The sequence below is a fragment of the Sus scrofa genome, chromosome 14 (genome assembly GCF_054392235.1).
Source record: "Sus scrofa isolate SSC_HxYL_T2T_F1_AM1 chromosome 14, Sscrofa_HxYL_maternal_Yorkshire_Landrace_v2.0, whole genome shotgun sequence".
NCBI classification, from domain to species: domain Eukaryota; kingdom Metazoa; phylum Chordata; class Mammalia; order Artiodactyla; family Suidae; genus Sus; species Sus scrofa.
Genome location: NC_139396.1, coordinates 26,846,292 through 26,907,239, shown reverse-complemented (window position 1 = coordinate 26,907,239; position 60,948 = coordinate 26,846,292). Strand labels below are relative to the sequence as shown.

Genomic DNA, 60,948 nt, shown 5'->3' with positions numbered 1-60,948 from the left:
GAAGGAGGAAGGCCCGTTGGGGGGACCCCAGGAAGTGACCTCACTTCCCTGGCGACAGAGGCCAACGGAACTTGGAAGCTGGGGAGCTGGGCACCTACTGGTCCAGTCCAGGAGAGGACGGAGGAGGGATGGACTGGCTCTGCTGCATCCCGCTCTCCCGAGGCGGAGGCCGAGGCCGAGGCCGCAGGCGTCGTCACGGCAGAGATGGCCTCTGCCAAGCCTGCAGAACCTGGATGAGAACGCGAGGCGGACGCCTATGGGCCGTTGCCCGCAGGGACCCAGAGGTACCACCAGGAGAGGGAGCTCCAGCCAAGGGCAGGGACCTCTCGGAGCCCACACGGGAGCCCCAAGCCCCCTCCCTGGATGACTTTGTGCAGAGGCGGGTGGTGAGGGGTGGGCCCACCTCAAGCAAGAGCCGGCTGACGCGGGCTTGGAGGCCTGCTGGGCAGGGCCTGTCCACACCCCGGGACCCAGCTGGCTGGGGAGAAGCAGGGGGCTGAGGGGGGTAGGTGTGGAGTCAGGGCCGAGCCCTGCGTGCAAGCGGTACCCCCAGCCCTCCAGGGGGCTCTCGTTCCTCCCGGGTCAGGGGGGAGCCACTGGTGTGTGGCAGGGGTGTGGTGTTTGAGCAGGCAAGGCCTCCCCTGATCTGGGAGCAGAAGGTCAAGGGGGCAGAAGAAGCAGCGAGAAGCTCACAGCCCCACAGGGCTCTGACGCCTCGGGGCCGGGCCCTCTGACGCTCACTGTCATTGCAGAGTCCCCCACCTGAGACCCGCCAGGAACAGGGTGAGGAAGGCAGAAGGCCACCCGAGGAACCTCCACACAGACTGCTCCCCGGGGTCCTCTGCCGGGCTGGTGGGGAGCACAGGAGCACCAGCTGTGGCCATGAAGACACCGTCCACATGAGCCTGACAACCCTGGAAGGCCTGGCACCCCCTGAGGCCCAGCCTGAAGGTGAGAAGAGGGGGCCGGGGCTCTGGGCGCAGTGGGGGGAGCTGAGGTGTGGGCCGCACAGCGGGGAGTCCCCAGAGGATGGTGTTGGGCCAGGAGCCAAGACAAAGGCACACGCCCCGCCTGCAGGAGAGCAGAGCCAGCAGGTGCTGGCCGGGACTTGTCGGGAAGGCTCTGGGAAGACTGCTCTCCTTGGAAGAGCACATGGCAAGGCGGGCAGGCACCAAAGCTCTTCCTCTCTCACACCTCCAGCAGGAGACCTGGAATCCGAGGCCAAGACGCCAGCCGAGCCGAAAGACCCTGGAGCAGCCCCCAGAGGAGGTCCAGAACCACAGGAGGACTCAGCACCCGGGCAGGGAGGACCTCTGGCTCTTTCAGAGGGACACTCACGTCCTCATGGGGACTCACCCCCCGGGGAGGATGAACCCTCTGCTCCTCTCCCAAGAGGCCCAGCTCCTCTTGAGGAGTCAACACCCGGGCAGGGTGGAACCAAGGCGCCGCCTGCAGGAGGACCAGGCCCCCATGAAGACTCAGCTCATGGGCAGGATCAACCTGCTGCTCCTCCTGAAGGAAGACCAGAGCCTCATGAGGTCTCACCTCCCAGGCAGGATGAAAATCCTGCTCTTCCTACAGGAGGACGAGGCTCTCAGGAAGACTCAGCAGCCGGGCAGGATGAAAATCCTGCTCCTCCTCCTGGAGGACGAGGATCTCAGGAGGACTCACGAGCCGGGCAGGATGAAAATCCTGCTCCTCCTCCTGGAGGACGAGTCTCTCAGGAGGACTCACGAGCCGGGCGGGATGAAAATGCTTCTCCTCCTCCTGGAGGACAAGGCTCTCAGGTGGACTCACCAGCCAGGCAGAATGAAAATCCTGCTCCTCCTCCTGGAGGACGAGGCTCTCAGGAGGACTCATCAGCCAGGAAGGATGAAAATCTGGCTAATCCTCCTGGAGGACGAGGCCCTCAGGATGTCTCACCAGCCGGTCAGGATGAACATTCTGCTCCTCCTACAGGAGGACAAGGCTCTCATGAGGACTCAAGAGCCGGACCCGATGAAAATCCTGCTCCTCCTGCTGGACTACGAGACTCTCATGAGGACTCACTAGCTAGGCGGGATGAAAATCCTGTTCCTCCTCCTGAAGGACGAGGCTCTCATGATGTCTCACCAGCCGGGCAGGTGGAACATCCTGCTCCTACTACAGGAGAACGAGGCTCTCATGAGGACTCACCAGCTGGGCAGGATGAATACCCGGCTCCTCCTACAGGAGGACGAGGCTCTCATGCAGATGCACTGGCCCTGCCGGATGAATATCCTTCTCCTCCTCCTGGAGGACGAAGCTCTCATGAGGACTCATCAGCCGGGCCCAATGAAAATCCTGCTCTTCCTCCTGGATTACGAGGCTCTCATGACGACTCAGCAGCCGTGCAGGATGTAAATCCTGCTCCTCCTCCTGGAGGACGAGGCTCTCATGAGGACTCAGAAGCCAGGCAGGATGAACATCCTGCTCCTCCTCCTGGAAGACGAGGCTCTCAGGAGGACTCACGAGCTGGGAAGGATGAAAATCTTGTTCCTCCTCCTGGAGGACGAGGCTCTCATGATGTCTTACCAGCCGGGCAGGTTGAACCTCCTTCTCCTCCTCCAGGAGGACGAGGCTCTCATGATGTCTCACCAGCCGGGCAGGTTGAACCTCCTTCTCCTCCTCCAGGAGGACGAGGCTCTCATGATGTCTCACCAGCCGGGCAAAATGAACATCCTGCTCCTCCTACAGGACGATGCTCTCATGCAGACACACCAGCCCAGCAGGATCAAGATCCTGCTCCTCCTCCTGGAGGACGAGGCTCTCAGGAGGACCCCCCAACCGGGCAGGATGAAAGTGCTGCTCCTCCTCCAGTTGGACGAGGCTCTCAGGAGGACTCACCAGCCGGACAGGATGAAAAACCTGCTCCTCCTCCTCGAGGACGAGGCTCTCAGAAGGACTCATCAGCCGGGAAGGATGAAAATCTGGATAATCCTCCTGGAGGACAAGGCTCTCTGGAGGACTCAGCAGCCGTGCAGGATGAACATTCTGCTCCTCCTACAGGAGGACAAGGCTCTCCTGAGGACTCAGCAGCCGTGCAGGATGAACATCCTGCTTCTCCTCCCGGAGGACGAGGCTCTCAGGAGGACTCAGCAGCCGGGCAGGATAAACATCCTGCTCCTCCTCCTAGAGGACCAGGCTCTCCTGAGGACTCACGTGGCGGGCAGGTTGAAATTCCTGCTCCTCCTCCAGGAGGACGAGGCTCTCAGGAGGACTCACTTGCTGGGCAGGATGAAAATCCGGCTAATCCTCCTGGAGGACGAGGCTCTCACGAGGACTCACTAGCTGGGCAGGATGAGAATCCTGCTAGTCCTCCAGAAGTCTCCCGTCCACTCGAACCCTCACCAGCCCTGCAGGGGGCACTTGGCGCTGCTCTGGCCAAATTCCCGGACACTGATGTGCCTTTCCCTGTGCTAGATGGCAACGTTGTCCCGGCCTCTGCTGGGGACAAAGGGCCCGAGGAGCATTCAGCAGCCCTTTGGGGAGTGCCTGCCCTGACTGCTCCCGCACCCCCTGTACCAGGTCCTGGCCTGGCTCTTTCAAGAACCCTCGGCCCAGTTCCAAAACCACCTTCCCCAAGGTCCCCTCCGCCCCTGCCAGTGCCCTCCCCATCAGCTTCCCCCAAACCCCATCCCCTTGCTCCCCCTCCTGACATGGACGCTCCTTCCCCTCTCCTGATTTCTCTTTGGAGATGTGTCCAATTTCTCTTTCTGACTCATGTCATTTATGCTATAGTTCACTTTGTGTTTTGAGCCTAGAGTTGTTAGAACCTTGAAACAAAATAACAATAAAAAAAGGAAGTAGTTATTGATAGGGAAGTAATAAAAAGCACAAATTATTAAATAAAGCTAATTATTCTCAATCAATCATTGAGAAGCGAGAAGTGATTTGTGTGTGTGTGTCTTTTGGCCTTTGTCTTCTGTCTTTTGAGGGCTTCCCCCATGGCCTATGGAGGTTCCCAGGCTAGGGGGTGGATCGGGGCCAGAGCTGCCGGCCTCCAGCACAGCCAGAGCAACAGGGGATCCAAGCCGCGTCTGGGACCCACACCACAGCTCACGGCCACGCCGGATCCTTTCCCCTTGGAATGAGGCCAGGGATGGAACCCGCTGCCTCAGGGATACACGTCGGGGGCGAGACCTGCTGAGCCACGACGGGAACTCCGAGAGCCAGGAAACCATTGGAGGACCGTCCAATGTCAGCTGAATTGACGGCAGGGGCGGGGGTTGTGCACTTGTGCACAGCAGCTGCCCTTTCACCAAGCGCAGGGTCGCATTCATTCTTGGATGTGGTTGCACAGTATCCAGATCATGCTGATTCCCAGAGCTGAGGAATGACAAGGTTGCCATGGTTTAAACATGCCCACCAAAGCAAACGGGCTCATTCCTCGGGTTGAGGGGCCCCATCCAGGTCCCATCTCGTTGCGTTGGGGCGGAGGGACTTGCTCTCTCAACCTGTTTCTTCTGCAGCCGTCTTGTACCTGCCCTCATGTGGACAGGAGGAGAGGTTGCTTCAACCACCTCCCCAGGGAGCCAAACCGGCAGCAGGAGTTCAAGCCATCCGTGCACTCGAACACACATACAAGTGTGGGCACGGATCTGCTTAGAGCGTTTCACATCAAACTTGAAAGGTGAGAAAAGGACGTCCCATCCTGGCACAGCAGAAAAAAATCCCACTAGGACGCATGAGTTTGCATGCTTGATCCCTGGCCTCCCTCAGTGGGTTAAGGATCTGGCATTGCCATGAGCTGTGGTGGAGCTTGAAGAGGAGGCTTGGATCCAGCGTGGCTGGGACTGGGGCATGGGCTGTGGCAGGCAGCTGCAGCTCCAACTGGACCCCTTCCCTGGGAACCACCATATGCCCCGGGTGAGGCCCTCCAAAGCAAAACAGAAAAAGGAAGAATGAAAGAGTGTAAGATAAGAAACAAAACAGTGAGAGAAATAGAAAAAACATAAGGAGAGACTGTTGGGGCTTGGCAGAAATCAACCCACCCGGTATCCATGAGGATGCAAGTTCCATCCCCGCCCTCGCTCACTGGGTAAATAATCCAGGGCTGATCTGTCTCCTAGCCTGGGAACTTGTATGTGCCTTGCCCTGTGGCCCTAAAGAGACAGACAGCAAGACAGAAAGTAACACCAGACGAAAAAGCAAGGAAGCAAGCAAGCAAGACAGCCAATACCAAATGGGATGAGAGAGAGAGATGGCCCAGATCTCTGCCTCCCCAAACCCTGGGCCCGAAAAGCGGGGCCACTCTAGTAGGTCCTGGGTGTCTCCTCCCCTGCGGGGGCTGTGGGATGGTGGCATGGCTGAGGGACAGCGAGGCTTTCCGGACCCTGATACAGGCTCTGTCCTCCAGCCAGGACCCAGGGATTCCCCTTGGCAGTCCAGCTCATCCACGGCTGACAGAACGGACCCTTCCGGGCCTGTGACCCTCACGGCTCCGGGAGGAGGCCAAACAGCCAGGCAAGGCCCCCAGCGGACGAGCGGGTGCTGAGCCGAGTGTGGAGGGTCAGGCAGGGGCAACGAAGGCATGGAGAAGGGCTCGACGAGATCCCGCAGGAGCCAGGGTCCCATGGAGGCCAAGGGGGCAGGGGCAACGTGGCAGGGCCGCCCGGGGGAGCAGCCCTGGAAGAGGCCTGCTGAGGCGGGTGGCGAGGTGGCCGGCAGGGCTGGAAGCGCAGAAGGAGACCTTTGGGGGCATGTGCTGCCGGGGGTGTGCCAGGCTCCTCTGGCCAGCCCCACATCTGGCTTTGGGCCCCTGAAGAGGGATGCCATCATCCCAAGGACCCGGTGAGCTGGAACCCAAGCCTGGACCTGGCTTCTGTCCCCAGAGTGGCTCGCGCCTTGTGTTGAAACAAAAGCAAGGAGGGTCAGAGTCACTCCGAAGGAGAGCATGATGTGGATGGGATTTGATTGGATGCTTGTGTATTGAGGGCTGCAACCTTGGCACAGGGAGGGTTCCAGGCAAGGGGTGGAATCGGGGCTACAGCTGCTGGGCTGGGCCACAGCTACAGCCACAGCCATGCAGGATTTGAGCCACATCTGAGATACATACCACAGCTCACGGCAATGTTTATTACACATTGAATGTACATATGTATATAAAATTTTTTTTGGTTCTTACCTGTACCTGTTGAATATGGAAATTCACAGCCAGGAGGGATGGAATCTGATCTGAACCTATGACCTACACCACCATTGCTGAAATGCCAGATCCTGTCCCCACTGCACAGGGCTGGAGATCCTACGGGTGCCTCCACAGACACGACTGGATCATAACCCCACTGAGCCCCAGGGGGAACTCCAGCCAATCTTTTGGAAAATAGATCTTCCTATTAGGAAAGAGAATATGTGTATACGTCCAGATGGAACGTCCATCCTTATGAGGAGTTCCCGTTGGGGCTCAGTGGGAAGGAAACAGCCCAGGATCCATGAGGACACAGGTTTGATGGCTGGTCTCGCTCCATGGCTGAAGGAACCGGCATGGCCGTGAGCTGTGGTGTAGGTCGCAGACGAGGCTCCAATCCTGGATTGCTATAGCTGTGGTGGTGGCCGGTAGCTGCAGCTGCAATGCCACGCCAACCTGGGAACTTCCATATGCCACAGGTGAGGCCCGAAAACACAAATACAAATGAAGAACGCGAATTCTTAAGAAATCCATTTTGGAGAAAAATGAAACTTTGTGTTTGTGTGTGTGTGTGTCTCTTTTTTCTTTTGTCTGTTCAGGGCCGCACCCTCGGCATGTGCACCCTCCTTTGCTAGAGGTCCTATGGCTAGTGGACATCGTTTTGGAAATCCTAGCTAGTCAGGGCCCTCCGAGTAGAAAAAGACAGAGAAGGAAGCCACACTGGAAAGGAAGAAGACAAGCCATCCCTATTTTGAGATGAGAGGATCCTATACCTAGAGCATCCTCAGGACACTCCCAGGAAACTGGTAGAGCTCATCAGTGAATTTGGTAAGGCCACAGGATACACCCGTACTACCGAGAAATAGACTGCATTTCTATATACCAACAACGAATGACCGGAGAGAGAAATTACGGGAGAATCCTGTTTACTGTTGCATCCCAAAGAGTAAAATACTGAGGAATACACCTACTAGAGAGACAAGAGACCCATGCTCTGAAAACTCAAAGATGCTGATGCAAGCAATCAAGGATGACACATATCGATGGAGAGACTCGCCATGCTCTTGGATTGGAAGATTCCACATGATCATAATTGCTATCCTACCCAAGCGCATCCGCAGACTCAATGCAATCCCTATCCACGGACCAAGGACATTTTTCACAGAACTTGAACAAAATATTGTAAAGTTGGTTCGGTAGCACAAAAGCCCCAGAAGAGCCAAAGACATCCTGCAAAAGAGAAATGGAGCTGCAACAGTCAGGCTCCCTGAACTCAGACTCTACCATAAAGCAGCAATCCTCAAAACCGCACGCTGCTTCCACAGAGAAAGACATGTACATCAGTGGAACAGGATGGAAATCCCAGAAGGAAACCCCCCTCGCACCTACAGCCAACTCATCTGTGTGACAAAGGAGGCCAGACTATGCAGTGGACAAAAGACCGCCTGTTCAAGAAGGGGTGCCGGGAAGACGGGACAGCCCCATGGAAAAGAATGAAATGAGAACACTCCCTAACACCAGACACAAAAACAAGCTCCAAATGCATCAAAGACCTAGAGACACGACCAGACACTATAAAACGCTTAGAGGAAAACATAGGCCAAACACTCCCCAACATAAACGACAGCAACCTCTTCTCAGACCCACCTCTTAGAGCACTGACAGTAAAAACAACAATACACCAATGGGACTCAAGGAGCCTCAAGAGTTTCTGCACAGCCACGGAAACCCCAAACCAAACAAAAAGACTTCCCCCGGAACGGGAGAAAATCTTTGCAAATGAATCGACCCACAAGGGATTCATCTCCAAAATTTATAAACACCGCCCACCACTCCATACCAGAGCAACACAGCAACCCCTTCAAAAAATGGAAAGAAGATCTCAACAGCCAATTTTCCAAAGCAGACTTATGGGGGCAAAAACAAAACAAACAAACAAACAAAACACCTGAAAAGATGTTCAACATCACTCACTGCTAGAGAAACGTGAATCACAACCACCGTGAGGTACCACCTTACACCAGCCAGAATGGCCATCCTCAAAAGGTCTACAAACAATGAGTGTTGGAGAGGGTGTGGAGGAAAAGGAACCCTAGGACACTGTTGGGGGGAATGTCAATGGGTGCAACCGCTGTGGGAAACAGGATGCTGATGCCTCAGAAAGCGAAACATAGAACCACCACCCTTGGATCCAGCAATCCCACTCCTGGGCCTCTATCCAGAGAAAACCATGCCTTGCAAAGACACAGGTACGCCAGTGTTCATCGCAGCACTCTTTGCAGTAGCCAAGACATGGAAACCACCCAAGTGTCCATCGACAGAGGAGTGGATCAAGAAGCTGTGCTACATACACACCATGGAACATTCCTCAGCCATTAAAAGGAAAGAAAGAAGGGCATTGGTAGCAACCTGGATGGACCTGGAAACCATCGTGTTACGTGAAGTCATCAGACAATGAGACCCCAACATCCAAAGCTTTCCGTGACATGTGGACTCTAAAACAGGGCAGAAGGAACTTCTTTGCAGAACAGATCCTGACTCACAGACTTTGTAGAACTTACAGTTTCCAAATGAGAGAGTTTGGGTGGTGCGGGGATGCACTGAGGGTTTGGGATGGATGAGCTCCACAATTTGGTTTGATGATTGTTGGACACCTAGAAATGTAATAAAATTCATTAAGTTTTTGTTTACCAAAAGGAAGAAGCAGCCCCTTTCAACCCCTCAGAACCGAGGCCCTGCCATAGGGGACCCTTGAAGACGATCAGGATTTGGGAGCTGACCAGAGGCACACAATTCCCACTTGTTGCCTGGTGATCTTATTTTTTCAGCCACCCAACACCCCAGTCCATGAAGGTGATGGCTGTTGTTAAGCCTATCTTTTTTCGGTTTCTTCTTAGGGCTGCATCTGTGACATATGGAAGTTCCCAGGCCAGGGGTCCAATCGGAGCTACAGCAGCTGGCCTACACTTCAGCAGCAGAATCACCAGATTCATGGCAGCTCTGTGACCTACACCACAGCTCACAGCAATGGCAGATCCTTAACCCACTGAGCGAGGCCAATGCTCAATCCCCGACTCACACTGATACGAGGCCAGGGCTCATCGTGCATCCTCACACATCCTAGTCCCATTTGATTCTGCCCCACCCAGAGGGGAATGACACCAGTCCATATTTAGAGTATCATACATGAACATACATACATACAAATATATATATATATATATATGTATATATATATGTACACACACACACACACACACACACACACAAACACATGGATATAATTATGTGTGTGTGTGTGTGTCTGTGTGTGTCTGTGTGTATTGTGTTCTCAGCTGCATCTGGGTCATAGGGAAGTTCCCGGCCAGGGATGGAATCTGAGCTGAACCTGTGACCTACACCATCATTGCTGAAATGCCAGATCCTGTCCCAACTGCACAGGGATGGAGATCCAATGGGTGCCTCCACAGACACGACTGGATCATGAACCCACTGAGCCCCAGTGGGAATTCCAGCCAATGTTTTTGGAAAGAAGCTCTTCCTATTAGGAAGGAGAATATGTGTATAAGTCGAGGTGGAAAGTTCATTGCTATGAGGGGTTCCCGTTGGGGCTCAGTGGTAAGGACACTGCCTAGTAGCCATGAGGACACAGGTGTGATGGCTGGCCTCACTCCGTGGGTGAAGGATCCGGCATTGCCGTGAGCTGTGGTGTAGGTCGCAGAGGAGGCTCGGATCCTGCATTGCTATGGCGGGGGGGGGGGGGGGGAGGCCAGCAGCTGTAACTGCGATGCCATCCAGGGGTGGCCTTCAAATGCAAACAGAATTAAAGAGAGCTAATGCTTAGGAAATCCGTCATGGAGAACAATGCAACTGTGGGTGTGTGCGTGTGTCTTGTGTTGTTTGTCTTTTCAGGGCTTCCCCCCTCGGCATGTGCAGAGTCCTGGGCTAGAGTCGCAGGAGGCACCATGAAGGCACAGAAATCAACTGCCTTTCTATACCCTGGGAACGAGAGCTCCCAGAGAGACATCGGGAAAACGATCCCATTTGCCGTCACCTCCCAAAGAATAGACGACTGAGGAAGAGACTTCCCTAGAGAGACGCAAGACCTGTCCTGGGAACCCCCCAAGAGGCTGATGTAAGCAATCCAAGAGGACACAAACTGATGGCAAGACACACCTTGCTCTTGGATTGCAAGAGCCTATAGTATCCCAAGGACCATGCTCCCCAAGGCAGTCCGCAGAGTCACCGCCATCCCTGTCAAATGCCCAAGACCGCTGTTCACAGCACGAGACCATGGGGTTGGTGGGGGAGGGGAGCTGGAGCAGCCCAGAGGGACCCTGGGGGAGACATGGGGAAGGAGGAAGGCCCGTTGGGGGGACCCCAGGAAGTGACCTCACTTCCCTGGCGACAGAGGCCAACGGAACTTGGAAGCTGGGGAGCCGGGCACCTACTGGTCCAGTCCAGGAGAGGACGGAGGAGGGATGGACTGGCTCTGCTGCATCCCGCTCCCCCGAGGCCGAGGCCGAGGCCGAGGCCGCAGGCGTCGTCACGGCAGAGATGGCCTCTGCCAAGCCTGCAGAACCTGGATGAGAACACGAGGCGGACGCCTATGGGCCGTTGCCCGCAGGGACCCAGAGGTACCACCGGGAGAGGGAGCTCCAGCCAAGGGCAGGGACCTCTCAGAGCCCACACGGGAGCCCCAAGCCCCCTCCCTGGATGACTTTGTGCAGAGGCGGGTGGTGAGGGGTGGGCCCACCTCAAGCAAGAGCCGGCTGACGCGGGCTTGGAGGCCTGCTGGGCAGGGCCTGTCCACACCCCGGGACCCAGCTGGCTGGGGAGAAGCAGGGGGCTGAGGGGGGTAGGTGTGGAGTCAGGGCCGAGCCCTGCGTGCAAGCGGTACCCCCAGCCCTCCAGGGGGCTCTCGTTCCTCCCGGGTCAGGGGGGAGCCACTGGTGTGTGGCAGGGGTGTGGTGTTTGAGCAGGCAAGGCCTCCCCTGATCTGGGAGCAGAAGGTCAAGGGGGCAGAAGAAGCAGCGAGAAGCTCACAGCCCCACAGGGCTCTGACGCCTCGGGGCCGGGCCCTCTGACGCTCACTGTCATTGCAGAGTCCCCCACCTGAGACCTGCCAGGAACAGGGTGAGGAAGGCAGAAGGCCACCCGAGGAACCTCCACACAGACTGCTCCCCGGGGTCCTCTGCCGGGCTGGTGGGGAGCACAGGAGCACCAGCTGTGGCCATGAAGACACCGTCCACATGAGCCTGACAACCCTGGAAGGCCTGGCACCCCCTGAGGCCCAGCCTGAAGGTGAGAAGATGGGGCCGGGGCTCTGGGCGCAGTGGGGGGAGCTGAGGTGTGGGCCGCACAGCGGGGAGTCCCCAGAGGATGGTGTTGGGCCAGGAGCCAAGACAAAGGCACACGCCCCGCCTGCAGGAGAGCAGAGCCAGCAGGTGCTGGCCGGGACTTGTCGGGAAGGCTCTGGGAAGACTGCTCTCCTTGGAAGAGCACATGGCAAGGCGGGCAGGCACCAAAGCTCTTCCTCTCTCACACCTCCAGCAGGAGACCTGGAATCCGAGGCCAAGACGCCAGCCGAGCCGAAAGACCCTGGAGCAGCCCCCAGAGGAGGTCCAGAACCACAGGAGGACTCAGCACCCGGGCAGGGAGGACCTCTGGCTCTTTCAGAGGGACGCCCACGTCCTCATGGGGACTCACCTCCCGGGGAGGATGAACCCTCTGCTCCTCTCCCAAGAGGCCCAGCTCCTCTTGAGGAGTCAACACCCGGGCAGGGTGGAACCAAGGCGCCGCCTGCAGGAGGACCAGGCCCCCATGAAGACTCAGCTCATGGGCAGGATCAACCTGCTGCTCCTCCTGAAGGAAGACCAGAGCCTCATGAGGTCTCACCTCCCAGGCAGGATGAAAATCCTGCTCTTCCTACAGGAGGACGAGGCTCTCAGGAAGACTCAGCAGCCGGGCAGGATGAAAATCCTGCTCCTCCTCCTGGAGGACGAGGCTCTCAGGAGGACTCACGAGCCGGGCAGGATGAAAATCCTGCTCCTCCTCCTGGAGGACGAGTCTCTCAGGAGGACTCACGAGCCGGGCGGGATGAAAATGCTTCTCCTCCTCCTGGAGGACAAGGCTCTCAGGTGGACTCACCAGCCAGGCAGATTGAAAATCCTGCTCCTCCTCCTGGAGGACGAGGCTCTCAGAAGGACTCATCAGCCAGGAAGGATGAAAATCTGGCTAATCCTCCTGGAGGGCGAGGCCCTCAGGATGTCTCACCAGCCGGTCAGGATGAACATTCTGCTCCTCCTACAGGAGGACAAGGCTCTCATGAGGACTCAGTAGCCGGGCAGGATGAAAATCCAGCTCCTCCTACAGGAGGACCAGGCTCTCATGAGGACTCAAGAGCCGGACCCGATGAAAATCCTGCTCCTCCTGCTGGACTACGAGACTCTCATGAGGACTCACTAGCTAGGCGGGATGAAAATCCTGTTCCTCCTCCTGAAGGACGAGGCTCTCATGATGTCTCACCAGCCGGGCAGGTGGAACATCCTGCTCCTACTACAGGAGAACGAGGCTCTCATGAGGACTCACCAGCTGGGCAGGATGAATACCCGGCTCCTCCTACAGGAGGACGAGGCTCTCATGCAGATGCACTGGCCCTGCCGGATGAATATCCTTCTCCTCCTCCTGGAGGACGAAGCTCTCATGAGGACTCATCAGCCGGGCCCAATGAAAATCCTGCTCTTCCTCCTGGATTACGAGGCTCTCATGACGACTCAGCAGCCGTGCAGGATGTAAATCCTGTTCCTCCTCCTGGAGGACGAGGCTCTCATGAGGACTCAGAAGCCAGGCAGGATGAACATCCTGCTCCTCCTCCTGGAAGACGAGGCTCTCAGGAGGACTCACGAGCTGGGAAGGATGAAAATCTTGTTCCTCCTCCTGGAGGACGAGGCTCTCATGATGTCTCACCAGCCGGGCAAAATGAACATCCTGCTCCTCCTACAGGACGATGCTCTCATGCAGACACACCAGCCCAGCAGGATCAAGATCCTGCTCCTCCTCCTGGAGGACGAGGCTCTCAGGAGGACCCCCCAACCGGGCAGGATGAAAGTGCTGCTCCTCCTCCAGTTGGACGAGGCTCTCAGGAGGACTCACCAGCCGGACAGGATGAAAAACCTGCTCCTCCTCCTCGAGGACGAGGCTCTCAGGAGGACTCACGAGCTGGGTGGGATGAAAATGCTTCTCCTCCTCCTGGAGGACAAGGCTCTCAGGTGGACTCACCAGCCAGGCAGAATGAAAATCCTGCTCCTCCTCCTGGAGGACGAGGCTCTCAGAAGGACTCATCAGCCGGGAAGGATGAAAATCTGGATAATCCTCCTGGAGGACAAGGCTCTCTGGAGGACTCAGCAGCCGTGCAGGATGAACATTCTGCTCCTCCTACAGGAGGACAAGGCTCTCCTGAGGACTCAGCAGCCGTGCAGGATGAACATCCTGCTCCTCCTCCCGGAGGACGAGGCTCTCAGGAGGACTCAGCAGCCGTGCAGGATAAACATCCTGCTCCTCCTCCTAGAGGACCAGGCTCTCCTGAGGACTCACGTGGCGGGCAGGTTGAAATTCCTGCTCCTCCTCCAGGAGGACGAGGCTCTCAGGAGGACTCACTTGCTGGGCAGGATGAAAATCCGGCTAATCCTCCTGGAGGACGAGGCTCTCACGAGGACTCACTAGCTGGGCAGGATGAGAATCCTGCTAGTCCTCCAGAAGTCTCCCGTCCACTCGAACCCTCACCAGCCCTGCAGGGGGCACTTGGCGCTGCTCTGGCCAAATTCCCGGACACTGATGTGCCTTTCCCTGTGCTAGATGGCAACGTTGTCCCGGCCTCTGCTGGGGACAAAGGGCCCGAGGAGCATTCAGCAGCCCTTTGGGGAGTGCCTGCCCTGACTGCTCCCGCACCCCCTGTACCAGGTCCTGGCCTGGCTCTTTCAAGAACCCTCGGCCCAGTTCCAAAACCACCTTCCCCAAGGTCCCCTCCGCCCCTGCCAGTGCCCTCCCCATCAGCTTCCCCCAAACCCCATCCCCTTGCTCCCCCTCCTGACATGGACGCTCCTTCCCCTCTCCTGATTTCTCTTTGGAGATGTGTCCAATTTCTCTTTCTGACTCATGTCATTTATGCTATAGTTCACTTTGTGTTTTGAGCCTAGAGTTGTTAGAACCTTGAAACAAAATAACAATAAAAAAAGGAAGTAGTTATTGATAGGGAAGTAATAAAAAGCACAAATTATTAAATAAAGCTAATTATTCTCAATCAATCATTGAGAAGCGAGAAGTGATTTGTGTGTGTGTGTCTTTTGGCCTTTGTCTTCTGTCTTTTGAGGGCTTCCCCCATGGCCTATGGAGGTTCCCAGGCTAGGGGGTGGATCGGGGCCAGAGCTGCCGGCCTCCAGCACAGCCAGAGCAACAGGGGATCCAAGCCGCGTCTGGGACCCACACCACAGCTCACGGCCACGCCGGATCCTTTCCCCTTGGAATGAGGCCAGGGATGGAACCCGCTGCCTCAGGGATACACGTCGGGGGCGAGACCTGCTGAGCCACGACGGGAACTCCGAGAGCCAGGAAACCATTGGAGGACCGTCCAATGTCAGCTGAATTGACGGCAGGGGCGGGGGTTGTGCACTTGTGCACAGCAGCTGCCCTTTCACCAAGCGCAGGGTCGCATTCATTCTTGGATGTGGTTGCACAGTATCCAGATCATGCTGATTCCCAGAGCTGAGGAATGACAAGGTTGCCATGGTTTAAACATGCCCACCAAAGCAAACGGGCTCATTCCTCGGGTTGAGGGGCCCCATCCAGGTCCCATCTCGTTGTGCTGGGGCGGAGGGGCTTGCTCTCTCAACCTGTTTCTTCTGCAGCCGTCTGGTACCTGCCCTCATGCGGACAGGAGGAGAGGTTGCTTCAACCACCTCCCCAGGGAGCCAAACCGGCAGCAGGAGTTCAAGCCATCCGTGCACTCGAACACACATACAAGTGTGGGCACGGATCTGCTTAGAGCGTTTCACATCAAACTTGAAAGGTGAGAAAAGGACGTCCCATCCTGGCACAGCAGAAAAAAATCCCACTAGGACGCATGAGTTTGCATGCTTGATCCCTGGCCTCCCTCAGTGGGTTAAGGATCTGGCATTGCCGTGAGCTGTGGTGGAGCTTGAAGAGGAGGCTTGGATCCAGCGTGGCTGGGACTGGGGCATGGGCTGTGGCAGGCAGCTGCAGCTCCAACTGGACCCCTTCCCTGGGAACCACCATATGCCCCGGGTGAGGCCCTCCAAAGCAAAACAGAAAAAGGAAGAATGAAAGAGTGTAAGATAAGAAACAAAACAGTGAGAGAAATAGAAAAAACATAAGGAGAGACTGTTGGGGCTTGGCAGAAATCAACCCACCCGGTATCCATGAGGATGCAAGTTCCATCCCCGCCCTCGCTCACTGGGTAAATAATCCAGGGCTGATCTGTCTCCTAGCCTGGGAACTTGTATGTGCCTTGCCCTGTGGCCCTAAAGAGACAGACAGCAAGACAGAAAGTAACACCAGACGAAAAAGCAAGGAAGCAAGCAAGCAAGACAGCCAATACCAAATGGGATGAGAGAGAGAGATGGCCCAGATCTCTGCCTCCCCAAACCCTGGGCCCGAAAAGCGGGGCCACTCTAGTAGGTCCTGGGTGTCTCCTCCCCTGCGGGGGCTGTGGGATGGTGGCATGGCTGAGGGACAGCGAGGCTTTCCGGACCCTGATACAGGCTCTGTCCTCCAGCCAGGACCCAGGGATTCCCCTTGGCAGTCCAGCTCATCCACGGCTGACAGAACGGACCCTTCCGGGCCTGTGACCCTCACGGCTCCGGGAGGAGGCCAAACAGCCAGGCAAGGCCCCCAGCGGACGAGCGGGTGCTGAGCCGAGTGTGGAGGGTCAGGCAGGGGCAACGAAGGCATGGAGAAGGGCTCGACGAGATCCCGCAGGAGCCAGGGTCCCATGGAGGCCAAGGGGGCAGGGGCAACGTGGCAGGGCCGCCCGGGGGAGCAGCCCTGGAAGAGGCCTGCTGAGGCGGGTGGCGAGGTGGCCGGCAGGGCTGGAAGCGCAGAAGGAGACCTTTGGGGGCATGTGCTGCCGGGGGTGTGCCAGGCTCCTCTGGCCAGCCCCACATCTGGCTTTGGGCCCCTGAAGAGGGATGCCATCATCCCAAGGACCCGGTGAGCTGGAACCCAAGCCTGGACCTGGCTTCTGTCCCCAGAGTGGCTCGCGCCTTGTGTTGAAACAAAAGCAAGGAGGGTCAGAGTCACTCCGAAGGAGAGCATGATGTGGATGGGATTTGATTGGATGCTTGTGTATTGAGGGCTGCAACCTTGGCACAGGGAGGGTTCCAGGCAAGGGGTGGAATCGGGGCTACAGCTGCTGGGCTGGGCCACAGCTACAGCCACAGCCATGCAGGATTTGAGCCACATCTGAGATACATACCACAGCTCACGGCAATGTTTATTACACATTGAATGTACATATGTATATAAAATTTTTTTTGGTTCTTACCTGTACCTGTTGAATATGGAAATTCACAGCCAGGAGGGATGGAATCTGAGCTGAACCTGTGACCTACACCACCATTGCTGAAATGCCAGATCCTGTCCCCACTGCACAGGGCTGGAGATCCAACGGGTGCCTCCACAGACACGACTGGATCATGACCCCACTGAGCCTCAGGGGGAACTCCAGCCAATCTTTTGGAAAATAGATCTTCCTATTAGGAAAGAGAATATGTGTATACGTCCAGATGGAACGTCCATCCTTATGAGGAGTTCCCGTTGGGGCTCAGTGGGAAGGAAACAGCCCAGGATCCATGAGGACACAGGTTTGATGGCTGGTCTCGCTCCATGGGTGAAGGAACCGGCATGGCCGTGAGCTGTGGTGTAGGTCGCAGACGAGGCTTCAATCCTGGATTGCTATAGCTGTGGTGGTGGCCGGTAGCTGCAGCTGCAATGCCACGCCAACCTGGGAACTTCCATATGCCACAGGTGAGGCCCGAAAACACAAATACAAATGAAGAACGCGAATTCTTAAGAAATCCATTTTGGAGAAAAATGAAACTTTGTGTTTGTGTGTGTGTGTGTCTCTTTTTTCTTTTGTCTGTTCAGGGCCGCACCCTCGGCATGTGCACCCTCCTTTGCTAGAGGTCCTATGGCTAGTGGACATCGTTTTGGAAATCCTAGCTAGTCAGGGCCCTCCGAGTAGAAAAAGACAGAGAAGGAAGCCACACTGGAAAGGAAGAAGACAAGCCATCCCTATTTTGAGATGAGAGGATCCTATACCTAGAGCATCCTCAGGACACTCCCAGGAAACTGGTAGAGCTCATCAGTGAATTTGGTAAGGCCACAGGATACACCCGTACTACCGAGAAATAGACTGCATTTCTATATACCAACAACGAATGACCGGAGAGAGAAATTACGGGAGAATCCTGTTTACTGTTGCATCCCAAAGAGTAAAATACTGAGGAATACACCTACTAGAGAGACAAGAGACCCATGCTCTGAAAACTCAAAGATGCTGATGCAAGCAATCAAGGATGACACATATCGATGGAGAGACTCGCCATGCTCTTGGATTGGAAGATTCCACATGATCATAATTGCTATCCTACCCAAGCGCATCCGCAGACTCAATGCAATCCCTATCCACGGACCAAGGACATTTTTCACAGAACTTGAACAAAATATTGTAAAGTTGGTTCGGTAGCACAAAAGCCCCAGAAGAGCCAAAGACATCCTGCAAAAGAGAAATGGAGCTGCAACAGTCAGGCTCCCTGAACTCAGACTATACCATAAAGCAGCAATCCTCAAAACCGCACGCTGCTTCCACAGAGAAAGACATGTACATCAGTGGAACAGGATGGAAAGCCCAGAAGGAAACCCCCCTCGCACCTACAGCCAACTCATCTGTGTGACAAAGGAGGCCAGACTATGCAGTGGACAAAAGACCGCCTGTTCAAGAAGGGGTGCCGGGAAGACGGGACAGCCCCATGGAAAAGAATGAAATGAGAACACTCCCTAACACCAGACACAAAAACAAGCTCCAAATGCATCAAAGACCTAGAGACACGACCAGACACTATAAAACGCTTAGAGGAAAACATAGGCCAAACACTCCCCAACATAAACGACAGCAACCTCTTCTCAGACCCACCTCTTAGAGCACTGACAGTAAAAACAACAATACACCAATGGGACTCAAGGAGCCTCAAAAGTTTCTGCACAGCCACGGAAACCCCAAACCAAACAAAAAGACTTCCCCCGGAACGGGAGAAAATCTTTGCAAATGAATCAACCCACAAGGGATTCATCTCCAAAATTTATAAACACCGCCCACCACTCCATACCAGAGCAACACAGCAACCCCTTCAAAAAATGGAAAGAAGATCTCAACAGCCAATTTTCCAAAGCAGACTTATGGGGGCAAAAACAAAACAAACAAACAAACAAAACACCTGAAAAGATGTTCAACATCACTCACTGCTAGAGAAACGTGAATCACAACCACCGTGAGGTACCACCTTACACCAGCCAGAATGGCCATCCTCAAAAGGTCTACAAACAATGAGTGTTGGAGAGGGTGTGGAGGAAAAGGAACCCTAGGACACTGTTGGGGGGAATGTCAATGGGTGCAACCGCTGTGGAAAACAGGATGCTGATGCCTCAGAAAGCGAAACATAGAACCACCACCCTTGGATCCAGCAATCCCACTCCTGGGCCTCTATCCAGAGAAAACCATGCCTTGCAAAGACACAGGTACGCCAGTGTTCATCGCAGCACTCTTTGCAGTAGCCAAGACATGGAAACCACCCAAGTGTCCATCGACAGAGGAGTGGATCAAGAAGCTGTGCTACATACACACCATGGAACATTCCTCAGCCATTAAAAGGAAAGAAAGAAGGGCATTGGTAGCAACCTGGATGGACCTGGAAACCATCGTGTTACGTGAAGTCATCAGACAATGAGACCCCAACATCCAAAGCTTTCCGTGACATGTGGACTCTAAAACAGGGCAGAAGGAACTTCTTTGCAGAACAGATCCTGACTCACAGACTTTGTAGAACTTACAGTTTCCAAATGAGAGAGTTTGGGTGGTGCGGGGATGCACTGAGGGTTTGGGATGGATGAGCTCCACAATTTGGTTTGATGATTGTTGGACACCTAGAAATGTAATAAAATTCATTAAGTTTTTGTTTACCAAAAGGAAGAAGCAGCCCCTTTCAACCCCTCAGAACCGAGGCCCTGCCACAGGGGACCCTTGAAGACGATCAGGATTTGGGAGCTGACCAGAGGCACACAATTCCCACTTGTTGCCTGGTGATCTTATTTTTTCAGCCACCCAACACCCCAGTCCATGAAGGTGATGGCTGTTGTTAAGCCTATCTTTTTTCGGTTTCTTCTTAGGGCTGCATCTGTGACATATGGAAGTTCCCAGGCCAGGGGTCCAATCGGAGCTACAGCAGCTGGCCTACACTTCAGCAGCAGAATCACCAGATTCATGGCAGCTCTGTGACCTACACCACAGCTCACAGCAATGGCAGATCCTTAACCCACTGAGCGAGGCCAATGCTCAATCCCCGACTCACACTGATACGAGGCCAGGGCTCATCGTGCATCCTCACACATCCTAGTCCCATTTGATTCTGCCCCACCCAGAGGGGAATGACACCAGTCCATATTTAGAGTATCATACATGAACATACATACATACAAATATATATATATATATATGTATATATATATGTACACACACACACACACACACACACACACAAACACATGGATATAATTATGTGTGTGTGTGTGTGTCTGTGTGTGTCTGTGTGTATTGTGTTCTCAGCTGCATCTGGGTCATAGGGAAGTTCCCGGCCAGGGATGGAATCTGAGCTGAACCTGTGACCTACACCATCATTGCTGAAATGCCAGATCCTGTCCCCACTGCACAGGGATGGAGATCCAATGGGTGCCTCCACAGACACGACTGGGTCATGAACCCACTGAGCCCCAGTGGGAATTCCAGCCAATGTTTTTGGAAAGAAGCTCTTCCTATTAGGAGGGAGAATATGTGTATAAGTCGAGGTGGAAAGTTCATTGCTATGAGGGGTTCCCGTTGGGGCTCAGTGGTAAGGACACTGCCTAGTAGCCATGAGGACACAGGTGTGATGGCTGGCCTCACTCCGTGGGTGAAGGATCCGGCATTGCCGTGAGCTGTGGTGTAGGTCGCAGAGAAGGCTCGGATCCTGCATTGCTATGGCGGGGGGGAGGAGGGGGGGAGGCCAGCAGCTGTAGCTGCGATGCCATCCAGGGGTGGCCTTCAAATGCAAACAGAATTAAAGAGAGCTAATGCTTAGGAAATCTGTCATGGAGAACAATGCAACTGTGGGTGTGTGCGTGTGTCTTGTGTTGTTTGTCTTTTCAGGGCTTCCCCCCTCGGCATGTGCAGAGTCCTGGGCTAGAGTCGCAGGAGGCACCATGAAGGCACAGAAATCAACTGCCTTTCTATACCCTGAGAACGAGAGCTCCCAGAGAGACATCGGGAAAACGATCCCATTTGCCGTCACCTCCCAAAGAATAGACGACTGAGGAAGAGACCTCCCTAGAGAGACGCAAGACCTGTCCTGGGAACCCCCCAAGAGGCTGATGTAAGCAATCCAAGAGGACACAAACTGATGGCAAGACACACCTTGCTCTTGGATTGCAAGAGCCTATAGTATCCCAAGGACCATGCTCCCCAAGGCAGTCCGCAGAGTCACCGCCATCCCTGTCAAGTGCCCAAGACCGCTGTTCACAGCACCAGACCATGGGGTTGGTGGGGGAGGGGAGCTGGAGCAGCCCAGAGGGACCCTGGGGGAGACATGGGGAAGGAGGAAGGCCCGTTGGGGGGACCCCAGGAAGTGACCTCACTTCCATGGCGACAGAGGCCAACGGAACTTGGAAGCTGGGGAGCTGGGCACCTACTGGTCCAGTCCAGGAGAGGACGGAGGAGGGATGGACTGGCTCTGCTGCATCCCGCTCTCCCGAGGCCGAGGCCGAGGCCGAGGCCGCAGGCGTCGTCACGGCAGAGATGGCCTCTGCCAAGCCTGCAGAACCTGGATGAGAACGCGAGGCGGACGCCTATGGGCCGTTGCCCGCAGGGACCCAGAGGTACCACCGGGAGAGGGAGCTCCAGCCAAGGGCAGGGACCTCTCGGAGCCCACACGGGAGCCCCAAGCCCCCTCCCTGGATGACTTTGTGCAGAGGCGGGTGGTGAGGGGTGGGCCCACCTCAAGCAAGAGCCGGCTGACGCGGGCTTGGAGGCCTGCTGGGCAGGGCCTGCCCACACCCCGGGACCCAACTGGCTGGGGAGAAGCAGGGGGCTGAGGGGGGTAGGTGTGGAGTCAGGGCCGAGCCCTGCGTGCAAGCGGTACCCCCAGCCCTCCAGGGGGCTCTCGTTCCTCCCGGGTCAGGGGGGAGCCACTGGTGTGTGGCAGGGGTGTGGTGTTTGAGCAGGCAAGGCCTCCCCTGATCTGGGAGCAGAAGGTCAAGGGGGCAGAAGAAGCAGCGAGAAGCTCACAGCCCCACAGGGCTCTGACGCCTCGGGGCCGGGCCCTCTGACGCTCACTGTCATTGCAGAGTCCCCCACCTGAGACCCGCCAGGAACAGGGTGAGGAAGGCAGAAGGCCACCCGAGGAACCTCCACACAGACTGCTCCCCGGGGTCCTCTGCCGGGCTGGTGGGGAGCACAGGAGCACCAGCTGTGGCCATGAAGACACTGTCCACATGAGCCTGACAACCCTGGAAGGCCTGGCACCCCCTGAGGCCCAGCCTGAAGGTGAGAAGATGGGGCCGGGGCTCTGGGCGCAGTGGGGGGAGCTGAGGTGTGGGCCGCACAGCGGGGAGTCCCCAGAGGATGGTGTTGGGCCAGGAGCCAAGACAAAGGCACACGCCCCGCCTGCAGGAGAGCAGAGCCAGCAGGTGCTGGCCGGGACTTGTCGGGAAGGCTCTGGGAAGACTGCTCTCCTTGGAAGAGCACATGGCAAGGCGGGCAGGCACCAAAGCTCTTCCTCTCTCACACCTCCAGCAGGAGACCTGGAATCCGAGGCCAAGACGCCAGCCGAGCCGAAAGACCCTGGAGCAGCCCCCAGAGGAGGTCCAGAACCACAGGAGGACTCAGTGCCCGGGCAGGGAGGACCTCTGGCTCTTTCAGAGGGACGCCCACGTCCTCATGGGGACTCACCTCCCGGGGAGGATGAACCCTCTGCTCCACTCCCAAGAGGCCCAGCTCCTCTTGAGGAGTCAACACCCGGGCAGGGTGGAACCAAGGCGCCGCCTGCAGGAGGACCAGGCCCCCATGAAGACTCAGCTCATGGGCAGGATCAACCTGCTGCTCCTCCTGAAGGAAGACCAGAGCCTCATGAGGTCTCACCTCCCAGGCAGGATGAAAATCCTGCTCTTCCTACAGGAGGACGAGGCTCTCAGGAAGACTCAGCAGCCGGGCAGGATGAAAATCCTGCTCCTCCTCCTGGAGGACGAGGCTCTCAGGAGGACTCACGAGCCGGGCAGGATGAAAATCCTGCTCCTCCTCCTGGAGGACGAGTCTCTCAGGAGGACTCACGAGCCGGGCGGGATGAAAATGCTTCTCCTCCTCCTGGAGGACAAGGCTCTCAGGTGGACTCACCAGCCAGGCAGAATGAAAATCCTGCTCCTCCTCCTGGAGGACGAGGCTCTCAGAAGGACTCATCAGCCAGGAAGGATGAAAATCTGGCTAATCCTCCTGGAGGACGAGGCCCTCAGGATGTCTCACCAGCCGGTCAGGATGAACATTCTGCTCCTCCTACAGGAGGACAAGGCTCTCATGAGGACTCAGTAGCCGGGCAGGATGAAAATCCCGCTCCTCCTACAGGAGGACCAGGCTCTCATGAGGACTCAAGAGCCGGACCCGATGAAAATCCTGCTCCTCCTGCTGGACTACGAGACTCTCATGAGGACTCACTAGCTAGGCGGGATGAAAATCCTGTTCCTCCTCCTGAAGGACGAGGCTCTCATGATGTCTCACCAGCCGGGCAGGTGGAACATCCTGCTCCTACTACAGGAGAACGAGGCTCTCATGAGGACTCACCAGCTGGGCAGGATGAATACCCGGCTCCTCCTACAGGAGGACGAGGCTCTCATGCAGATGCACTGGCCCTGCCGGATGAATATCCTTCTCCTCCTCCTGGAGGACGAAGCTCTCATGAGGACTCATCAGCCGGGCCCAATGAAAATCCTGCTCTTCCTCCTGGATTACGAGGCTCTCATGACGACTCAGCAGCCGTGCAGGATGTAAATCCTGTTCCTCCTCCTGGAGGACGAGGCTCTCATGAGGACTCAGAAGCCAGGCAGGATGAACATCCTGCTCCTCCTCCTGGAAGACGAGGCTCTCAGGAGGACTCACGAGCTGGGAAGGATGAAAATCTTGTTCCTCCTCCTGGAGGACGAGGCTCTCATGATGTCTCACCAGCCGGGCAGGTTGAACCTCCTTCTCCTCCTCCAGGAGGACGAGGCTCTCATGATGTCTCACCAGCCGGGCAGGTTGAACCTCCTTCTCCTCCTCCAGGAGGACGAGGCTCTCATGATGTCTCACCAGCCGGGCAAAATGAACATCCTGCTCCTCCTACAGGACGATGCTCTCATGCAGACACACCAGCCCAGCAGGATCAAGATCCTGCTCCTCCTCCTGGAGGACGAGGCTCTCAGGAGGACCCCCCAACCGGGCAGGATGAAAGTGCTGCTCCTCCTCCAGTTGGACGAGGCTCTCAGGAGGACTCACCAGCCGGACAGGATGAAAAACCTGCTCCTCCTCCTCGAGGACGAGGCTCTCAGGAGGACTCACGAGCTGGGTGGGATGAAAATGCTTCTCCTCCTCCTGGAGGACAAGGCTCTCAGGTGGACTCACCAGCCAGGCAGAATGAAAATCCTGCTCCTCCTCCTGGAGGACGAGGCTCTCAGAAGGACTCATCAGCCGGGAAGGATGAAAATCTGGATAATCCTCCTGGAGGACAAGGCTCTCTGGAGGACTCAGCAGCCGTGCAGGATGAACATTCTGCTCCTCCTACAGGAGGACAAGGCTCTCCTGAGGACTCAGCAGCCGTGCAGGATGAACATCCTGCTCCTCCTCCCGGAGGACGAGGCTCTCAGGAGGACTCAGCAGCCGTGCAGGATAAACATCCTGCTCCTCCTCCTAGAGGACCAGGCTCTCCTGAGGACTCACGTGGCGGGCAGGTTGAAATTCCTGCTCCTCCTCCAGGAGGACGAGGCTCTCAGGAGGACTCACTTGCTGGGCAGGATGAAAATCCGGCTAATCCTCCTGGAGGACGAGGCTCTCACGAGGACTCACTAGCTGGGCAGGATGAGAATCCTGCTAGTCCTCCAGAAGTCTCCCGTCCACTCGAACCCTCACCAGCCCTGCAGGGGGCACTTGGCGCTGCTCTGGCCGAATTCCCGGACACTGATGTGCCTTTCCCTGTGCTAGATGGCAACGTTGTCCCGGCCTCTGCTGGGGACAAAGGGCCCGAGGAGCATTCAGCAGCCCTTTGGGGAGTGCCTGCCCTGACTGCTCCCGCACCCCCTGTACCAGGTCCTGGCCTGGCTCTTTCAAGAACCCTCGGCCCAGTTCCAAAACCACCTTCCCCAAGGTCCCCTCCGCCCCTGCCAGTGCCCTCCCCATCAGCTTCCCCCAAACCCCATCCCCTTGCTCCCCCTCCTGACATGGACGCTCCTTCCCCTCTCCTGATTTCTCTTTGGAGATGTGTCCAATTTCTCTTTCTGACTCATGTCATTTATGCTATAGTTCACTTTGTGTTTTGAGCCTAGAGTTGTTAGAACCTTGAAACAAAATAACAATAAAAAAAGGAAGTAGTTATTGATAGGGAAGTAATAAAAAGCACAAATTATTAAATAAAGCTAATTATTCTCAATCAATCATTGAGAAGCGAGAAGTGATTTGTGTGTGTGTGTCTTTTGGCCTTTGTCTTCTGTCTTTTGAGGGCTTCCCCCATGGCCTATGGAGGTTCCCAGGCTAGGGGGTGGATCGGGGCCAGAGCTGCCGGCCTCCAGCACAGCCAGAGCAACAGGGGATCCAAGCCGCGTCTGGGACCCACACCACAGCTCACGGCCACGCCGGATCCTTTCCCCTTGGAATGAGGCCAGGGATGGAACCCGCTGCCTCAGGGATACACGTCGGGGGCGAGACCTGCTGAGCCACGACGGGAACTCCGAGAGCCAGGAAACCATTGGAGGACCGTCCAATGTCAGCTGAATTGACGGCAGGGGCGGGGGTTGTGCACTTGTGCACAGCAGCTGCCCTTTCACCAAGCGCAGGGTCGCATTCATTCTTGGATGTGGTTGCACAGTATCCAGATCATGCTGATTCCCAGAGCTGAGGAATGACAAGGTTGCCATGGTTTAAACATGCCCACCAAAGCAAACGGGCTCATTCCTCGGGTTGAGGGGCCCCATCCAGGTCCCATCTCGTTGTGCTGGGGCGGAGGGGCTTGCTCTCTCAACCTGTTTCTTCTGCAGCCGTCTGGTACCTGCCCTCATGCGGACAGGAGGAGAGGTTGCTTCAACCACCTCCCCAGGGAGCCAAACCGGCAGCAGGAGTTCAAGCCATCCGTGCACTCGAACACACATACAAGTGTGGGCACGGATCTGCTTAGAGCGTTTCACATCAAACTTGAAAGGTGAGAAAAGGACGTCCCATCCTGGCACAGCAGAAAAAAATCCCACTAGGACGCATGAGTTTGCATGCTTGATCCCTGGCCTCCCTCAGTGGGTTAAGGATCTGGCATTGCCGTGAGCTGTGGTGGAGCTTGAAGAGGAGGCTTGGATCCAGCGTGGCTGGGACTGGGGCATGGGCTGTGGCAGGCAGCTGCAGCTCCAACTGGACCCCTTCCCTGGGAACCACCATATGCCCCGGGTGAGGCCCTCCAAAGCAAAACAGAAAAAGGAAGAATGAAAGAGTGTAAGATAAGAAACAAAACAGTGAGAGAAATAGAAAAAACATAAGGAGAGACTGTTGGGGCTTGGCAGAAATCAACCCACCCGGTATCCATGAGGATGCAAGTTCCATCCCCGCCCTCGCTCACTGGGTAAATAATCCAGGGCTGATCTGTCTCCTAGCCTGGGAACTTGTATGTGCCTTGCCCTGTGGCCCTAAAGAGACAGACAGCAAGACAGAAAGTAACACCAGACGAAAAAGCAAGGAAGCAAGCAAGCAAGACAGCCAATACCAAATGGGATGAGAGAGAGAGATGGCCCAGATCTCTGCCTCCCCAAACCCTGGGCCCGAAAAGCGGGGCCACTCTAGTAGGTCCTGGGTGTCTCCTCCCCTGCGGGGGCTGTGGGATGGTGGCATGGCTGAGGGACAGCGAGGCTTTCCGGACCCTGATACAGGCTCTGTCCTCCAGCCAGGACCCAGGGATTCCCCTTGGCAGTCCAGCTCATCCACGGCTGACAGAACGGACCCTTCCGGGCCTGTGACCCTCACGGCTCCGGGAGGAGGCCAAACAGCCAGGCAAGGCCCCCAGCGGACGAGCGGGTGCTGAGCCGAGTGTGGAGGGTCAGGCAGGGGCAACGAAGGCATGGAGAAGGGCTCGACGAGATCCCGCAGGAGCCAGGGTCCCATGGAGGCCAAGGGGGCAGGGGCAACGTGGCAGGGCCGCCCGGGGGAGCAGCCCTGGAAGAGGCCTGCTGAGGCGGGTGGCGAGGTGGCCGGCAGGGCTGGAAGCGCAGAAGGAGACCTTTGGGGGCATGTGCTGCCGGGGGTGTGCCAGGCTCCTCTGGCCAGCCCCACATCTGGCTTTGGGCCCCTGAAGAGGGATGCCATCATCCCAAGGACCCGGTGAGCTGGAACCCAAGCCTGGACCTGGCTTCTGTCCCCAGAGTGGCTCGCGCCTTGTGTTGAAACAAAAGCAAGGAGGGTCAGAGTCACTCCGAAGGAGAGCATGATGTGGATGGGATTTGATTGGATGCTTGTGTATTGAGGGCTGCAACCTTGGCACAGGGAGGGTTCCAGGCAAGGGGTGGAATCGGGGCTACAGCTGCTGGGCTGGGCCACAGCTACAGCCACAGCCATGCAGGATTTGAGCCACATCTGAGATACATACCACAGCTCACGGCAATGTTTATTACACATTGAATGTACATATGTATATAAAATTTTTTTTGGTTCTTACCTGTACCTGTTGAATATGGAAATTCACAGCCAGGAGGGATGGAATCTGAGCTGAACCTGTGACCTACACCACCATTGCTGAAATGCCAGATCCTGTCCCCACTGCACAGGGCTGGAGATCCAACGGGTGCCTCCACAGACACGACTGGATCATGACCCCACTGAGCCTCAGGGGGAACTCCAGCCAATCTTTTGGAAAATAGATCTTCCTATTAGGAAAGAGAATATGTGTATACGTCCAGATGGAACGTCCATCCTTATGAGGAGTTCCCGTTGGGGCTCAGTGGGAAGGAAACAGCCCAGGATCCATGAGGACACAGGTTTGATGGCTGGTCTCGCTCCATGGGTGAAGGAACCGGCATGGCCGTGAGCTGTGGTGTAGGTCGCAGACGAGGCTTCAATCCTGGATTGCTATAGCTGTGGTGGTGGCCGGTAGCTGCAGCTGCAATGCCACGCCAACCTGGGAACTTCCATATGCCACAGGTGAGGCCCGAAAACACAAATACAAATGAAGAACGCGAATTCTTAAGAAATCCATTTTGGAGAAAAATGAAACTTTGTGTTTGTGTGTGTGTGTGTCTCTTTTTTCTTTTGTCTGTTCAGGGCCGCACCCTCGGCATGTGCACCCTCCTTTGCTAGAGGTCCTATGGCTAGTGGACATCGTTTTGGAAATCCTAGCTAGTCAGGGCCCTCCGAGTAGAAAAAGACAGAGAAGGAAGCCACACTGGAAAGGAAGAAGACAAGCCATCCCTATTTTGAGATGAGAGGATCCTATACCTAGAGCATCCTCAGGACACTCCCAGGAAACTGGTAGAGCTCATCAGTGAATTTGGTAAGGCCACAGGATACACCCGTACTACCGAGAAATAGACTGCATTTCTATATACCAACAACGAATGACCGGAGAGAGAAATTACGGGAGAATCCTGTTTACTGTTGCATCCCAAAGAGTAAAATACTGAGGAATACACCTACTAGAGAGACAAGAGACCCATGCTCTGAAAACTCAAAGATGCTGATGCAAGCAATCAAGGATGACACATATCGATGGAGAGACTCGCCATGCTCTTGGATTGGAAGATTCCACATGATCATAATTGCTATCCTACCCAAGCGCATCCGCAGACTCAATGCAATCCCTATCCACGGACCAAGGACATTTTTCACAGAACTTGAACAAAATATTGTAAAGTTGGTTCGGTAGCACAAAAGCCCCAGAAGAGCCAAAGACATCCTGCAAAAGAGAAATGGAGCTGCAACAGTCAGGCTCCCTGAACTCAGACTATACCATAAAGCAGCAATCCTCAAAACCGCACGCTGCTTCCACAGAGAAAGACATGTACATCAGTGGAACAGGATGGAAAGCCCAGAAGGAAACCCCCCTCGCACCTACAGCCAACTCATCTGTGTGACAAAGGAGGCCAGACTATGCAGTGGACAAAAGACCGCCTGTTCAAGAAGGGGTGCCGGGAAGACGGGACAGCCCCATGGAAAAGAATGAAATGAGAACACTCCCTAACACCAGACACAAAAACAAGCTCCAAATGCATCAAAGACCTAGAGACACGACCAGACACTATAAAACGCTTAGAGGAAAACATAGGCCAAACACTCCCCAACATAAACGACAGCAACCTCTTCTCAGACCCACCTCTTAGAGCACTGACAGTAAAAACAACAATACACCAATGGGACTCAAGGAGCCTCAAAAGTTTCTGCACAGCCACGGAAACCCCAAACCAAACAAAAAGACTTCCCCCGGAACGGGAGAAAATCTTTGCAAATGAATCAACCCACAAGGGATTCATCTCCAAAATTTATAAACACCGCCCACCACTCCATACCAGAGCAACACAGCAACCCCTTCAAAAAATGGAAAGAAGATCTCAACAGCCAATTTTCCAAAGCAGACTTATGGGGGCAAAAACAAAACAAACAAACAAACAAAACACCTGAAAAGATGTTCAACATCACTCACTGCTAGAGAAACGTGAATCACAACCACCGTGAGGTACCACCTTACACCAGCCAGAATGGCCATCCTCAAAAGGTCTACAAACAATGAGTGTTGGAGAGGGTGTGGAGGAAAAGGAACCCTAGGACACTGTTGGGGGGAATGTCAATGGGTGCAACCGCTGTGGAAAACAGGATGCTGATGCCTCAGAAAGCGAAACATAGAACCACCACCCTTGGATCCAGCAATCCCACTCCTGGGCCTCTATCCAGAGAAAACCATGCCTTGCAAAGACACAGGTACGCCAGTGTTCATCGCAGCACTCTTTGCAGTAGCCAAGACATGGAAACCACCCAAGTGTCCATCGACAGAGGAGTGGATCAAGAAGCTGTGCTACATACACACCATGGAACATTCCTCAGCCATTAAAAGGAAAGAAAGAAGGGCATTGGTAGCAACCTGGATGGACCTGGAAACCATCGTGTTACGTGAAGTCATCAGACAATGAGACCCCAACATCCAAAGCTTTCCGTGACATGTGGACTCTAAAACAGGGCAGAAGGAACTTCTTTGCAGAACAGATCCTGACTCACAGACTTTGTAGAACTTACAGTTTCCAAATGAGAGAGTTTGGGTGGTGCGGGGATGCACTGAGGGTTTGGGATGGATGAGCTCCACAATTTGGTTTGATGATTGTTGGACACCTAGAAATGTAATAAAATTCATTAAGTTTTTGTTTACCAAAAGGAAGAAGCAGCCCCTTTCAACCCCTCAGAACCGAGGCCCTGCCACAGGGGACCCTTGAAGACGATCAGGATTTGGGAGCTGACCAGAGGCACACAATTCCCACTTGTTGCCTGGTGATCTTATTTTTTCAGCCACCCAACACCCCAGTCCATGAAGGTGATGGCTGTTGTTAAGCCTATCTTTTTTCGGTTTCTTCTTAGGGCTGCATCTGTGACATATGGAAGTTCCCAGGCCAGGGGTCCAATCGGAGCTACAGCAGCTGGCCTACACTTCAGCAGCAGAATCACCAGATTCATGGCAGCTCTGTGACCTACACCACAGCTCACAGCAATGGCAGATCCTTAACCCACTGAGCGAGGCCAATGCTCAATCCCCGACTCACACTGATACGAGGCCAGGGCTCATCGTGCATCCTCACACATCCTAGTCCCATTTGATTCTGCCCCACCCAGAGGGGAATGACACCAGTCCATATTTAGAGTATCATACATGAACATACATACATACAAATATATATATATATATATATGTATATATATATGTACACACACACACACACACACACACACACAAACACATGGATATAATTATGTGTGTGTGTGTGTGTCTGTGTGTGTCTGTGTGTATTGTGTTCTCAGCTGCATCTGGGTCATAGGGAAGTTCCCGGCCAGGGATGGAATCTGAGCTGAACCTGTGACCTACACCATCATTGCTGAAATGCCAGATCCTGTCCCCACTGCACAGGGATGGAGATCCAATGGGTGCCTCCACAGACACGACTGGGTCATGAACCCACTGAGCCCCAGTGGGAATTCCAGCCAATGTTTTTGGAAAGAAGCTCTTCCTATTAGGAGGGAGAATATGTGTATAAGTCGAGGTGGAAAGTTCATTGCTATGAGGGGTTCCCGTTGGGGCTCAGTGGTAAGGACACTGCCTAGTAGCCATGAGGACACAGGTGTGATGGCTGGCCTCACTCCGTGGGTGAAGGATCCGGCATTGCCGTGAGCTGTGGTGTAGGTCGCAGAGAAGGCTCGGATCCTGCATTGCTATGGCGGGGGGGAGGAGGGGGGGAGGCCAGCAGCTGTAGCTGCGATGCCATCCAGGGGTGGCCTTCAAATGCAAACAGAATTAAAGAGAGCTAATGCTTAGGAAATCTGTCATGGAGAACAATGCAACTGTGGGTGTGTGCGTGTGTCTTGTGTTGTTTGTCTTTTCAGGGCTTCCCCCCTCGGCATGTGCAGAGTCCTGGGCTAGAGTCGCAGGAGGCACCATGAAGGCACAGAAATCAACTGCCTTTCTATACCCTGAGAACGAGAGCTCCCAGAGAGACATCGGGAAAACGATCCCATTTGCCGTCACCTCCCAAAGAATAGACGACTGAGGAAGAGACCTCCCTAGAGAGACGCAAGACCTGTCCTGGGAACCCCCCAAGAGGCTGATGTAAGCAATCCAAGAGGACACAAACTGATGGCAAGACACACCTTGATCTTGGATTGCAAGAGCCTATAGTATCCCAAGGACCATGCTCCCCAAGGCAGTCCGCAGAGTCACCGCCATCCCTGTCAAGTGCCCAAGACCGCTGTTCACAGCACCAGACCATGGGGTTGGTGGGGGAGGGGAGCTGGAGCAGCCCAGAGGGACCCTGGGGGAGACATGGGGAAGGAGGAAGGCCCGTTGGGGGGACCCCAGGAAGTGACCTCACTTCCATGGCGACAGAGGCCAACGGAACTTGGAAGCTGGGGAGCTGGGCACCTACTGGTCCAGTCCAGGAGAGGACGGAGGAGGGATGGACTGGCTCTGCTGCATCCCGCTCTCCCGAGGCCGAGGCCGAGGCCGAGGCCGCAGGCGTCGTCACGGCAGAGATGGCCTCTGCCAAGCCTGCAGAACCTGGATGAGAACGCGAGGCGGACGCCTATGGGCCGTTGCCCGCAGGGACCCAGAGGTACCACCGGGAGAGGGAGCTCCAGCCAAGGGCAGGGACCTCTCGGAGCCCACACGGGAGCCCCAAGCCCCCTCCCTGGATGACTTTGTGCAGAGGCGGGTGGTGAGGGGTGGGCCCACCTCAAGCAAGAGCCGGCTGACGCGGGCTTGGAGGCCTGCTGGGCAGGGCCTGCCCACACCCCGGGACCCAACTGGCTGGGGAGAAGCAGGGGGCTGAGGGGGGTAGGTGTGGAGTCAGGGCCGAGCCCTGCGTGCAAGCGGTACCCCCAGCCCTCCAGGGGGCTCTCGTTCCTCCCGGGTCAGGGGGGAGCCACTGGTGTGTGGCAGGGGTGTGGTGTTTGAGCAGGCAAGGCCTCCCCTGATCTGGGAGCAGAAGGTCAAGGGGGCAGAAGAAGCAGCGAGAAGCTCACAGCCCCACAGGGCTCTGACGCCTCGGGGCCGGGCCCTCTGACGCTCACTGTCATTGCAGAGTCCCCCACCTGAGACCCGCCAGGAACAGGGTGAGGAAGGCAGAAGGCCACCCGAGGAACCTCCACACAGACTGCTCCCCGGGGTCCTCTGCCGGGCTGGTGGGGAGCACAGGAGCACCAGCTGTGGCCATGAAGACACTGTCCACATGAGCCTGACAACCCTGGAAGGCCTGGCACCCCCTGAGGCCCAGCCTGAAGGTGAGAAGATGGGGCCGGGGCTCTGGGCGCAGTGGGGGGAGCTGAGGTGTGGGCCGCACAGCGGGGAGTCCCCAGAGGATGGTGTTGGGCCAGGAGCCAAGACAAAGGCACACGCCCCGCCTGCAGGAGAGCAGAGCCAGCAGGTGCTGGCCGGGACTTGTCGGGAAGGCTCTGGGAAGACTGCTCTCCTTGGAAGAGCACATGGCAAGGCGGGCAGGCACCAAAGCTCTTCCTCTCTCACACCTCCAGCAGGAGACCTGGAATCCGAGGCCAAGACGCCAGCCGAGCCGAAAGACCCTGGAGCAGCCCCCAGAGGAGGTCCAGAACCACAGGAGGACTCAGCACCCGGGCAGGGAGGACCTCTGGCTCTTTCAGAGGGACGCCCACGTCCTCATGGGGACTCACCTCCCGGGGAGGATGAACCCTCTGCTCCACTCCCAAGAGGCCCAGCTCCTCTTGAGGAGTCAACACCCGGGCAGGGTGGAACCAAGGCGCCGCCTGCAGGAGGACCAGGCCCCCATGAAGACTCAGCTCATGGGCAGGATCAACCTGCTGCTCCTCCTGAAGGAAGACCAGAGCCTCATGAGGTCTCACCTCCCAGGCAGGATGAAAATCCTGCTCTTCCTACAGGAGGACGAGGCTCTCAGGAAGACTCAGCAGCCGGGCAGGATGAAAATCCTGCTCCTCCTCCTGGAGGACGAGTCTCTCAGGAGGACTCACGAGCCGGGCGGGATGAAAATGCTTCTCCTCCTCCTGGAGGACAAGGCTCTCAGGTGGACTCACCAGCCAGGCAGAATGAAAATCCTGCTCCTCCTCCTGGAGGACGAGGCTCTCAGAAGGACTCATCAGCCAGGAAGGATGAAAATCTGGCTAATCCTCCTGGAGGACGAGGCCCTCAGGATGTCTCACCAGCCGGTCAGGATGAACATTCTGCTCCTCCTACAGGAGGACAAGGCTCTCATGAGGACTCAGTAGCCGGGCAGGATGAAAATCCCGCTCCTCCTACAGGAGGACCAGGCTCTCATGAGGACTCAAGAGCCGGACCCGATGAAAATCCTGCTCCTCCTGCTGGACTACGAGACTCTCATGAGGACTCACTAGCTAGGCGGGATGAAAATCCTGTTCCTCCTCCTGAAGGACGAGGCTCTCATGATGTCTCACCAGCCGGGCAGGTGGAACATCCTGCTCCTACTACAGGAGAACGAGGCTCTCATGAGGACTCACCAGCTGGGCAGGATGAATACCCGGCTCCTCCTACAGGAGGACGAGGCTCTCATGCAGATGCACTGGCCCTGCCGGATGAATATCCTTCTCCTCCTCCTGGAGGACGAAGCTCTCATGAGGACTCATCAGCCGGGCCCAATGAAAATCCTGCTCTTCCTCCTGGATTACGAGGCTCTCATGACGACTCAGCAGCCGTGCAGGATGTAAATCCTGTTCCTCCTCCTGGAGGACGAGGCTCTCATGAGGACTCAGAAGCCAGGCAGGATGAACATCCTGCTCCTCCTCCTGGAAGACGAGGCTCTCAGGAGGACTCACGAGCTGGGAAGGATGAAAATCTTGTTCCTCCTCCTGGAGGACGAGGCTCTCATGATGTCTCACCAGCCGGGCAGGTTGAACCTCCTTCTCCTCCTCCAGGAGGACGAGGCTCTCATGATGTCTCACCAGCCGGGCAGGTTGAACCTCCTTCTCCTCCTCCAGGAGGACGAGGCTCTCATGATGTCTCACCAGCCGGGCAAAATGAACATCCTGCTCCTCCTACAGGACGATGCTCTCATGCAGACACACCAGCCCAGCAGGATCAAGATCCTGCTCCTCCTCCTGGAGGACGAGGCTCTCAGGAGGACCCCCCAACCGGGCAGGATGAAAGTGCTGCTCCTCCTCCAGTTGGACGAGGCTCTCAGGAGGACTCACCAGCCGGACAGGATGAAAAACCTGCTCCTCCTCCTCGAGGACGAGGCTCTCAGGAGGACTCACGAGCTGGGTGGGATGAAAATGCTTCTCCTCCTCCTGGAGGACAAGGCTCTCAGGTGGACTCACCAGCCAGGCAGAATGAAAATCCTGCTCCTCCTCCTGGAGGACGAGGCTCTCAGAAGGACTCATCAGACGGGAAGGATGAAAATCTGGATAATCCTCCTGGAGGACAAGGCTCTCTGGAGGACTCAGCAGCCGTGCAGGATGAACATTCTGCTCCTCCTACAGGAGGACAAGGCTCTCCTGAGGACTCAGCAGCCGTGCAGGATGAACATCCTGCTCCTCCTCCCGGAGGACGAGGCTCTCAGGAGGACTCAGCAGCCGTGCAGGATAAACATCCTGCTCCTCCTCCTAGAGGACCAGGCTCTCCTGAGGACTCACGTGGCGGGCAGGTTGAAATTCCTGCTCCTCCTCCAGGAGGACGAGGCTCTCAGGAGGACTCACTTGCTGGGCAGGATGAAAATCCGGCTAATCCTCCTGGAGGACGAGGCTCTCACGAGGACTCACTAGCTGGGCAGGATGAGAATCCTGCTAGTCCTCCAGAAGTCTCCCGTCCACTCGAACCCTCACCAGCCCTGCAGGGGGCACTTGGCGCTGCTCTGGCCAAATTCCCGGACACTGATGTGCCTTTCCCTGTGCTAGATGGCAACGTTGTCCCGGCCTCTGCTGGGGACAAAGGGCCCGAGGAGCATTCAGCAGCCCTTTGGGGAGTGCCTGCCCTGACTGCTCCCGCACCCCCTGTACCAGGTCCTGGCCTGGCTCTTTCAAGAACCCTCGGCCCAGTTCCAAAACCACCTTCCCCAAGGTCCCCTCCGCCCCTGCCAGTGCCCTCCCCATCAGCTTCCCCCAAACCCCATCCCCTTGCTCCCCCTCCTGACATGGACGCTCCTTCCCCTCTCCTGATTTCTCTTTGGAGATGTGTCCAATTTCTCTTTCTGACTCATGTCATTTATGCTATAGTTCACTTTGTGTTTTGAGCCTAGAGTTGTTAGAACCTTGAAACAAAATAACAATAAAAAAAGGAAGTAGTTATTGATAGGGAAGTAATAAAAAGCACAAATTATTAAATAAAGCTAATTATTCTCAATCAATCATTGAGAAGCGAGAAGTGATTTGTGTGTGTGTGTCTTTTGGCCTTTGTCTTCTGTCTTTTGAGGGCTTCCCCCATGGCCTATGGAGGTTCCCAGGCTAGGGGGTGGATCGGGGCCAGAGCTGCCGGCCTCCAGCACAGCCAGAGCAACAGGGGATCCAAGCCGCGTCTGGGACCCACACCACAGCTCACGGCCACGCCGGATCCTTTCCCCTTGGAATGAGGCCAGGGATGGAACCCGCTGCCTCAGGGATACACGTCGGGGGCGAGACCTGCTGAGCCACGACGGGAACTCCGAGAGCCAGGAAACCATTGGAGGACCGTCCAATGTCAGCTGAATTGACGGCAGGGGCGGGGGTTGTGCACTTGTGCACAGCAGCTGCCCTTTCACCAAGCGCAGGGTCGCATTCATTCTTGGATGTGGTTGCACAGTATCCAGATCATGCTGATTCCCAGAGCTGAGGAATGACAAGGTTGCCATGGTTTAAACATGCCCACCAAAGCAAACGGGCTCATTCCTCGGGTTGAGGGGCCCCATCCAGGTCCCATCTCGTTGTGCTGGGGCGGAGGGGCTTGCTCTCTCAACCTGTTTCTTCTGCAGCCGTCTGGTACCTGCCCTCATGCGGACAGGAGGAGAGGTTGCTTCAACCACCTCCCCAGGGAGCCAAACCGGCAGCAGGAGTTCAAGCCATCCGTGCACTCGAACACACATACAAGTGTGGGCACGGATCTGCTTAGAGCGTTTCACATCAAACTTGAAAGGTGAGAAAAGGACGTCCCATCCTGGCACAGCAGAAAAAAATCCCACTAGGACGCATGAGTTTGCATGCTTGATCCCTGGCCTCCCTCAGTGGGTTAAGGATCTGGCATTGCCGTGAGCTGTGGTGGAGCTTGAAGAGGAGGCTTGGATCCAGCGTGGCTGGGACTGGGGCATGGGCTGTGGCAGGCAGCTGCAGCTCCAACTGGACCCCTTCCCTGGGAACCACCATATGCCCCGGGTGAGGCCCTCCAAAGCAAAACAGAAAAAGGAAGAATGAAAGAGTGTAAGATAAGAAACAAAACAGTGAGAGAAATAGAAAAAACATAAGGAGAGACTGTTGGGGCTTGGCAGAAATCAACCCACCCGGTATCCATGAGGATGCAAGTTCCATCCCCGCCCTCGCTCACTGGGTAAATAATCCAGGGCTGATCTGTCTCCTAGCCTGGGAACTTGTATGTGCCTTGCCCTGTGGCCCTAAAGAGACAGACAGCAAGACAGAAAGTAACACCAGACGAAAAAGCAAGGAAGCAAGCAAGCAAGACAGCCAATACCAAATGGGATGAGAGAGAGAGATGGCCCAGATCTCTGCCTCCCCAAACCCTGGGCCCGAAAAGCGGGGCCACTCTAGTAGGTCCTGGGTGTCTCCTCCCCTGCGGGGGCTGTGGGATGGTGGCATGGCTGAGGGACAGCGAGGCTTTCCGGACCCTGATACAGGCTCTGTCCTCCAGCCAGGACCCAGGGATTCCCCTTGGCAGTCCAGCTCATCCACGGCTGACAGAACGGACCCTTCCGGGCCTGTGACCCTCACGGCTCCGGGAGGAGGCCAAACAGCCAGGCAAGGCCCCCAGCGGACGAGCGGGTGCTGAGCCGAGTGTGGAGGGTCAGGCAGGGGCAACGAAGGCATGGAGAAGGGCTCGACGAGATCCCGCAGGAGCCAGGGTCCCATGGAGGCCAAGGGGGCAGGGGCAACGTGGCAGGGCCGCCCGGGGGAGCAGCCCTGGAAGAGGCCTGCTGAGGCGGGTGGCGAGGTGGCCGGCAGGGCTGGAAGCGCAGAAGGAGACCTTTGGGGGCATGTGCTGCCGGGGGTGTGCCAGGCTCCTCTGGCCAGCCCCACATCTGGCTTTGGGCCCCTGAAGAGGGATGCCATCATCCCAAGGACCCGGTGAGCTGGAACCCAAGCCTGGACCTGGCTTCTGTCCCCAGAGTGGCTCGCGCCTTGTGTTGAAACAAAAGCAAGGAGGGTCAGAGTCACTCCGAAGGAGAGCATGATGTGGATGGGATTTGATTGGATGCTTGTGTATTGAGGGCTGCAACCTTGGCACAGGGAGGGTTCCAGGCAAGGGGTGGAATCGGGGCTACAGCTGCTGGGCTGGGCCACAGCTACAGCCACAGCCATGCAGGATTTGAGCCACATCTGAGATACATACCACAGCTCACGGCAATGTTTATTACACATTGAATGTACATATGTATATAAAATTTTTTTTGGTTCTTACCTGTACCTGTTGAATATGGAAATTCACAGCCAGGAGGGATGGAATCTGAGCTGAACCTGTGACCTACACCACCATTGCTGAAATGCCAGATCCTGTCCCCACTGCACAGGGCTGGAGATCCAACGGGTGCCTCCACAGACACGACTGGATCATGACCCCACTGAGCCTCAGGGGGAACTCCAGCCAATCTTTTGGAAAATAGATCTTCCTATTAGGAAAGAGAATATGTGTATACGTCCAGATGGAACGTCCATCCTTATGAGGAGTTCCCGTTGGGGCTCAGTGGGAAGGAAACAGCCCAGGATCCATGAGGACACAGGTTTGATGGCTGGTCTCGCTCCATGGGTGAAGGAACCGGCATGGCCGTGAGCTGTGGTGTAGGTCGCAGACGAGGCTTCAATCCTGGATTGCTATAGCTGTGGTGGTGGCCGGTAGCTGCAGCTGCAATGCCACGCCAACCTGGGAACTTCCATATGCCACAGGTGAGGCCCGAAAACACAAATACAAATGAAGAACGCGAATTCTTAAGAAATCCATTTTGGAGAAAAATGAAACTTTGTGTTTGTGTGTGTGTGTGTCTCTTTTTTCTTTTGTCTGTTCAGGGCCGCACCCTCGGCATGTGCACCCTCCTTTGCTAGAGGTCCTATGGCTAGTGGACATCGTTTTGGAAATCCTAGCTAGTCAGGGCCCTCCGAGTAGAAAAAGACAGAGAAGGAAGCCACACTGGAAAGGAAGAAGACAAGCCATCCCTATTTTGAGATGAGAGGATCCTATACCTAGAGCATCCTCAGGACACTCCCAGGAAACTGGTAGAGCTCATCAGTGAATTTGGTAAGGCCACAGGATACACCCGTACTACCGAGAAATAGACTGCATTTCTATATACCAACAACGAATGACCGGAGAGAGAAATTACGGGAGAATCCTGTTTACTGTTGCATCCCAAAGAGTAAAATACTGAGGAATACACCTACTAGAGAGACAAGAGACCCATGCTCTGAAAACTCAAAGATGCTGATGCAAGCAATCAAGGATGACACATATCGATGGAGAGACTCGCCATGCTCTTGGATTGGAAGATTCCACATGATCATAATTGCTATCCTACCCAAGCGCATCCGCAGACTCAATGCAATCCCTATCCACGGACCAAGGACATTTTTCACAGAACTTGAACAAAATATTGTAAAGTTGGTTCGGTAGCACAAAAGCCCCAGAAGAGCCAAAGACATCCTGCAAAAGAGAAATGGAGCTGCAACAGTCAGGCTCCCTGAACTCAGACTATACCATAAAGCAGCAATCCTCAAAACCGCACGCTGCTTCCACAGAGAAAGACATGTACATCAGTGGAACAGGATGGAAAGCCCAGAAGGAAACCCCCCTCGCACCTACAGCCAACTCATCTGTGTGACAAAGGAGGCCAGACTATGCAGTGGACAAAAGACCGCCTGTTCAAGAAGGGGTGCCGGGAAGACGGGACAGCCCCATGGAAAAGAATGAAATGAGAACACTCCCTAACACCAGACACAAAAACAAGCTCCAAATGCATCAAAGACCTAGAGACACGACCAGACACTATAAAACGCTTAGAGGAAAACATAGGCCAAACACTCCCCAACATAAACGACAGCAACCTCTTCTCAGACCCACCTCTTAGAGCACTGACAGTAAAAACAACAATACACCAATGGGACTCAAGGAGCCTCAAAAGTTTCTGCACAGCCACGGAAACCCCAAACCAAACAAAAAGACTTCCCCCGGAACGGGAGAAAATCTTTGCAAATGAATCAACCCACAAGGGATTCATCTCCAAAATTTATAAACACCGCCCACCACTCCATACCAGAGCAACACAGCAACCCCTTCAAAAAATGGAAAGAAGATCTCAACAGCCAATTTTCCAAAGCAGACTTATGGGGGCAAAAACAAAACAAACAAACAAACAAAACACCTGAAAAGATGTTCAACATCACTCACTGCTAGAGAAACGTGAATCACAACCACCGTGAGGTACCACCTTACACCAGCCAGAATGGCCATCCTCAAAAGGTCTACAAACAATGAGTGTTGGAGAGGGTGTGGAGGAAAAGGAACCCTAGGACACTGTTGGGGGGAATGTCAATGGGTGCAACCGCTGTGGAAAACAGGATGCTGATGCCTCAGAAAGCGAAACATAGAACCACCACCCTTGGATCCAGCAATCCCACTCCTGGGCCTCTATCCAGAGAAAACCATGCCTTGCAAAGACACAGGTACGCCAGTGTTCATCGCAGCACTCTTTGCAGTAGCCAAGACATGGAAACCACCCAAGTGTCCATCGACAGAGGAGTGGATCAAGAAGCTGTGCTACATACACACCATGGAACATTCCTCAGCCATTAAAAGGAAAGAAAGAAGGGCATTGGTAGCAACCTGGATGGACCTGGAAACCATCGTGTTACGTGAAGTCATCAGACAATGAGACCCCAACATCCAAAGCTTTCCGTGACATGTGGACTCTAAAACAGGGCAGAAGGAACTTCTTTGCAGAACAGATCCTGACTCACAGACTTTGTAGAACTTACAGTTTCCAAATGAGAGAGTTTGGGTGGTGCGGGGATGCACTGAGGGTTTGGGATGGATGAGCTCCACAATTTGGTTTGATGATTGTTGGACACCTAGAAATGTAATAAAATTCATTAAGTTTTTGTTTACCAAAAGGAAGAAGCAGCCCCTTTCAACCCCTCAGAACCGAGGCCCTGCCACAGGGGACCCTTGAAGACGATCAGGATTTGGGAGCTGACCAGAGGCACACAATTCCCACTTGTTGCCTGGTGATCTTATTTTTTCAGCCACCCAACACCCCAGTCCATGAAGGTGATGGCTGTTGTTAAGCCTATCTTTTTTCGGTTTCTTCTTAGGGCTGCATCTGTGACATATGGAAGTTCCCAGGCCAGGGGTCCAATCGGAGCTACAGCAGCTGGCCTACACTTCAGCAGCAGAATCACCAGATTCATGGCAGCTCTGTGACCTACACCACAGCTCACAGCAATGGCAGATCCTTAACCCACTGAGCGAGGCCAATGCTCAATCCCCGACTCACACTGATACGAGGCCAGGGCTCATCGTGCATCCTCACACATCCTAGTCCCATTTGATTCTGCCCCACCCAGAGGGGAATGACACCAGTCCATATTTAGAGTATCATACATGAACATACATACATACAAATATATATATATATATATGTATATATATATGTACACACACACACACACACACACACACACAAACACATGGATATAATTATGTGTGTGTGTGTGTGTCTGTGTGTGTCTGTGTGTATTGTGTTCTCAGCTGCATCTGGGTCATAGGGAAGTTCCCGGCCAGGGATGGAATCTGAGCTGAACCTGTGACCTACACCATCATTGCTGAAATGCCAGATCCTGTCCCCACTGCACAGGGATGGAGATCCAATGGGTGCCTCCACAGACACGACTGGGTCATGAACCCACTGAGCCCCAGTGGGAATTCCAGCCAATGTTTTTGGAAAGAAGCTCTTCCTATTAGGAGGGAGAATATGTGTATAAGTCGAGGTGGAAAGTTCATTGCTATGAGGGGTTCCCGTTGGGGCTCAGTGGTAAGGACACTGCCTAGTAGCCATGAGGACACAGGTGTGATGGCTGGCCTCACTCCGTGGGTGAAGGATCCGGCATTGCCGTGAGCTGTGGTGTAGGTCGCAGAGAAGGCTCGGATCCTGCATTGCTATGGCGGGGGGGAGGAGGGGGGGAGGCCAGCAGCTGTAACTGCGATGCCATCCAGGGGTGGCCTTCAAATGCAAACAGAATTAAAGAGAGCTAATGCTTAGGAAATCTGTCATGGAGAACAATGCAACTGTGGGTGTGTGCGTGTGTCTTGTGTTGTTTGTCTTTTCAGGGCTTCCCCCCTCGGCATGTGCAGAGTCCTGGGCTAGAGTCGCAGGAGGCACCATGAAGGCACAGAAATCAACTGCCTTTCTATACCCTGAGAACGAGAGCTCCCAGAGAGACATCGGGAAAACGATCCCATTTGCCGTCACCTCCCAAAGAATAGACGACTGAGGAAGAGACCTCCCTAGAGAGACGCAAGACCTGTCCTGGGAACCCCCCAAGAGGCTGATGTAAGCAATCCAAGAGGACACAAACTGATGGCAAGACACACCTTGCTCTTGGATTGCAAGAGCCTATAGTATCCCAAGGACCATGCTCCCCAAGGCAGTCCGCAGAGTCACCGCCATCCCTGTCAAGTGCCCAAGACCGCTGTTCACAGCACCAGACCATGGGGTTGGTGGGGGAGGGGAGCTGGAGCAGCCCAGAGGGACCCTGGGGGAGACATGGGGAAGGAGGAAGGCCCGTTGGGGGGACCCCAGGAAGTGACCTCACTTCCATGGCGACAGAGGCCAACGGAACTTGGAAGCTGGGGAGCTGGGCACCTACTGGTCCAGTCCAGGAGAGGACGGAGGAGGGATGGACTGGCTCTGCTGCATCCCGCTCTCCCGAGGCCGAGGCCGAGGCCGAGGCCGCAGGCGTCGTCACGGCAGAGATGGCCTCTGCCAAGCCTGCAGAACCTGGATGAGAACGCGAGGCGGACGCCTATGGGCCGTTGCCCGCAGGGACCCAGAGGTACCACCGGGAGAGGGAGCTCCAGCCAAGGGCAGGGACCTCTCGGAGCCCACACGGGAGCCCCAAGCCCCCTCCCTGGATGACTTTGTGCAGAGGCGGGTGGTGAGGGGTGGGCCCACCTCAAGCAAGAGCCGGCTGACGCGGGCTTGGAGGCCTGCTGGGCAGGGCCTGCCCACACCCCGGGACCCAACTGGCTGGGGAGAAGCAGGGGGCTGAGGGGGGTAGGTGTGGAGTCAGGGCCGAGCCCTGCGTGCAAGCGGTACCCCCAGCCCTCCAGGGGGCTCTCGTTCCTCCCGGGTCAGGGGGGAGCCACTGGTGTGTGGCAGGGGTGTGGTGTTTGAGCAGGCAAGGCCTCCCCTGATCTGGGAGCAGAAGGTCAAGGGGGCAGAAGAAGCAGCGAGAAGCTCACAGCCCCACAGGGCTCTGACGCCTCGGGGCCGGGCCCTCTGACGCTCACTGTCATTGCAGAGTCCCCCACCTGAGACCCGCCAGGAACAGGGTGAGGAAGGCAGAAGGCCACCCGAGGAACCTCCACACAGACTGCTCCCCGGGGTCCTCTGCCGGGCTGGTGGGGAGCACAGGAGCACCAGCTGTGGCCATGAAGACACTGTCCACATGAGCCTGACAACCCTGGAAGGCCTGGCACCCCCTGAGGCCCAGCCTGAAGGTGAGAAGATGGGGCCGGGGCTCTGGGCGCAGTGGGGGGAGCTGAGGTGTGGGCCGCACAGCGGGGAGTCCCCAGAGGATGGTGTTGGGCCAGGAGCCAAGACAAAGGCACACGCCCCGCCTGCAGGAGAGCAGAGCCAGCAGGTGCTGGCCGGGACTTGTCGGGAAGGCTCTGGGAAGACTGCTCTCCTTGGAAGAGCACATGGCAAGGCGGGCAGGCACCAAAGCTCTTCCTCTCTCACACCTCCAGCAGGAGACCTGGAATCCGAGGCCAAGACGCCAGCCGAGCCGAAAGACCCTGGAGCAGCCCCCAGAGGAGGTCCAGAACCACAGGAGGACTCAGCACCCGGGCAGGGAGGACCTCTGGCTCTTTCAGAGGGACGCCCACGTCCTCATGGGGACTCACCTCCCGGGGAGGATGAACCCTCTGCTCCACTCCCAAGAGGCCCAGCTCCTCTTGAGGAGTCAACACCCGGGCAGGGTGGAACCAAGGCGCCGCCTGCAGGAGGACCAGGCCCCCATGAAGACTCAGCTCATGGGCAGGATCAACCTGCTGCTCCTCCTGAAGGAAGACCAGAGCCTCATGAGGTCTCACCTCCCAGGCAGGATGAAAATCCTGCTCTTCCTACAGGAGGACGAGGCTCTCAGGAAGACTCAGCAGCCGGGCAGGATGAAAATCCTGCTCCTCCTCCTGGAGGACGAGGCTCTCAGGAGGACTCACGAGCCGGGCAGGATGAAAATCCTGCTCCTCCTCCTGGAGGACGAGTCTCTCAGGAGGACTCACGAGCTGGGTGGGATGAAAATGCTTCTCCTCCTCCTGGAGGACAAGGCTCTCAGGTGGACTCACCAGCCAGGCAGAATGAAAATCCTGCTCCTCCTCCTGGAGGACGAGGCTCTCAGAAGGACTCATCAGACGGGAAGGATGAAAATCTGGATAATCCTCCTGGAGGACAAGGCTCTCTGGAGGACTCAGCAGCCGTGCAGGATGAACATTCTGCTCCTCCTACAGGAGGACAAGGCTCTCCTGAGGACTCAGCAGCCGTGCAGGATGAACATCCTGCTCCTCCTCCCGGAGGACGAGGCTCTCAGGAGGACTCAGCAGCCGTGCAGGATAAACATCCTGCTCCTCCTCCTAGAGGACCAGGCTCTCCTGAGGACTCACGTGGCGGGCAGGTTGAAATTCCTGCTCCTCCTCCAGGAGGACGAGGCTCTCAGGAGGACTCACTTGCTGGGCAGGATGAAAATCCGGCTAATCCTCCTGGAGGACGAGGCTCTCACGAGGACTCACTAGCTGGGCAGGATGAGAATCCTGCTAGTCCTCCAGAAGTCTCCCGTCCACTCGAACCCTCACCAGCCCTGCAGGGGGCACTTGGCGCTGCTCTGGCCAAATTCCCGGACACTGATGTGCCTTTCCCTGTGCTAGATGGCAACGTTGTCCCGGCCTCTGCTGGGGACAAAGGGCCCGAGGAGCATTCAGCAGCCCTTTGGGGAGTGCCTGCCCTGACTGCTCCCGCACCCCCTGTACCAGGTCCTGGCCTGGCTCTTTCAAGAACCCTCGGCCCAGTTCCAAAACCACCTTCCCCAAGGTCCCCTCCGCCCCTGCCAGTGCCCTCCCCATCAGCTTCCCCCAAACCCCATCCCCTTGCTCCCCCTCCTGACATGGACGCTCCTTCCCCTCTCCTGATTTCTCTTTGGAGATGTGTCCAATTTCTCTTTCTGACTCATGTCATTTATGCTATAGTTCACTTTGTGTTTTGAGCCTAGAGTTGTTAGAACCTTGAAACAAAATAACAATAAAAAAAGGAAGTAGTTATTGATAGGGAAGTAATAAAAAGCACAAATTATTAAATAAAGCTAATTATTCTCAATCAATCATTGAGAAGCGAGAAGTGATTTGTGTGTGTGTGTCTTTTGGCCTTTGTCTTCTGTCTTTTGAGGGCTTCCCCCATGGCCTATGGAGGTTCCCAGGCTAGGGGGTGGATCGGGGCCAGAGCTGCCGGCCTCCAGCACAGCCAGAGCAACAGGGGATCCAAGCCGCGTCTGGGACCCACACCACAGCTCACGGCCACGCCGGATCCTTTCCCCTTGGAATGAGGCCAGGGATGGAACCCGCTGCCTCAGGGATACACGTCGGGGGCGAGACCTGCTGAGCCACGACGGGAACTCCGAGAGCCAGGAAACCATTGGAGGACCGTCCAATGTCAGCTGAATTGACGGCAGGGGCGGGGGTTGTGCACTTGTGCACAGCAGCTGCCCTTTCACCAAGCGCAGGGTCGCATTCATTCTTGGATGTGGTTGCACAGTATCCAGATCATGCTGATTCCCAGAGCTGAGGAATGACAAGGTTACCATGGTTTAAACATGCCCACCAAAGCAAACGGGCTCATTCCTCGGGTTGAGGGGCCCCATCCAGGTCCCATCTCGTTGCGTTGGGGCGGAGGGACTTGCTCTCTCAACCTGTTTCTTCTGCAGCCGTCTTGTACCTGCCCTCATGTGGACAGGAGGAGAGGTTGCTTCAACCACCTCCCCAGGGAGCCAAACCGGCAGCAGGAGTTCAAGCCATCCGTGCACTCGAACACACATACAAGTGTGGGCACGGATCTGCTTAGAGCGTTTCACATCAAACTTGAAAGGTGAGAAAAGGACGTCCCATCCTGGCACAGCAGAAAAAAATCCCACTAGGACGCATGAGTTTGCATGCTTGATCCCTGGCCTCCCTCAGTGGGTTAAGGATCTGGCATTGCCATGAGCTGTGGTGGAGCTTGAAGAGGAGGCTTGATCCAGCGTGGCTGGGACTGGGGCATGGGCTGTGGCAGGCAGCTGCAGCTCCAACTGGACCCCTTCCCTGGGAACCACCATATGCCCCGGGTGAGGCCCTCCAAAGCAAAACAGAAAAAGGAAGAATGAAAGAGTGTAAGATAAGAAACAAAACAGTGAGAGAAATAGAAAAAACATAAGGAGAGACTGTTGGGGCTTGGCAGAAATCAACCCACCCGGTATCCATGAGGATGCAAGTTCCATCCCCGCCCTCGCTCACTGGGTAAATAATCCAGGGCTGATCTGTCTCCTAGCCTGGGAACTTGTATGTGCCTTGCCCTGTGGCCCTAAAGAGACAGACAGCAAGACAGAAAGTAACACCAGACGAAAAAGCAAGGAAGCAAGCAAGCAAGACAGCCAATACCAAATGGGATGAGAGAGAGAGATGGCCCAGATCTCTGCCTCCCCAAACCCTGGGCCCGAAAAGCGGGGCCACTCTAGTAGGTCCTGGGTGTCTCCTCCCCTGCGGGGGCTGTGGGATGGTGGCATGGCTGAGGGACAGCGAGGCTTTCCGGACCCTGATACAGGCTCTGTCCTCCAGCCAGGACCCAGGGATTCCCCTTGGCAGTCCAGCTCATCCACGGCTGACAGAACGGACCCTTCCGGGCCTGTGACCCTCACGGCTCCGGGAGGAGGCCAAACAGCCAGGCAAGGCCCCCAGCGGACGAGCGGGTGCTGAGCCGAGTGGGGAGGGTCAGGCAGGGGCAACGAAGGCATGGAGAAGGGCTCGACGAGATCCCGCAGGAGCCAGGGTCCCATGGAGGCCAAGGGGGCAGGGGCAACGTGGCAGGGCCGCCCGGGGGAGCAGCCCTGGAAGAGGCCTGCTGAGGCGGGTGGCGAGGTGGCCGGCAGGGCTGGAAGCGCAGAAGGAGACCTTTGGGGGCATGTGCTGCCGGGGGTGTGCCAGGCTCCTCTGGCCAGCCCCACATCTGGCTTTGGGCCCCTGAAGAGGGATGCCATCATCCCAAGGACCCGGTGAGCTGGAACCCAAGCCTGGACCTGGCTTCTGTCCCCAGAGTGGCTCGCGCCTTGTGTTGAAACAAAAGCAAGGAGGGTCAGAGTCACTCCGAAGGAGAGCATGATGTGGATGGGATTTGATTGGATGCTTGTGTATTGAGGGCTGCAACCTTGGCACAGGGAGGGTTCCAGGCAAGGGGTGGAATCGGGGCTACAGCTGCTGGGCTGGGCCACAGCTACAGCCACAGCCATGCAGGATTTGAGCCACATCTGAGATACATACCACAGCTCACGGCAATGTTTATTACACATTGAATGTACATATGTATATAAAATTTTTTTTGGTTCTTACCTGTACCTGTTGAATATGGAAATTCACAGCCAGGAGGGATGGAATCTGATCTGAACCTATGACCTACACCACCATTGCTGAAATGCCAGATCCTGTCCCCACTGCACAGGGCTGGAGATCCTACGGGTGCCTCCACAGACACGACTGGATCATGACCCCACTGAGCCCCAGGGGGAACTCCAGCCAATCTTTTGGAAAATAGATCTTCCTATTAGGAAAGAGAATATGTGTATACGTCCAGATGGAACGTCCATCCTTATGAGGAGTTCCCGTTGGGGCTCAGTGGGAAGGAAACAGCCCAGGATCCATGAGGACACAGGTTTGATGGCTGGTCTCGCTCCATGGGTGAAGGAACCGGCATTGCCGTGAGCTGTGGTGTAGGTCGCAGACGAGGCTCCAATCCTGGATTGCTATAGCTGTGGTGGTGGCCGGTAGCTGCAGCTGCAATGCCACGCCAACCTGGGAACTTCCATATGCCACAGGTGAGGCCCGAAAACACAAATACAAATGAAGAACGCGAATTCTTAAGAAATCCATTTTGGAGAAAAATGAAACTTTGTGTTTGTGTGTGTGTGTGTCTCTTTTTTCTTTTGTCTGTTCAGGGCCGCACCCTCGGCATGTGCACCCTCCTTTGCTAGAGGTCCTATGGCTAGTGGACATCGTTTTGGAAATCCTAGCTAGTCAGGGCCCTCCGAGTAGAAAAAGACAGAGAAGGAAGCCACACTGGAAAGGAAGAAGACAAGCCATCCCTATTTTGAGATGAGAGGATCCTATACCTAGAGCATCCTCAGGACACTCCCAGGAAACTGGTAGAGCTCATCAGTGAATTTGGTAAGGCCACAGGATACACCCGTACTACCGAGAAATAGACTGCATTTCTATATACCAACAACGAATGACCGGAGAGAGAAATTACGGGAGAATCCTGTTTACTGTTGCATCCCAAAGAGTAAAATACTGAGGAATACACCTACTAGAGAGACAAGAGACCCATGCTCTGAAAACTCAAAGATGCTGATGCAAGAAATCAAGGATGACACATATCGATGGAGAGACTCGCCATGCTCTTGGATTGGAAGATTCCACATGATCATAATTGCTATCCTACCCAAGCGCATCCGCAGACTCAATGCAATCCCTATCCACGGACCAAGGACATTTTTCACAGAACTTGAACAAAATATTGTAAAGTTGGTTCGGTAGCACAAAAGCCCCAGAAGAGCCAAAGACATCCTGCAAAAGAGAAATGGAGCTGCAACAGTCAGGCTCCCTGAACTCAGACTATACCATAAAGCAGCAATCCTCAAAACCGCACGCTGCTTCCACAGAGAAAGACATGTACATCAGTGGAACAGGATGGAAAGCCCAGAAGGAAACCCCCCTCGCACCTACAGCCAACTCATCTGTGTGACAAAGGAGGCCAGACTATGCAGTGGACAAAAGACCGCCTGTTCAAGAAGGGGTGCCGGGAAGACGGGACAGCCCCATGGAAAAGAATGAAATGAGAACACTCCCTAACACCAGACACAAAAACAAGCTCCAAATGCATCAAAGACCTAGAGACACGACCAGACACTATAAAACGCTTAGAGGAAAACATAGGCCAAACACTCCCCAACATAAACGACAGCAACCTCTTCTCAGACCCACCTCTTAGAGCACTGACGATAAAAACAACAATACACCAATGGGACTCAAGGAGCCTCAAGAGTTTCTGCACAGCCACGGAAACCCCAAACCAAACAAAAAGACTTCCCCCGGAACGGGAGAAAATCTTTGCAAATGAATCGACCCACAAGGGATTCATCTCCAAAATTTATAAACACCGCCCACCACTCCATACCAGAGCAACACGGCAACCCCTTCAAAAAATGGAAAGAAGATCTCAACAGCCAATTTTCCAAAGCAGACTTATGGGGGCAAAAACAAAACAAACAAACAAACAAAACACCTGAAAAGATGTTCAACATCACTCACTGCTAGAGAAACGTGAATCAAAACCACCGTGAGGTTCCACCTTACACCAGCCAGAACGGCCATCCTCAAAAGGTCTACAAACAATGAGTGTTGGAGAGGGTGTGGAGGAAAAGGAACCCTAGGACACTGTTGGGGGGAATGTCAATGGGTGCAACCGCTGTGGAAAACAGGATGCTGATGCCTCAGAAAGCGAAACATAGAACCACCACCCTTGGATCCAGCAATCCCACTCCTGGGCCTCTATCCAGAGAAAACCATGCCTCGCAAAGACACAGGTACGCCACTGTTCATCGCAGCACTCTTTGCAGTAGCCAAGACATGGAAACCACCCAAGTGTCCATCGACAGAGGAATGGATCAAGAAGCTGTGCTACATACACACCATGGAACATTCCTCAGCCATTAAAAGGAAAGAAAGAAGGGCATTGGTAGCAACCTGGATGGACCTGGAAATCATTGTCTTACGGGAAGTCATCAGACAATGAGACCCCAACATCAAAAGCTTTCCGTGACATGTGGACTCTAAAACAGGGCAGAAGGAACTTCTTTGCAGAACAGATCCTGACTCACAGATTTTGTAGAAGTTATGTTTAACAAATGAGACAGTTTGTGGGGGTGCGTGGTTGCACTGAGCATTTAGGATGGACGAGCTCTACGAATTGGTTGTGATGATTGCTAGACACCTTCAAACGTAATAAAATTTCTTATGTATTTAAAAAATTAGTAGCAGCGCCTTTCCACCCCACCTGCCACTGGGGACCCATGAAGATGATCAGGATTTGGGAGCTGACCAGAGGCACACAATTCCCACTTGTGGCCTGGTGATCGTATTTCATCCACCCAACACCCCAGTCCATGAAGGTGATGGCTGTTGTTAAGCCTATCTTTTTTCGGTTTCTTTTTAGGGCTGCACCTGTGACATATGGAAGTTCCCAGGCCAGGGGTCCCATTGGAGCTATATCAGCTGGCCTACACCACAGTTGCAGAATCACCAGATTCAAGGCAGGTCTGCCACATACACCTCAGCTCACGGCAATGGCAGATCCTTCACCCACTGAACGAGTCCAGGGATCGCGCCCAGGTCCTTATGGATGCTAGTCGGGTTTTCTCCCACTGAGCCACAAAGGGGAACTCCTCATTAAGCCTGTCTTAGGCCGACAAGTGAACCGAGGACCAGAGAAGTGACGTGACTTGCCCAAGGTAGCACAGTTGTCCGGGAAAAGTCCAAGACCTAGCCCCTCATCATTACGGGGGCTCATCCATGTGATTCTTGTAATTCTGGTTCATTCGCTTTTACTGCTGTGCAGTGTTCGCTGGGTGACTCTCCCAAGCTTATTTCTCCATTTGTCTGTGAAGGGACATCTCGATGTTTTCCACTGTCTTCACTGTAATTCTTGGGCACCTAAGCATCTGTTCATACAGGGAGATACCATCTCCTTCTGCCATGGGTGAGAGAATTTTTCTAAGACGGAACCGGAAGAATCGATTTGCTGGGTTGTGGAGCGTGTGCATCGTTTACTTTACAAAATAGAGCTAAATGACTCTTCCAGGGGATCTCTCGTCCACCTGTATGAGAGCACCTGTTGGTCCACCCACATTTGACCTTGTCAGACTTAAACCTTTGTTCATTTTCCCATTTCGTGAGTATGAAACAGCATCTCCTTGCTGTTTGTGTTTCTTTTCAGTGGCGGTTGGTGAGGTTGAACATCTTTCATGTTGGCTAGCGTTTGAGTTTCCTCTGTGAGTTGCCTGTCCATTTTCCTTGCCCATTTTCCCACTGGGTGTGGAGGGATTTCTTAGAGAGCGTGGCGGCAAATTCGTTCTCAGTTGCACACTCGGCAACCGTCTAGTCTCAGCCCTTGGCATATCTCTTCATTTGCTCCTGGAGTCTCTTGATTTGAACAGGTCTTTTTATTTTTTTGAATTTAAATGAACCCATTCCCTTTTCCTGGGGAAAACCAAGGATTTCTAAGGGACGGTGGTGGGAGAGAGAGAGGCTGTGGGTGCTTGTGGGAGGGGAGGTGTCTGCTGGGAATGAGGATGTGTGTGTGTCTGGGCTGGAAAGCTCTCAGGGCGGGTGGGAGCTGCGTGGTCCCAGACCCCCGTTAGAGGACGTGTCAGAGGCATGTGAGGGTGGTAGGTCCTCCCAACTGGGTGGCCATGTAGTTTTTCATTTAAACTGGGACACTTTTGGAGTTCCTGTCATAGCTCATCAGTTAACGAAGCTGCCTGGTATCCAGAAGGATGTGGGTTTCATCCTTGGCCTCCCAACATGGATTAAAGATCCGAAGATGCCTTGAACTGTGGTTTACGTCGCAGGTGGGGCTCAGATGTCACCACCTGGGCAGGACAACCCTGCAGCTGCTCCTGCAGGAGGCCTGGGTCCTCATGAGGACTCACGAGCCCTGAGGGAGAACCTGCCACTGCTCTGGAGAATCCCCAGACACTGATGTGAGATTCCCTCTGCTGGTCGGAAACGTTACCCCAGCCTTTGCAGGAGAACATGGCCCTGAGGAGCTTTCAGCAGCCGTGCAGGGAGCGCCTGCCCTGACTGCTCCTGTACCCCCTAGACTAGGTCCTAGCCTGCCAATACCAAATGGGAGGAGGGAGAGAGATGGCCCAGATCTCTGCCTCCCCAAACCCTGGGCCTGAAAGCGGGGCCACTCTAGCAGGTCCTGTGTGTCTCCTCCCCTGCGCGGGCTGTGGGGTGGTGGCACGGCTGAGGGACATCGAGGCTTTCCGGACCCTGATACAGGCTCTGTCCTCCAGCCAGGACCCAGGGCTCCCCCCTGGCAGTCCAGCTCATCCACGGCTGACAGGATGGACCCTTCCGGGCCTGTGACACCCACGGCTCCGGGAGGAGGCCAAACAGTCAGGCAAGGCCCCCAGCAGACGAGCGGGTGCTGAGCCGAGAGTGGAGGGTCAGGCAGGGGCAACGAAGGCATGGAGAAGGGCTCGACGAGATCCCGCAGGAGCCAAGGTCCCATGGAGGCCGAGGTGGCGGGGGCAGCTTGGCAGGACCCCCCAATGAAAGCAGCCCTGGAAGAGGCCTGCTGAGGCGAGTGGCGAGGGGGCCGGCAGGCCTGGCAGGGCAGAAGGAGCCCTTTCGGGCGCGTGCTGCTGGGGGTGGGCCGGGCTCCTCTGGCCTGCCCCACATCTGGTTTTGGGCTCCCCAAGAAGGCTGCCGTCATCCCGAGGCCGCGGTGAGCTGGAGCGGGGCCCGAGTGGGAACCGAAGGCTGGACCTGGCTTCTGTCCCCTGAGTGGCTCGCCCCTTGCATTGAAACAAATGCAAAGTGGGTCGGAGTCACTCCAAAGGGAAGGATGATGTGGATGGGATTTGACCGGATGCTTGTGTATTGAGGGCCGCACCCGTGGCACAGGGAGGGTCCCAGGCAAGGGGTGGAATCGGAGCTGCAGCTGCTGGCCTGCCCCACAATCACAGCCACACCAGATCTGAGGTGCCTCTGCGACCTACACCACAGCTCACGGCAGGGCCGCATCCTTACCCGTGGAGCGAAGCCGCATTCCCTCGCATCTGAGTCGGGGTTGTTACTGCTGAGCCACACAGGAACTCCCAGTGGATGACTCCGTGGTTGGAGTCCTGTTACACCCACAACATCGTTTGATCCCCTCCTCCAACCAGCGAGGTCTATAGTACAGGTCGTTTTGGTCCCTTTTGATAATGAGACCTTTGTGGAACAGAGAGACGTCGCCAGCAGCTTGAAGCTGCGAGCAACGACCGGAGGCAGACACCCAGCGCTTCACATCCCGCCTGGGCCCTTCGCAGGACAGACAGTTGCCTCTCAGGGGCAGCCGAGACAGTCGTGCCCTCCACACTCGGCCCGGGTCTTTTTTTAATTTATTGTTCTTCTTTTCATTACTCAGATGAATTAATCACACCTGTTGTTGTATAATGATCATAACAATCCAGTTTCACAGGATGTCCCCTTTATAACCCAAGCACATCCCCCACCCCCCAAACTTTCTCCTCTGGAAACCGTAATGTTTTCAGTATCTGTGAGTCAGCATCTGCTCTGCAAAGAAGATCAGTCTGCCCTTTGTTCAGATTCCACGTGTCCCTGAAAGCATTTGATGTTGGGGTCTCATTGGATGGCTGACCTCCCTTAGCATGCTAATTTCTGGGTCCATCCATGTTGCTAAAATGGCTGGTATGTCATTCATTTTAGTGGCCGAGTCACATTCTGTTGTGTGTATGGACCACATCTCCTTGATCCACTCCTCTGTCGATGGACACTTAGGTTGTCTCCATGTCTTGGCTATTGCAAAGAGTGCTGCGATGAACACCGGAGTACGGGTGTCTCTGCGAGTCATGGTTTTCTCTGGGTAGAGGCCCAGGAGTGGGATTGCTGGATCAAATGGTACTTCTAGGTTTCGTTTTCTGAGGCATCTCCATCCTGTTTTCAACAGTGTTTGCACCCATTTACAATCCCACCAGCAGTGTCCTAGGGTTCCTTTTTCTCCACACCCTCTCCAACACTTACTGTTTGTAGACTTTTTGCTGGTGGCCGTTCTGGCTGGTGTAAGGTGGTACCTCATGGTGGTTTTGATGTGCATGTCTCGAAGGATGAGTGATGCTGAACATCTTTTCATGTGTTTTCTGGCCATCTGTATGTCTTCTTTGAGAACTGTCTGTTGAGATCTTCTTTCCCTGTTTGGAAGGGGTTGTTTGCTGTTTTGGTGTGGAGCTGCAGAAGGTGATTATAACCGTTAGGAGGAACCCCTTGTCAGTTGCTTCACTTGCAGAGGTTTTCTCCCATTCTGTGGGAAGTCTTTTCATTTTCTTTAGGGTTTCCTTTGCTCTGAAGAAACTTTTAAGTTTGCTTAGGTCCCATTGGTATGTTTCGGTTCTTAGTGTCATTAGTCTTTTTGCCTTTTTTGTTGTTGTTGTTGTTGTTGTTGCTATTTTTTGGGCTGCTCCCGCGGCATATGGAGGTCCCCAGGCTAGGGGTCGAATCAGAGCTGTAGCCACCGGCCTACGCCAGAGCCACAGCAACGCTGGATCCGAGCCGAGTATGCAACCTACACCACAGCTCACAGCAACGCCGGATCGTTAACCCACTGAGCAAGGGCAGGGACCGAACCCGCAACCTCATGGTTCCTAGTCGGATTCGTTAAACACTGCGCCATGATGGGAAATCCCAATGTCATTAGTCTAAGAGGTGCATCTGAGAAGATGTTGCTCTCGTTTATGTCGGGGAGTGTTTGGCCTATGTTTTCCTCTAGGCGTTGCAGAGTATCTGGTCGTCTCTCTAGGTCTTTAATCCATTTGAAGCTTATTTTTGCGTCCGTTGCTAGGAAGTGTTCTCATTTCATTCTTTTCCATGTGGCTGTCCCGTCTTCCCGGCACCCCTTCTTGAACAGGCGGTCTTTTGTCCGTTGCATAGTCTGGCCTCCTTTGTCATAGATGAGGTGGCTGTAGGTGTGGGGTGGGTTTCCTTCTGGGCTTTCCATCCTGTTCCACTGATGCATATTTCTGTCTTTGTGCAAGTAGCGTGCGGTTTTGAGGATTGTTGCTCTGTGGTATAGTCTGAAGTCCAGGAGCTCGAATCCTCCAGCTCCCTTTCTCTTTTTCAGGATGTCTTTGGCTCTTCTGGGGCTTTTGTGCTTCCAAACAAACTTCAAAATGCTTTGTTCTGGTTCTGTGAAAAATGTCCTTGGTGATTGGATGGGGATTGCATTGACTCTGTAGCTTGCCTTAGGAAGTATAATCAGGTTGATAATATGAAGTCTTCCAATCCACGAGCATGGTATAGCTTTCCATCTATTTGTATCATCTTTGATTTCTTTCATCAGTGTCTTAAAGTTTTCAGAGTACAGGTCTTTTGTCTCTTGAGGTAAGGTTCCTCCTAGGTATTCTATCCTTTGGGATGCAATGGTAAACGTGAATGCTCCCCTGATTTCTCTTTCTGCTCTTTCCTTGTTCGTGTATAGAAATGGCATCGATTTCTGTGCATTAATTTTGTATCCTGTGACTTTGCCAAATTCACAGATGAGCTCTCACAGTGTTCTGGGAGAGTCTTTAGGAGTCTCTAGGTATGGTATCATGTCGTCTGCAAACAGGGATGGTTTTACTTCTTCCTTTCCAATTTGGATTCCTCGTATTTCTTTTCCTTCTCTGATTGCCATGGCTAGGACTTCCCAAACTATGTTGAGGAGTAGTGGTGAGTGCGGACATCCTTGTCTTGTTCCTGATCTCAGCAGGAATTCTTTCAGCTTTTCGCCGGTGAGCATCATGTTTGCTGTGGGTTTGTCATCTACGGCCAGCTTTTCGCCATTGAGCATCATGTTTGCTGTGGGTTTGTCATCTACGGCCTTTATGATGTTGAGGTAGGTTCCTGCTATGCCCACTTTCTGAAGGGTTGTTATCAGAAACTTGGGTGTTGGATCTTGTCAAAGGCTTTTCCCGCATCTCTTGAGAGGATCATGTGGTTTGTCTTCTTCGGTTTGTTAATGTGGTGTATCACACCGATGGATTTGCAGATATTGAAGAACACGTGCGTCCTGGGGCTGAATCCCACTTGATCGTGATGTACAATCCTTGGACCGTATTGATGGATGCGGTTTGCTAGTAATTTGTTGAGGAGTTTTGCATCGATGTTCCTCAGTGAAATTGGCCTGTAGTTTTCTATTTTGTGGTGTCTCTGTCGGGTTTTGGTATCAGGGTGATGGTGGCCTTATAGAAGGAGTTTGAGAATATCCCTTCCTCTGCAATTTTTGGAAATGGTTTCAGAAGGATAGGTGTTAGCTCCTCTCTACATGTTTGATAGCATTTGGCTGTGAAGCCATCTGGTCCTGGACTTTTGTTTGTTGGGCGCGTTGTAATAGCAGTTTCCATTTCAGTTCTTGTGATTTGTCCATTCATCCTTTTCACTTTTCTTTTCACTGGAACTGGGACACTTTTGGAGTTCCTGCCATAGCTCATCGGTTAACGAAGCTGACTGGTATCCAGAAGGAGGTGGGTTTCATCCCTGGCTTCCCTCCGTGGGTTAAGGATCCGGTGTTGCCATGAACTGTGGTGTACGGCCCAGGCGGGGCTCAGATGTCACCCCCTGGGCAGGATAACCCTGCAGCTGCTCCTGCAGGTGGCCCAGGCCCTCATGAGGACTCACCCCCCGGGCAGGACGAACACACTGCTCCCCTCCCAGGAGGCTCATCCCCTCATGAGGAGTCACCCCCCGGGCAGGATGAAATTGCTGCTCCTCCTCCTGGAGGCCCAGGCCCTCATGAGGACTCAGCTTCCCGGGCAGGATGAACACATTGCTCCTCTCGCAGGAGACTCAGCCCCTCATGAGGAGTCACCCCCCGGGCAGGGTGAACCTGGTGCTCCTGCTGCAGGAGGCCCAGGGCCTCATGAGGACTCACGAGCCCTGCAAGGAGAATCTGCCACCGCTCTGGCAGCTTCCCCAGACCCTGAGGAGAGGTTCCCTCTGCTGGTTGGAAACCTTTCCCAGGCCTCTGCAGGAGAACAAGGGCCCGAGGAGAATGCAGCAGCCCAGCAGGCAGAGCCTGCTCTGATGGTCCCAGCACCCCCTCTCCTGGGTCCTGGCCTGGCTGTGGCAGGAACCCCAGGCCACTTTAGAAAAGCACCTTCCCCAAGGTCCCCTCAGCCGCTCGAAGGGCCCTCCCCATCAGCTCCCCCAAAACCCCAGCCCCCTGCTCCCCCTCCCGAAATGTTCTCTCCTTCCCCTCTCCTCATTTGTCTTTGGATGTCTGCTCAATTTCTGTTCCTCTTCCATATCGTTTATAGTATATTTGACTTTACGTTTGAAGCCTACAAATTGACCATTGACGAAAAAATCAAACAATAAAGTAGTTATTGTTAGGAAAGGAAAAATACAGACACAATAAATAAAGTGAATCACAAGGAATTCATTCTTTGAGCAGAAAGAAACGATGTTTTGGTGTGTCTTTTGTCTTTTGAGGGCCGAACCCTGAGCATGTGGATGTGGCCAGGCCAGGGGGTCCATCAGAGCCAGAGCTGCCGGGCTCCACCACAGCCACTGCAACAGGGGACCTGAGCCACGTCTGCGACCTACACCACAGCTCACGGCAGGGCCGGATCCTGAACCACGGAGCGAAGCTGCATCCTCTTGGATCCCAGTCGGGGTTGTTACCACTGAGCCACGACGGCAACTCCCAGTGGATGATGACTTGGTCGGAGTCCTATGACACCCACAGCATCGTTTGATCCCCTCCACAAACCAGTGAAGCCAATAGCACACGCTCTTTGGGTCCCTTTTGGTAAGGAGAAGTTTGCGGACTAGAGCGACGTCCCCGGCAGCTTGAAGCTGCGAGCAACGAGCGGAGGCAGACGAAGCCAGACTCCCAGGACGTCCCGTCCCACCTGGGCCCTTTGCAGGACAGACAGTTGCTTCTCAGGGGCAGCCGAGAGAGTCGGGACCTTCACCCTCGGCCCGGGATTAAAGGAATGGTCGCCAAAGCTTTGGCAGGCTTTTCCCCCTTGCAGGGTGAGGGAGGCCCGTCGAGGCCAGCCCCTGGTGTCCACGGAGCCCTCAGGCTGCTGGGCTCCCATGGGGGCCAACGAGCGTGTCTGCTCACTGTGCACTGGGGAGTGTCCATGCCGGGGCAGCCCAGGTGGGAGGTCCTACACGGTGGAAGGTCCTGGGAGTTTGGAGTGGAGGTCTGTCCTAAGCCAAAACCTCAGTCGAGAACTGAGCCGCCCGAGTTTTCCAAGTCTTCCTCATGGCCAATAGTTTTTCTATAATCTCCTGAGTTTGGGTGAGGTTTTTTGTTTGTTTGTTTGTTTGTTTGTTTTTTGCACTGGAGGGTCCACACCCACCGCATGTGGAAGTTCCCAAGAAGGGGTGGAATTGGAGCTACAGCTGCCAGCCAGAGCCACAGCCACAGCCACAGCCAGAGCCACAGCCCCAGCCCCAGACATGTGGGATCCGAGGCACGACTTTGACCGACACCACAGCTCACGGCAATGCCCAAACCCTGACCCCCACTGAAGTGAGGCCAGGGCTCAAGCGTCCATCCTCACGCATCCTAGTCCCATTTGATTCTGCTCCACCAACAGGGGCATGACACCAGTCTATATTTAAAGTATCATACATGTACATACATACATATATGTATATATATATGTATGTACACGGATATATGTATATGTGTGTGTGTGTGTACATTCATACATACGTCTATATATATATATATATATAGAGAGAGAGAGAGAGAGAGAGAGAGAGAGAGGGAGAGAGGGAGAGGGAGAGAGAGAGAGAGTTCTCAGCTGCATCTGGATCATATGAAAGTTCCCGGCCAGGGATGGAATCTGAGCTGAACCTGTGACCTACACCACCATTGCTGAAATGCCAGATCCTCTCCCCACTGCACAGGGATGGAGATCCAATGGGTGCCTCCACAGACACGACTGGATCATGACCCCACTGAGCCCCAGTGGGAATTCCAGCCAATGTTTTTGGAAAGAAGCTCTTCCTATTAGGAAGGAGAATATGTGCATATGTCGAGGTGGAAAGTTCATTGCGATGAGGGGTTCCCGTTGGGGCTCAGTGGTAAGGACCCTGCCTAGTAGCCATGAGGACACAGGTGTGATGGCTGGCCTCACTCCGTGGGTGAAGGATCCGGCATTGCCATGAGCTGTGGTGTAGGTCCCAGAGGAGGCTCGGATCCTGCATTGCTATGGCGGGGGTGGAGCGGGGGAGGCCAGCAGCTGCACCTCCGATGCCATCTAGGCCCGGGTACGTCCCCTATGCCACAGGGGTGGCTTTCAAATGCAAACAGAATTAAAGAGAGCTAATGCTTAGGAAATCCGACATGGAGAACAAGGCAACTTTGGGTGTGTGCGTGTGTCTGGTGTTGTTTGTCTTTTCAGGGCTTCCCCCTCGGCATGTGCAGAGTCCTGTGCTAGAGGTCGTATTCCTAGTCGACATAGTTTTGGAAGTCCTAGCTAGCCAGGGCCCTCAGAGAAGCACAAGACACAAAAGGAATCCTCATGGGAAAGGAAGAAGTCAAGGGATCCCTATCCGCACACGACATGATCCTATCCCCGCAGACCCCTCAAGACGCTCCCAGAAAACGGTGAAAGCGCCTCAGTGAATGGGGCCAAGTCGCAGGAGGCACCATGAAGGCACAGAAATCAACTGCCTTTCTATACCCTGGGAACGAGAGCTCCCAGAGAGACATCGGGAAAACGATCCCATTTGCCGGCACCTCCCAAAGAATAGACGACTGAGGAAGAGACCTCCCTAGAGAGACGCAAGACCCGTCCTGGGAACCCCCCAAGAGGCTGATGCAAGCAATCCAAGAGGACACAAACCGATGGCAAGACACACCTTGCTCTTGGATTGCAAGAGCCTATAGCATCCCAAGGACCATGCTCCCCAAGGCAATCCGCAGAGTCACCGCCATCCCTGTCAAATGCCCAAGACCGCTGTTCACAGCACGAGACCATGGGGTTGGTGGGGGAGGGGAGCTGGAGCAGCCCAGAGGGACCCTGGGGGAGACATGGGGAAGGAGGAAGGCCCGTTGGGGGGACCCCAGGAAGTGACCTCACTTCCCTGGCGACAGAGGCCAACGGAACCTGGAACCTGGGGAGCCGGGCACCTACTGGTCCAGTCCAGGAGAGGACGGAGGAGGGATGGACTGGCTCTGCTGCATCCCGCTCTCCCGAGGCCGAGGCCAAGGCCGAGGCCGAGGCCACAGGCGTCGTCACGGCAGAGATGGCCTCTGCCAAGCCTGCAGAACCTGGATGAGAACGCGAGGCGGACGCCTATGGGCCGTTGCCCGCAGGGACCCAGAGGTACCACCGGGAGAGGGAGCTCCAGCCAAGGGCAGGGACCTCTCGGAGCCCACACGGGAGCCCCAAGCCCCCTCCCTGGATGACTTTGTGCAGAGGCGGGTGGTGAGGGGTGGGCCCACCTCAAGCAAGAGCCGGCTGACGCGGGCTTGGAGGCCTGCTGGGCAGGGCCTGTCCACACCCCGGGACCCAGCTGGCTGGGGAGAAGCAGGGGGCTGCGGGGGGTAGGTGTGGAGTCAGGGCCGAGCCCTGCGTGCAAGCGGTACCCCCAGCCCTCCAGGGGGCTCTCGTTCCTCCCGGGTCAGGGGGGAGCCACTGGTGAGTGGCAGGGGTGTGGTGTTTGAGCAGGCAAGGCCTCCCCTGATCTGGGAGCAGAAGGTCAAGGGGGCAGAAGAAGCAGCGAGAAGCTCACAGCGAGGGCTCTGACGCCTCGGGGCCGGGCCCTCTGACGCTCACTGTCATTGCAGAGTCCCCCACCCGAGACCCGCCAGGAACAGGGTGAGGAAGGCAGAAGGCCACCCGAGGAACCTCCACACAGACTGCTCCCCGGGGTCCTCTGCCGGGCTGGTGGGGAGCGCAGGAGCGCCAGCTGTGGCCATGAAGACACCGTCCACATGAGCCTGACAACCCTGGAAGGCCTGGCCCCTCCTGAGGCCCAGCCTGAAGGTGAGAAGAGGGGGCCGGGGCTCTGGCCACGTGGGGGGAGCTGAGG

The 60,948-nt window shown here is 55.1% G+C and overlaps 3 protein-coding genes across 3 annotated transcripts in view; all 3 read left to right on the top strand.

Annotated features, from left to right (window-relative positions):
• The first annotated feature begins 22,265 nt into the window (after positions 1–22,265).
• On the top strand, positions 22,266–25,113 carry LOC146396433 (uncharacterized). The gene is made up of 2 exons (XM_084994165.1): positions 22,266–23,692; positions 23,756–25,113. The coding sequence occupies exons 1-2, from the start codon at positions 23,544–23,546 to the stop codon at positions 24,561–24,563; spliced, it is 957 nt and encodes a 318-aa protein (XP_084850291.1). The 5' UTR covers positions 22,266–23,543; the 3' UTR covers positions 24,564–25,113.
• Positions 25,114–31,819: 6,706 nt separating this feature from the next.
• LOC146396432 (uncharacterized) lies at positions 31,820–35,770 on the top strand. Its single transcript, XM_084996393.1, has 3 exons — positions 31,820–32,041; positions 32,510–32,708; positions 32,958–35,770. Exons 1-3 carry the CDS (start codon positions 31,886–31,888, stop codon positions 35,657–35,659), a joined length of 3,057 nt encoding a protein of 1,018 aa, XP_084852519.1. The 5' UTR covers positions 31,820–31,885; the 3' UTR covers positions 35,660–35,770.
• Positions 35,771–60,021: 24,251 nt separating this feature from the next.
• Positions 60,022–60,948, top strand: part of LOC146396431 (uncharacterized) — a 3,840-nt gene continuing 2,913 nt past the window's right edge. The window contains exons 1-2 of the mRNA XM_084997527.1: positions 60,022–60,239; positions 60,704–60,902. Coding sequence (XP_084853653.1) covers positions 60,078–60,239; positions 60,704–60,902 — 361 coding nt within the window. The 5' untranslated portion in view covers positions 60,022–60,077. The remainder of the gene's footprint in view (positions 60,240–60,703; positions 60,903–60,948) is intronic.

Coding starts and splice junctions, on each gene's coding strand:
- LOC146396432 (XM_084996393.1), top strand. CDS start 31,886: ATGGACTGGCTCTGCTGCATCCCGCTCTCCCGAGGCCGAGGCCGAGGC. Junction 32,042..32,509: donor TTGCCCGCAGGGACCCAGAG/GTACCACCGGGA, acceptor CTGTCATTGCAG/AGTCCCCCACCTGAGACCCG. Junction 32,709..32,957: donor CCCTGAGGCCCAGCCTGAAG/GTGAGAAGATGG, acceptor TCACACCTCCAG/CAGGAGACCTGGAATCCGAG.
- LOC146396433 (XM_084994165.1), top strand. CDS start 23,544: ATGAGGACTCAGAAGCCAGGCAGGATGAACATCCTGCTCCTCCTCCTG. Junction 23,693..23,755: donor ATGTCTCACCAGCCGGGCAG/GTTGAACCTCCT, acceptor CCAGCCGGGCAG/GTTGAACCTCCTTCTCCTCC.